The sequence below is a fragment of the Lotus japonicus genome, chromosome 4 (genome assembly GCF_012489685.1).
Source record: "Lotus japonicus ecotype B-129 chromosome 4, LjGifu_v1.2".
Classification (NCBI taxonomy): Eukaryota; Viridiplantae; Streptophyta; class Magnoliopsida; order Fabales; family Fabaceae; genus Lotus; species Lotus japonicus.
In genome coordinates, this window is record NC_080044.1 from 12,834,725 (window position 1) to 12,905,446 (window position 70,722).

At 38.3% G+C, this 70,722-nt stretch overlaps 6 protein-coding genes and 1 non-coding gene across 7 annotated transcripts; 1 reads left to right on the plus strand and 6 right to left on the minus strand.

The window, feature by feature from the left end:
- Window positions 1-17,577: 17,577 nt before the first annotated feature.
- On the minus strand, window positions 17,578-18,148 carry LOC130712326 (uncharacterized). The gene is made up of 2 exons (XM_057562163.1): window positions 17,978-18,148; window positions 17,578-17,763 (listed from the first exon to the last, which is right to left on the minus strand). The coding sequence occupies exons 1-2, from the start codon at window positions 18,146-18,148 to the stop codon at window positions 17,578-17,580; spliced, it is 357 nt and encodes a 118-aa protein (XP_057418146.1).
- Window positions 18,149-18,172: 24 nt separating this feature from the next.
- Window positions 18,173-21,467, minus strand: LOC130712327 (uncharacterized). The gene is made up of 3 exons (XM_057562165.1): window positions 21,211-21,467; window positions 20,243-20,366; window positions 18,173-20,161 (listed from the first exon to the last, which is right to left on the minus strand). Exons 1-3 carry the CDS (start codon window positions 21,465-21,467, stop codon window positions 18,173-18,175), a joined length of 2,370 nt encoding a protein of 789 aa, XP_057418148.1.
- Window positions 21,468-25,929: 4,462 nt separating this feature from the next.
- LOC130709884 (casein kinase II subunit alpha-like) lies at window positions 25,930-30,857 on the minus strand. Its single transcript, XM_057559016.1, has 10 exons — window positions 30,474-30,857; window positions 30,240-30,369; window positions 29,572-29,766; window positions 28,464-28,621; window positions 28,208-28,298; window positions 27,997-28,062; window positions 27,154-27,236; window positions 26,997-27,060; window positions 26,850-26,918; window positions 25,930-26,329 (listed from the first exon to the last, which is right to left on the minus strand). The coding sequence occupies exons 1-10, from the start codon at window positions 30,797-30,799 to the stop codon at window positions 26,270-26,272; spliced, it is 1,242 nt and encodes a 413-aa protein (XP_057414999.1). The 5' UTR covers window positions 30,800-30,857; the 3' UTR covers window positions 25,930-26,269.
- A 1,375-nt stretch (window positions 30,858-32,232) lies between these two features.
- LOC130709883 (uncharacterized) lies at window positions 32,233-35,802 on the minus strand. Its single transcript, XM_057559015.1, has 7 exons — window positions 35,454-35,802; window positions 34,816-35,053; window positions 34,520-34,710; window positions 33,738-33,973; window positions 33,281-33,524; window positions 33,020-33,127; window positions 32,233-32,604 (listed from the first exon to the last, which is right to left on the minus strand). The coding sequence occupies exons 1-7, from the start codon at window positions 35,670-35,672 to the stop codon at window positions 32,485-32,487; spliced, it is 1,356 nt and encodes a 451-aa protein (XP_057414998.1). The 5' UTR covers window positions 35,673-35,802; the 3' UTR covers window positions 32,233-32,484.
- Window positions 35,803-46,527: 10,725 nt separating this feature from the next.
- Window positions 46,528-50,206, minus strand: LOC130711901 (uncharacterized). Its single transcript, XM_057561674.1, has 7 exons — window positions 49,853-50,206; window positions 48,781-49,018; window positions 48,482-48,672; window positions 48,087-48,322; window positions 47,610-47,853; window positions 47,254-47,361; window positions 46,528-46,749 (listed from the first exon to the last, which is right to left on the minus strand). Exons 1-7 carry the CDS (start codon window positions 50,168-50,170, stop codon window positions 46,627-46,629), a joined length of 1,458 nt encoding a protein of 485 aa, XP_057417657.1. The 5' UTR covers window positions 50,171-50,206; the 3' UTR covers window positions 46,528-46,626.
- A 4,631-nt stretch (window positions 50,207-54,837) lies between these two features.
- Window positions 54,838-56,236, plus strand: LOC130713735 (LOB domain-containing protein 37-like). Its single transcript, XM_057563532.1, has 2 exons — window positions 54,838-55,336; window positions 55,468-56,236. Exons 1-2 carry the CDS (start codon window positions 55,153-55,155, stop codon window positions 55,977-55,979), a joined length of 696 nt encoding a protein of 231 aa, XP_057419515.1. The 5' UTR covers window positions 54,838-55,152; the 3' UTR covers window positions 55,980-56,236.
- Window positions 56,237-69,167: 12,931 nt separating this feature from the next.
- LOC130716355 (small nucleolar RNA R71) lies at window positions 69,168-69,274 on the minus strand. Its single transcript, XR_009011972.1, has one exon. It is a non-coding gene; the product is annotated as a small nucleolar RNA R71 (small nucleolar RNA).
- Between the last annotated feature and the right edge of the window lie 1,448 nt (window positions 69,275-70,722).

Consider the following 70,722-nt stretch of genomic DNA (forward strand, 5'->3'; position numbering starts at 1 on the left):
CTGATACACAAAGAGGACCAGCGAGAACAAAGCAGCGGAGAGAGCGGCGCAACCTGGCTGATACACAAAGAGGACCAGCGAAAACAAAGCAGCGGAGATAGCGGCACAAGCGAGAACAAAGCAGCGGAGAGAGCGGCGCAACCTGGCTGATACACAAAGAGGACCAGCGAAAACAAAGCAGCGGAGATAGCGGCGCGTGGACTTCACACGCAGAGAGATGGGAGGCGCGTGGCTTGGAATCCGGCGGCGGTGGCTGACTGTAGTCTCTAAGATATTTAACAATATCTAACACTTCCCCTCAAGCTAGATCATATATATCATATGCATAGCTTGTAACAAATAGTATTAACTCGAGAAGCCGCTGCTGCCGGAGAGAGAAATTCACACAACACTTCCCCTCAAGCTAGAGCATATATATCATATGCATAGCTTGTAACAAATATAATTAACTCGAGAAATCGCTGCTGCCGGAGAGAGAAATTCACACACAAACGGAGCACACAATGCAATGCGGTAATCAGAAATTGTAGAGACTTGAAATCGCCCTTCACCGCTTACTCTGTGTGAATACTTCACATGAATTATGAAAAACTGATTTTGAGAAATCACCACAGATGTAAGGATCTTTTTGTGGTTTCCACACCGAAAATTCAGCATCTGAAATCACACATTCCAACCCAACAAACAAGGACAACAACCAGAGGCTCAAATAAGAGCAGAAAAATACCACCAAGCAAGACGAACAAACGTACAAGAGCAAGAGGCTCCAAGAACATAAATCCATATAATCTCTGATTGCAGTAATCAGAGTGCAGAAACAGAAATCTGAGACGCAGCTTCTTTCAATTCCAAAGCCACACATGCTTTAAATATATCTTCAATGGCTTTACTCATGTAGGGCCGGAGGAAATTTGATTCTTCTAGATCTTGAAAAAACGTTAGTAACCTTAACTCCATACATGGTGCTGCATATCATTGCGGCAACTTCATCAAGGGAATAACTAGAATATTTTCCTTCTCCAACTTTTTCTTCAATTTTATTTGCAGAAGTAACAAAAGAGATAACCTGAAATCACACAATAAAGAGCAAGGGGCTCCAAAAACATCTAACAATACTCTGAATCTAGGCAAAATCGAAAACGGCGGTGAAACAGACCAAATCACCGTGACTGTGGCTGACAAGAACGCAAGAACCAAGAGAACATGGCGAACCTTTCTGTTGAAGCAGCGTCACGAACGACGGCTGGGAAGGCAGCACGTGGAAGGACGTTGATTTGATAGTGGTTGAACATTACTAGGGTTCCAAGACAAAGGGGACCATAATTAGAAAGAAACGAGGCCGTAAGAAAACGGCTAGAACTAACAAGCGGAAGCAAAGTACGAAAAATAAATCCAAGAGATTTGGAAAGTCACCATGAGGGGGCTCACGGGGGAGGAGCCCCCTCACAGCGGTAGGATCGAAACTCGCTCTGATACCAACTTGAATTTGATAAAATAATTATTGTGTATTTCATTCATAATACTTGACTAGACTACAATATATATAGACTAACAAAGAGATTAAAACAAACTAAATCTATCTAAACCTATCTCTATTTAAATAGATATCATCTCTATTTAAATAGATACTAATCTAAAATAGATAAACAAATCTTAACTATATCTCCATGAGATAAGACTCATAATAAACTAAATCTTAACAGATATTCAACAGATGTAAAGACTGAGGTCACTGATGATGAAGAGGACTACTACGTCGAAGAAGACGACGATAATCCCCTATGCTATTATGTAATGACCAAGGGAGGAGTTGAAGACGAATGTGCTGTTTTGAAGAAGCCAGATATGGAAATGAAGAAGCACCTTAAGCCTCTTTTCGTGTGGGCACGCATTGAAGGAGTTGGTGTTAACAAGGTACTAGTCGATGGAGGTGCCGCAATCAATCTAATGTCGAAGTTCTTGCTTAAGAAAATCGGGAAGACTGTCGAAGATTTGCAGCCTCACAATATGATGTTGACTGATTACAAGGGAAAGACCTCTAAGTCATTAGGAATGTTGTTGGTGGAAGCCACAATTGGTACTGTCTCTCGACCTACTCTATTCGTGGTGATACCGTCGAAAGCAAATTACAATTTGCTACTAGGACGAGAGTGGATTCATGGGGTGGGAGTTGTGCCATCCTCTTTGCACCAAAAGCTGTCTATTTGGAGGCCAGATGGGGTGGTCGAAAATGTTGATGCTGACCAGAGTTACTATCAGGCTGAAGTGGAGTTTGTCGATAGGAAGAATTTCGAGAAACAGATGGCTAGCATTGCTCCATATGAGTCAGAAGGAAAAGAACACATGGAAGGCTCAACTAATTACGCAATGAACCTTCACCCAGAGTACGGATTTCTTTGGAACAAGAACTTTCGCACTCAAGATGCCACTGCAGAGTGGCAAGTCGTCGAATTAGATGATTGAGTCGAGCATAGCTCGAATATCGGCTTATGCAGCCGAGATAAGAATAAAAACGGCTTTGGAGGCCGAACAATATGCAGAAACGGCAGGGGAAGCCGAATATGAAGAAATTAGTAAACCAGATGAGTGCCTAGACTTGGATCATTTAAATGAGGATAGGTCAGAACCAGTTCTCGATTGTATATATGATGACGAACCTCTTGGATTCGAGCAGTCTTTAGACCCTATGCTAAAAATGCAGGCTCAGGATCCATTGGAAGAGGTTGATTTGGGAGATGGATCCAAGAAAAGGCCAACATACGTAAGTTCATTGATTGACTCCGATTTTAAGAGTCGAATTGTTAGTCTATAGCAGGAATACAAATATTGCTTCGCGTGGGACTATGAGAAAATGCCGGGATTGAGCCGAGAGTTAGTAGAGCTAAAGTTACCCATTCGACCCGGTAAGAAGCCAGTAAAGCAAACTCCAAGGAGGTTCGCCCCAGAGGTGTTCTCAAAGATTAAGGAGGAGGTGGAGCGCCTGCTTGGAGCAAAATTCATACGAACAGCCAGGTATGTTGATTGGTTAGCTAATGTAGTTCCTAAACTTAAGAAAAATGGTAAAATGAGGGTTTGCATAGATTATAGAGATTTAAATTCGGCTACGCCGAAAGATGAATACCCTATGCCTGTAGCCGAAATGATGGTAGACTCTGCTGCAGGAAATGAATATTTGAGTTTGTTGGATGGATATTCAGGGTATAATCAAATTTATATTGCAGAGGATGATGTGTCGAAGACTGCGTTTCGGTGTCCAGGGGCACTAGGAACATATGAATGGGTGGTGATGCCATTCGGCCTTAAAAATGCCGGTGCAACTTATCAAAGGGTAATGAACACTATTTTCCGTGTATATATTGAGAAATTTATGCAAGTATATATCGATGATATTGTAATAAAGTCGAAATCTCAGGATATTCATATCGAACATCTCAAGTTGTCATTTGAAAAGATGAGAAAATATGGTCTGAAAATGAACCCACTCAAGTGTGCTTTCGGTGTAATTGCAGGGTAATTTCTGGGATTCATTGTTCACAAAAAAGGCATTGAAATCGACCAGAATAAGGCGAAGGCAATCTTCGATACTCAACCACCGTCGAACAAGAAACAATTACAGTCATTGTTGGGTAAAGTTAATTTCTTGAGAAGGTTCATCATGGATCTAAGTGGGAAAACCAAGGTATTTTCCACATTGCTTCGACTCAAGAAAGAACAAGAGTTTCAATGGGGGGAAGAACATCAAAGGGCGTTCGAGGATATAAAAGCTAGTCTAACGACGGCGCCAGTCATGGCTCCCCTCATTCGTGGGAAACCGATGAAACTCAATATTTCGGCATCAGAAGAAACGATTGGCAGCGTGCTGGCTCAAGATGATGAAGATGGAGTCGAAAGGGCTATTTATTATTTAAGCCGAATTCTCAATGATGCTGAAACTAGATATAGTTTAGTAGAAAAATTATGTTTATGTTTGTATTTTTCATGTACTAAACTTAAGTATTACATTAAACCTATTGATGTAACTGTTATTTCCCATTATGATATAATAAAGCACATGCTGTTCAAGCCCATTTTGCATAGTCGAATAGGAAAATGGGCGCTGGCCCTTACGGAATTTTCCTTAAGTTATCAACCATTGAAGGCCATGAAAGGCCAGGTAATAGCTGACTTCCTGGTTGATCATAGTGGGTCGAAAGAACAACAAATGTTAGTGACATTGAAACCGTGGGAAATGTATTTCGATGGTTCGAGGCACAAGAAAGGTACTGGGATAGGTATCTTAATAATTTCGCCCAAAGGAATTCCGACTTAAATAAAGTTGGGAATCGAGGGTGAATGTTCGAATAATGAGGCGGAATATGAAGCTTTATTAATAGGGCTCGAAACAGCTTTAGACTTAGGCGCTAAAGAACTTGTAATCCGTGGGGATTCGGAGTTAGTTATTAAACAGTTGACTGGTGAATACCAATGTGTTAGTGAAAACTTAATGAGATATCACTCAAGAGCAGCTAAGATGTTGAAAGAATTTGATGAGGTCGAATTATCGCATATTCCCAGGATCGAGAATGCTGAAGCAAATGTTCTAGCGCAAATTGCGTCAGGATACTGATTACCCCGGAAAAAGTTTAAAGAAATAGTAAAGATTAAAAGAAAGTTCATTCCTAGTTTTAAGGAAGGGCGAAAAGAGTTCGAGCGAGAAGTATTAGTCATTAATAATTTGGCTGATAATGATTGGAGGAAACCTATTGTAGGGTACTTGCAAGATCCAAATGCTCCGGTAGATCGAAAAGTAAGGTATCGAGCTCTAAGTTATTTGATTTTAAATGATGAATTTTTCAAGAAAGGAACGAATGAAGTCCTTCTAAAATGCCTAAGTGAAGAAGAGGCTTTTCGAGCTGTTAAGGTCGTCCATGATGGGATATGTGGGGCACATCACGCAGGCCACAAGATAAAGTGGACATTGTTTCGACAAGGAGTATATTGGCCAGGCATGTTAAAAGATTGTATCGAATATGCTAAGGCATGTATCGAATGTCAAAAGCATGCTGGCATCCAACATGTACCGGCAAGTGAGTTACATTCGATTGTGAAACCCTGGCCATTTAGAGGTTGGGTGTTGGATTTGATAGGTCAGATACATCCTTCATCGTCCAAACGACACGAATATATAATAGTGGCTATCGACTATTTCACTAAATGGGTCGAAGCTATTCCGTTAAGAAGTGTAGATCAAGATGCGGTTATTAGTTTCCTTCAGGAACACATAATATTTCGATATGGAATCCCTGAAACATTAACTACTGATCAAGGATCAGTGTTTACTGGGAGGAAAATGGTGCAGTTTGCTGAGAATTTTGGGATAAAATTATTAACTTCAACTCCTTATTACGCTCAGGCAAATGGTCAAGTCGAGGCAGCTAATAAAGTCTTGATCAACTTGATTAAAAAACATATTAGTCAAAAGCCAAAAAAGTGGCATGAGACTCTAAGTCAAGTTCTGTGGGCTTATCGGAATTCGCCCAAAGAGGCTATTGGAGTAACTCCGTTTCGACTTGCGTATGGTCATGAAGCAGTTTTGCCAATCGAAGTGTATTTGCAATCCGTTAGGATTCAAAGGCAATTCGAGATTCCATGCGATGATTATTGGAATATGATGTATGATGAGTTAGTCGAGCTAGATGAAGAAAGGATAAATGCATTAGAAGTCATGATTCGACAAAAGGAACGAATTACCAAGAGTTACAATAAAAAAGTTAAATTTAAAACGTTCAGTGTTGGAGATTTAGTGTGGAAGGTAATTCTTCCAATGGACAAAAAAGATCGAGCATACGGAAAATGGGCTCCTAAATGGGAACGGCCATTTAAAGTTATTAAGTGCTTTTCGAATAATGCTTATTTGTAAGACCCAAGTTTTAAGCTTAGAATAAGTGGAAGAGATTTCCATTTACGATTAGGTTTGACGTATCGTGAAGGGAAAACCTGAACAAGAGTTTATCGAATGGAATAAATTTATGAAGGAGAAAGTTCAGGAAAAGTCAAAGGATTGTATCGAAGTCGATTTAAGTTATAGCACGACTAATATTCGTTTTAAAACCTAGGACAAGAACCTTAGGAAATCAAACTGTGTTCCACCCTTGGAACACTGTTAGAACTTCTCTTTTTCCATATATCACAATCGTTTCGAGGCGAAACTCTAGAATCTACGAACGTCCGATTCCAATCATCGGAAGTTTGCCGAAACCAAAACCCTGGTATTTCAAAACCCTAGAATCACCCGACGATGAAGACTTTTTCTATTCAGAGCTTCAAATGAAGATTCTACACGCGTACACCCATTTCTCTCGATGATTTCAATCTTTCTTCAGAAGGAAGTTTTCTATTCCGACATCCGATGCAAAAGGCAACTTATCGGGTAAAATAGTTTTACACCGACTTTGCATTAGTTACCAAAAATACAAGGAAACCTTTTCTTAGTTTTGGATTTATGTCGCCAAAACCTATCTTAGAATTCATGGAGAATGAAGCCGGAAAAATCAGATTCGCGAAACTTTCATTTTCCCGCGTTTTGCCAACCTCAATATATAGCATTAAAAACAAGCCTCGAAAACCAAAAATCATACCGATATTTCTTTGAAGAATTAGAAGATTCAGCGGGGAGAATATCGTGTCTAGAATACCTTGGAATCAGTAGGAAGAATCGGAAATCACTCTCATATTTTTATCTTAACTCTATGAGCTAAATCCTCCGATATCTAAACAAATCTGTACCGGTTTACAAAATATCTTCTCAAAAATATCTTCACAAAATATCTTCTCAAAATATCTTTGATAAATATCTATCCATCCTTATCCAATCTTTACAAAATATCTTCCATTTCATTCCCTATATATATATGTTGAAGCTTGAAACAAAAACCTCACAAAACACAAAAACTCACCCATTTTCTCTCTTGAAGCCGCGAGTTTGCTAGGAGGAGGAGGAGAAGAGATTTTGTTCATTTCTTGCTGGATCGTCGATTAAACAGTTGCTACTTCAAGGTTTCGAGGTATAGTCGCTTTTCCTTACCTCTGATCGTCTTTTTCCATAGCTTTTCTCTATGTCCTTCTGTGCTCATAGTTTTGAGGTTTTTGCAAAACTATCTTGAATACTTCATTTTTGATTCTAAACATCTTCCTTACGTGCCCAAGAGCACTTCTGTCGGATTAGTTTTTCGTTATGTCGCCGGAACTCCGCCGGAATCAATTTCTGCTTAAAATACCCATTTTTAAGCAAAGTCTCAACCTTTGGGCTGAAAACTATCGCCTTAGCTTAGTGCTAGTAGGATTAGTCGTCATAATCGTCGTTAGTATCAACCCCATCTAATTTGTTTTTCGAAACTCTGATTTTGAAATTCTGAGCTGAAAATAATGACCAAAATACCCCTGCGACAGTTTTTGATTTGATATTTTTTTCTGAGAGTTTCCTTGGCCTAGATATCGCCTAAGAATACCTAGGAATCGATTTAGATCGAAGAAAAAGTTCGGAAACCCTATTTTACATAGTGGCCGAAACCTATTGCTTAGAGTACCGTGTCCAAAAATAATTTTTGGGTCTCTATGACCTGAGCCATTGCGTAGCTCTTCCGATTGTCGAAATTTTTGCGCTGGTTTCGTGTCATTCCGAGTTCTGTAGCTCGAGTTATGCTCGTTTTAGCGAACGAGGTTATGTCGTCTATTCATGCTTAAAAATTGTACTCTGAAGCTTCTTAAGCTTTGTCTAACGCTAGTTAGTGTTATATTGACCGAATTGACTTGTTTTGATTGACCTTCGCTTCGTTTGCTCAAAGATTCGTTTGGAGGAACACTTGGAGCAGGAAAAGAGGATTGTGAAGGAGCCTTGCTTGAACACACTGGACGAGTTCGAGGTTAGGGCAACTTACTTGCTAGCTAATGCTTTGTAGGCGTCGATAAATTCGACTTGATTTATTGTTTATGCATATGAATTGTCTGGATTGAAAATGTTTTCTGAAGGCTTCGGCCGAGTGAACTGATTGAGACGTGTGTCTCCGTTTTCTGGGCTTCGGCCGACATGGGAGATTAGGATTTATCGCATTGATATGTTGATAATTGACTCGCATGCTTAATTGTTAAAATGGTTAACTATAGGCTATGTGATTATTTGTTCACATGATATTTGGATTATATTGATTATAATGTGTCTTTCTATTACGCACTTGAATTGCTGACTATATTGAATATACCGTGCAATTGTGCGAATGAGTGAGGAACGTCAAGATAGTGGATAACGGGTAGTTATGCCAGACTCCTGACGAGTTTTTAGATAAAGTTTGATGGGACGGACCGAGGTTCGTACCCTATTATTGTTTTATGGATCGAGACCTTCTCAAAGGAAAATTGAGTTTGAAAATGATATTGGAAAAACCCCATTTGAATTCACGTAAGAACTTGGGTTGTTCTGTCTAAGGCAAGAAGGGCTTTTAATGAGGCATTGTGCCCGGCCAGCTTACCTGGGAACTTCTCGGGCCATTACTTGGGTGATGATGGACCTTTTGTTTTGAGACCTTCTCCAGGGAATCATTGGAATTATGGGATCTTTGAAACTAATAGGATTAGAGACGAAACTTAAACAATTTCATAATGAACCTCCATAATGTATTAAACAACCTCAAAACCCTTAATATAATGATAAAAGACTCAGACGAAAGTTTAGGGCTTGAACATTAAGTTTTGAAAATGAGAAGTGTCGCCGGATCCAGGTTTCTAGGGAAACCATTGTGCGTTGGCACTTTGCTTGATGAGCAAGTTTTATCGGTTGGCCAATCCAAGGGATAAGCCGGGGAACTAGTCAGTTCTGAGTATGTTGATACTCTTTTGCTCGTTGAGCAGTTTGTTTGGCCATCGAGATGGTGAGCCATGGTAAGTTGAAAGGTCACTAAGTGCGAGCTGCATTCTTTTGCTCGTTGAGCAGTTTGGTTGGCCATCGAGACGGTGAGCCCAAGTGACTAGGAAAGTTACCAAATTCGATTAGCACTTCTTTGTTTACCTTAGGGTATTGTAGAGACAATGCACTCTAGCTAGACACGCGTACCTTGGTGAGGACGATTCGTTGTTTGACTAACCATATTGCATTCATGCATACATTTCTTGGAAAGTGTGCTGCTTTCCGAAGGACGATCTCAGATCGGACTTCATCAGAGCGAGATGCTTCACAGGAGCGTGCAGCTTCATAGGAGCGAGATGCTTCACAGGAGTGTGCTGCTTCACAGGAGTGTGCAGCTTCATAGGAGCGAGATGCTTCACAGGAGCGTGCTGCTTCACAGCGGAGCGAGATGCTTCGAGTCATCGTGAGGGTGACATTTTATCCGGATCATATTTTGAGCATGACATTGCATTGGCATACCATGCATTTAACTATATTCGTTGATATATTGCTTATCGAGTTTTCGAGATATAACTTATTGAACTGTTGAGATATTGAATATTGAATTTAGAAATCTGATAACATGTTATGTATATACCTTAGGGTAGACGATACAGAACTTATATGGATATATACAACCTATATATATATACCCCTTTATTCATCACATGTTGCTTGTATTATCTATTATATTCTGTGAGTTGACCCTAGCGCCTTGGCTTTGTGTGTATGGTTGTGTTTGGGCGGTCGGCCTGCTGCCAGACGTCCAACAGCTGATTCAAGATGGATCGTCGTTCGGGGAGGATCCGGAGCGCAATGACTATTACTGAGCCTTTGACGTGGACCCGGACTTCATGCATGATCGGACGAGGGTCGATGTTAGGAGTGTATTATATGGGGGGATTGTTTTCACAGCTCTGATTGTCATTTCCCGTTTTGGGGCTGACTTATCTCCTTGAAAACTGTATTCATAAAACTCATGGCTCTGACCATGGGATGCACTTATTCGCCTGCGGGCACTATCCCCAATTACTTTATGTTTATTATCTTTGGGTTGAGTCTTCATTATGTTAAGTCTTCTATTTGAAAAGAAAACGAAAAAGAAATATTTACGCATTTTCCGCACTATTGATTTAAAGTCACTAAAGTGACACCACCGAAATCGGGGTGTTACATTATTCGATCGAGGAAGTTGGAACAGTTGCTCGAATATTGACAATAAATGGCAAATACTTAAAGAGATTTAAGCCAGCGATTCATGAAATAAAAATAAACGCCGAAGCATAGTTCATAAATTAAAGACAAATATGGCGAAAACGCCATTAAAAAAAAAAGTACCTAGGGAAGTAAAACGGCACAGGCGCCAAACAAGACGAAAACAAAAATAAGGAAATGAGACTAGAACAGCGGAGTGGTCTTCATGGGGGCGTATCGACCCTTGAGCTTCTTGAGTCGATTGTCAACCTTCACCTTCTTGTGTTGAAGCTCGGAAATTTCGCCTTTAAGCCGAGCTTTATCTTTCACGTGAGAGATAGCCTTGGCAGCAACTTCAGTCTTTTGTTTCTTGAATTTGGACAAGTTAGCCTTGAGGGATTGCTCTTGTTGTTGGAGTTCGGCAATTTGTTTCTCGACCTCTTTCAGTTTCACTGAGTCAGCCTCTTCGAGAGATTTGATGGAATCCACTTCGGCCTTAGCTTGGTCGAATGATTCAGTCGCATGAGTACACTCAGTGGATCTGGAGGCCAAATCTTGACCAATGAGCTCGGCTTGGTCACGAGTTGAAAGCAGTTCATCAAAAAACTCTTGGAATTCTTGAATGTTCTTCTCTTGCTGATCAGTGAGGTCTTCGTTTCCCAGGTCAGAGATAAGTTGTTTGATTTCTCGCCCTAAAGCAGGATTCGAGGCAAGGGAGTCAAATAAATCTTGCTCGAATACTAGGGATCGAAGCTTGTTGATGATGATGGTGGTAGTATTTAAAGTGCTTGTATCTTCGTTCTGGAAGGAAGATTCCTGGCTTCGACTGGTGCTAAGGGAGACTTGACCGCTTATGAGTTGCTCGAGGGCTAACACGGGATCATCCATGGCAAGGGCATCAAAGTCTTCAATAGGGATTGGCTGAGAAGACGTCCTACCAGCAGCAGTGCTCGAAGCTTTAAGAGGTTCTTCTTGGTTCTTCGAGAGTTTAGCAATTGGCGATGGGGTAGGTTGACAGTCTTCGTCAGTGTCAGATTTTCCAGTCGAAGCACCAAGGTCCTGCGTAAAGGGCTCATTGTCAGATGAAACATAACTAACTATTCGACCAGAAGGATATTGAATGCGTAATGGCTGAGAGTTTAAAAAGTCATCAAGACTTTGACAGCCGGAAGAACTGGAATCAGAGGAGTTTGAAGGCAAATGGATTACTTGAGGAGGAGGCTTTAGTTTCGAGGTGGTGCCCTGGAAAATTGAAGACGCAAGGAATATGGTCGGGTGTGTTAAGTCGAAGAATGATGGAAATAGAAAATATAACGAATAGAGAATACACACTTGTTCTTGTTGAGTCTTCGTTGGGCTGGAAGCTCCAGAGCTTTCGCTGTGAGAAGAGTCAGAATCCTCTTGGTCGGTGTCGACTTGTTGCTCCTCTTGGCTTGGTTCATCCCTAGTACGTTTCTTAGCAGAGGAAAGAGGTGGGTTTTCTTCTTCTTCATTAAGCTCTGAAGCTTTGGAGCTAGTCTTATCTTTTCCGGCTTCATCTGGATTGGCAGGATTGGGAGTAATGTTCTCGTCTTCAGGAATGGGATCTGGCTGTAAAGGTTAAAGTGACGAAAATAAGTATAAAAGCAGAAAACCAGGCGAAAAGTAGAGGATAAGGAAATTACTAGAGTTCTCTCTGAATCGTCTTTTTCAGACGAAATCTTTATTTTCTTTCGAGCATCTGAGGTTGAGCTCTGAGAACCTCTCTTTCGAGCCTGCAAAAATTTAAAATATGAGCATTGGAGTCGAATTGAAAAGGTAAAAGTTGATAAATATACCTTGGGGATATTCTTCTGTTGGATAGGAACGCCTGCTGAGTTGTCAGAGCCTTCGTCTTCCTTGAAGGGTGCTTTTGGTATTGGTTCGGCTGAAAGAAAGTATATAAGCACAAGGACGAATGGGAACAAGTATAAAGCGAGGCGAGTTAATCTAACCTTGGTGAATTTGTGTAAGGACTTGGACGTGACATGTGTTAACATGAATGTGCCCGGGGTAGTCGTGCAAGAAATATTTAGTCGAGGTAACCCTTTTCGAAAGTGGTAAAAGACTTTGTGTAAAACATTTATATGAAAAATGATCGACCCATTTTGGAAAAATAACAGGCAAAGCCAAAGCCATGTCACTGGTAGGAAAAGCTGGAAATCTTGGACAATAATGTCGAAGAGTATAAACATATTTATCCACAAAGGGAGGAAAAAGTTTAATTTGAGAAACTTTGGCTTTGACTTTTTCTTTTAAAGCTTCTGCCGCTTCCGAAAGGGTTAAGTTCAATCGACTTGGAAGATAAATGGTTTTGAAGAATCTCTGAAATGACTGGATCTCTTTGATGTGTATACCTCGAGTTTTCTTTTAGGCCTTTTTCTGCACAGAATGAAGAGCTTCAGTCATCTTTCTAATGCAAACTCCTAAGGTGGTCTGTATGGACTTGTAGTAGGTCGACCACCAGACTTCAAACTCTCTAGTGCAGTAAAATGATGGCTCGAAATCTAATGCCTCAAGGCGAAGAGCAGCAGTCTTGTTGTCATAATAAGTAAGAGCTTCATAAAAAGAATCGACATCTTTGTCGCAGAATCCTTCGTTACAAATTGCATCCTTTTTCGAGAAGAGTGGAGCAGGAATAGTTTGACATAGGCCGAACTGTCTGGCCACAAGTTGAGGCTGATACCCTAACACATTTACCTCTGATTTCTTGAAACCAAGAGAAAAGACTTGAGGCCGGAAAATCTCCCTCCAAATGCTAATGCTTTCACTTTGTTCTCCCGGAAACTCACACGGGAGAGGTCGAACAAGCCATTTAGGCCCGGTGGACCGAGTGCTAAATGGAGCAAGGTTTGGAGTGAAAGAGATCATCTCCATGAAGGCAGTGAAGAATTCACGGAAGGAGGTTTCAGGATCGACTTTATCCTTGGTTGGGGTCAAGTAGTTAAGTCGGAAAGCAGCAATGGTGGTCGAAACATTTTTTGGAATTTTTGCCGGAAGTTTGGATTCGAAAATGGCGTTCAGCCAAAGTTGGAGGAACCACAAAGGTCCGGCAAACAGGATGTTTTTCTCAGCTCCAGATGGTTTTTGAAGAGAGGTAATTGCTTGACTTAAAGAAAGGTAAAGTTCGCCTAGCAAAACCTTACCCAAACAAACATCAGCACCTTCGTGTAGAAGTTGAGCCAGAAGCACGAATTTTTGAGGAACCTGGAGGGACTTAGAGCACAAGAAAAAAGCAGATAGCCAAAAGAGGAGGAAAGCTACAAGTTCCGAGTCAGACACTTTTGCAGAGGTCTTATCATGGTTTCTCAGAATGAAGCTTTTATAGGTCAAGTGGTTGTAATCCAATTTGATTTCTTTTTTGACAGGGAGGTCAAACGTGAAAGAAGAGCCTGTGGGTCGAAGGCCAGCAATGGCAGCTACATCTAGGAGAGTAGGTGTGATCATCCCGTGAGGAGTGTGGAAGGTATTGGTCGAACGTTCCCAAAAGAAAAAGGAGTTGGCTAACATGGCAGGATGATAGATAATTTTCGACCTTGAAAGTTGGATTATGTCGAAAATACCTAAAGATTTCCAAAAATCGCCTTTCACTTTTTCGACTTTATCAAGCCATTCAATGTAGGGATTCGTCTTCACTGGGGGTGAAGACCGGAAAGCTCTAGGCGGGTCACCTAGAAAAGATAGGTTATAGGAATCCCTAAAGGCCAAAATCTTTTCATTTGGAAGAGGTGAAGGAAAAAATACAGATGCATTCTTAGGAAATGGGTTGATAAGGCCCTAAATATGCATGTATTTTATCACCAATGGAGAAGGGGATAATTACATGGGAATTCCAGATTTTCACCTTCTCTTCTTCACTGGGAGGCTCCGAGACATAAGTTCTTCCTTCAACCTCAATGGGTTTTGGAAGAAATGCAGCGGACGGGACCTGAGAAGAAGACGTAGACGTCATGGTAGTTGGCGGAGAACCGGATGAAGACGATGTCACAATGGTGGTGCCGGTAAAGATTTGCGTGAACCAAAGTGGTTCTAACAGAGCTTTGAAACTCAAGCAAGTTACAGAAGGTTGAAGATGGGTTTTTAGAGAGTAAAAGCTAGAGGTTGAAGAAGAAGTAGAAGTGGGAAGGTTTCTCACTTATTTCTAGGCTTGAGCTTGAGCGAGATGAGCGGTCAGGATTGCACCGGATTCCAAACATTGTTCAATGGGATTAAGTTAAATCCGTTTGAATTCTGAGTGGGGTATGGCAGTTTCCATTTTCATGATTACCATTGAAGAACGTGTTTGACATGATTAGACATTTATGGTAATGGAGTATGGAAGTTGTCAAAGGTTAAAAGGGACTTTTACCTTGTCAGAAATGAAAAGGAAAAAACTAGCATTTAGTGTTCGGTCGAAATCATGTAAGACGAAAATATCATTTTTCTGATCGAAAAAAATGATATTTTGGGGGGCATCTGTTAACCAAAAAGTTTGGATAATTTCGACCTATGTTGCATAATTCGATTTGATGATGAAGTCGAAAATTAGAAGATTCAGGAAAAATCTGTTAAGTGTCAAGTGACCTCGACATGTTGATTTCGACTAAAAAGTTTCCTTCGAGGTAAATGAAGTTCAGCACAGGAAGCCGGTTATTTTGGATATAGCTCATGAAAGACACGTATAAGATGTGAGGACACGTGTAGGACGAAGGAGCGCATAGAAGACACTTGTAATTGTTTTATCATTTGACCGTTAGGAATCAGTTACATGTTAGGTCTATAAATAGTAGATTTTTGTATGGAATTGGGGTTTAGAATCTTTACTCGAAATAACTCTCAAGCGCTTACAATCGATCACAATGATTACAAGCCAAGTTAGAGGAAAAAAGTAGGGATTCGTGAAACACTTTGTACTTTAAATTCAATTGTTATTCAGAAAGTTTACTTGTCCCTTTATTTACTTGAGTTGAATTTATCTGTTTTGTTTACAACTTCTTATCAATTTTCTTTAGTTTTTCTTGATTGAATTAAGTTTATTTTCACCAAAGAACCCAGGAGGACTCGAATCCAGTCCCAGATTGATCTTTGAATTCTCTGTTTGTTTTTACCAAAATTTGGTGTAAACAAGGTCTCACTAAATTAAAAGTGAACTCATACTTTTAGTTGGTCTCACATGAGTTTCAACCAATCACTGAAATGGTGTTGAAAAGATTAAACTTCGATGGAGATGAGGTTTTCCTTGTTCTAGCGAGCTCGCTAGGGTCCAATGACGACGCTTGGAGTTGAATCGGTGAAGGATTTCCAATGAAGGTAAATATTTGAAGTTGAATTTTTCTCCATTTCTTTCTCTAATTGGCCGTAGGGTGAAGGTTTATGGATGTTGGTGGTTCACATGGTGGCTAGAGATAGTAATCGATGATGGATGGTTGGAACATAGAAATGTCATGCCTTGGAGAATCCCTCTTGGCTTTATAAATTGGTACTCTTTTTCTTTACTAGGTTTTCCCAAGGGGGTTTTTTTCTAGTAAGGTTTTAATGAGGCATTTTTTATAAAGCCTTTTTCCAGGGGGTAATGGGTGGGTTAGTTTTGGCAATAGTAGGTTTGCCATGTATTGATTTCTTTTCAGTCTTTTTCCCTCCATCATTTCTTACTTGTATTGGGATTGAAGTACCTCTTATACTTATTTTCAATATAATTCGTATTGCTTATAAAAAAAAACCCACCAACTGGAATTTTACTAACCCTAGGGAAATTCAAACTCTCAACCTATGGAGGAGTGAGAGTTAAACCCGGAACTTGAAGTCAGTTGTGTCAATCCATGTTGGCGGAATTTATTCTAGATATCATTATGTAAACCTTCTACGTCAATGTAACTTCCATTTATGGAGTGAATCAACAAATTGTTTTTGTTTTCGCATTGCATGAACCGCGGTGAGCTAAAATAAAACGCAATAACTCATGAAAAAGAAAAACCATTAACAAAACTTTAGCTGTAACAACAATATTCAATTTGCTCAGTGATCGCAAGCACTTAAACAAAACCAAAGTGATGAGCAATTGAGCATCAATGTCGACACACATCATATCTTAATAAGTTTGCCATGCTTTTCCTCATGCATTCAAGTTTCGTATATTTTAAAACTTCAAGATCGTTGCTAGCTAACATTTGATAATTTTCCATGTATGGTGAATTTTTTAATCCTTGGTGGGACTACACATTACAATATTAGGTATCTTTTCTCTCCTCCAAGTATCTCATCACTTAATAAGTGGCTAAACTAGAAATGTCACCATTCAAAGGGGGAGAAAAAAGTTGGAAAAATAAGTGGTACGACCATCATATTCTTGTCCATGTTGTCTGCCATTTTATTCTACGTGAATTGTTTGAACATGAAGGGAAAAGACATAGAAAGAGAGAGAGAGATTGAAATCGTTACATTTTTTCTTCACAAAATTTGTTATCGACAAGCTTCTTTTTTCATAGGTTCTAATGCATATTTATGATGTAAGTTTGATGGTCCCGAAAGAGTTGTTCCATGTCCTTATATAATATCGGATTCGGATTATATGCCAAATATTTCATAAAAACGAAGATTACGGGATTTATATGTCTTAACTTTGTCTCCGGTACCATTTGGCCGTTCGATAAACACGTTCTCATGCTAAGTTATTAATTAAGGTGGGCAGAAAGAAAAAGTGCTTAATCTAATGATTAGATTTGAGAATTATGCTTAAGGAGCTTGTTGGTATTATCTAGTAGGATAATCCAAGGGGAGAAAACACTTTTAAAACAAAGGAGCACATCCCTTAAACTAGTGGATCTGTGGGAAGACAATAACAAGTTAAGAAACTTAGACAATTATGGGAAAGGTTTGGGAGATGTGATAGGGAAGCAATTTGCTTAACCAAGATTCAAATATAATATTTTGGGAATTGTTATTCAGACCCCCTCACCCCTATTTAGACCGAAGGAAATTTCTGAAACCCGAAATTACCCATTTCGAACGCACCATTGTAGTGCGTTTTTATCGCACCTACCCTCCGTGAACATGCGTTGCACGCGCATGTTGAAGGTGCGATTAATTAGTGTCAGAGTTGATGTCCCAGTGTCTGACTATACATAGGAAAGGCACATATACGCCCTTAGTGAAGTGCGTTAGTTGCGCTGTTACAAAGTGTGTGATATGAGTCGCTCTTTTTAAAGGCGTTACCATCGCACACTAAGAGTGCGTTGGTCACGCAGTTCCATAGTGCAAGGTTTTGCATAAACTTGACAGAAACAGAAACAGAAACTCCAACAGAAACATAAACTTTAACACAACAGAAACTAAGATTATATTACATCTGTCATTGATACATTACAATGTTACATTAATAAACTTCAAGTTAAATCTTACATTATAATCTGTCATTGATACATTACAACTAATATGAAAATTTGCAAATGGACTACTACAACATCACGAAACTAATCTTCAGCGAGATTTATGATTCCATCGACCTTATGTATGTCTGCATTTGCCTCTTGGGAGAGTTTGTTGAATAGGGCCATGCGATCCAGGTATGGTAGCTGCCAACCACGAGCTTCAACAGTACAATGATACATCCATTGTGGATTAACCGTTGGCAAAGGAAAGTCAGTTGAAATAAGCACCTACAAAATGATCAATTATATTGTTAAGTATCTGATAAAGTTCATGTAATGTTAGGTAAATTCATACTAAATGTAATATTGATCAATACCTTCACCCAGTGGTTGTTGTTGACAAGGAGTAAACATAAAATCTGGTGCTCTGACGAATGTCGCACTGGACCGGTGAGAGGGAAGTAGGTGGCGCCCCCCGATTCGACAAGGTCACAAACACAACCTGGTACATCGTAGCAACAATGTGGCCCATATCCGGCACGCATAACCACTTCTCCTCCGTTGCAAACTCATTTGGAGCAAGATGCAAGGCTTGTAGTACTTTTTCGTAATGTGTGTCGGTGCCATACATACCATGATAAACACCTTGCCGTAATGTAAGCTCCTTTATCATGTCTTCTCGGACTTGACGCCAATTTTATTCTCCCTTACCCATCAAGGAAGAAAAGCATCTATATCCACAATTGTCATCATCTTCAACATTGTGAATGTCAATGACATATTCACGGAGGAATTCGGGCACTTCATGGGTGTAGTTGGCCGAGTAAACTTTACCTTTCGGGTTCTGTGGCGGGAGCTGAGCTGACTTGCTTGTTATCCTCTTGCTTCTCTTCTTAGGTACAGATTGCTTCGAAGGAATGCTCTTCCGTTTTGTTGACCGGGTCTTACGCCCCTTGCCTTGTGGAGCTGATGAGTTGTTAGCTTGCTTTGACCCATGTAATGCATCAACATTCTCCCAAGAACAAGGAATGCGTCTGGTAGAACCCTTAGGTTCATTGGGCCGACCCCTTGTAGGCAACTTGTTTGGAGGAGGACACATAGAAGTCTGATCCGGGTATGCAATCTCCCGAAGCCTTTCTTTGATAGTTTGTCTTCTCGAAACATTAACTTCTTCAAACATCTTTGCAATGACCTCTAACTCTGTCGCAATGCTCAATCCCAAAACAGGTTGGGATTCATCAGGTGCAGATGTTGATGTAAGCCTCCTCCAATGTTGGTCCACTGTTGTCAATGGAATAGTGGTCATCATACCAAGGCGACATGAACAAGACAGGCCGTGTGTCCTCCTGATAGTGCAGCCGCATTTTCCAATGCGCGTTTTCTCCTTTGCGATCAACTTGAAGGCATATCTTGAGACTACACCACGCAGGTTGTCGTACAACTTGTCTTTAAACGTATGCTCTTTGATGAAGATACTTGCCTGAAAAGCAGCGTGCTTAATGTAATTCAAAAGGTCAGAGTGCTCCCCAACAAGTGAACGTAAGAAGTCCATGCCTGCATTAAACTCCTCCGCTGACTCGGCATACATGACTATATTCCATGCGTCAAAGTGCTCCCCAACAAGTAAACGTAAGAAGTCCATGTCTGCATTAAACTCCTCCGCTGACTCGGCATACATGACTCTATTCCATGCGTCCCCGACATCATCCCACATCACCTTATCTTGGATAGTGAGCTTGCACTTTGCCTTCACACACTTAGCAATATGGAATTGGCATAGCATGTGAGCTGCTGTAGGGAATGTGGTTGTAACTGCGTTCATCAAAGCAGAGTCTTTGTCAGTAACCATGACTTTAGGCATATCCTCTTCTCTAAGTAGCAACCCCCTTAGTTTTTCAAGTGCCCATGTAACTTCAGGTTCACGTTCATTGCACATGTAGCCAAAACCGATTGTGTCTGTGAATCCAACTGATGTCATGCCAACCATCTCCAACAATGGTATCATATACTTGTTGGTCTTGTACGTGCTATCAAGCAAGACAACAGTAGGAAATTGGTTGAATAGTTGGATGGAAACTGGATGGGCCCAGAATAAGGACCGGATCACCGTGGAACCCTCTTCAGTTCTGGACCAGTGCGTGTACCTGTCTTCCTCCAACAACCTCATCAAGTGCTGCATCTCTGACAATTGTCCACTCTTGGCCCTAATGTGTGTCATCCGCTCATTGTACACTTGCCTTATGGTAGTCACATTCTGAGGGTTGACATCCTTCAATGCCAGCAACATGTTACCTGGCTTCACTCTATTGTCAACCATTTTACCAACCATATCCTTTTCTTGACTTGTAAGGCGACCGGCATAGGCATGGCCAACCAAAGTCTCGGCTGGCTGATGGTTGTGGTTGCCACGTACTACAGTCAACCTCCACAAATCATCTTTTGATGTGTATCTCGCCTTGAGCTTGAACGGACAATCACATTTCTTGGTTCCTGTCCCCTTCCGCACCAACACAGACTTGTACGTTTTGTACTTGTCGCTCATCTCGCAGACCAAAATAGCGAACTGCCTGCCTTTACTCCCACGGCCCTTGCTCCCACAATCAGACCTTCTAATAATGATCACAAAGCCTAGTTGCTTTCCTACATTCTTAGCCCAATTCAAAAGCTCCTCCCGAGTAGCAAAAACCTACAAAATATTAACACATATACGCATCACATATAAATTTAACTTATTTGAAATAAACTCTCTCATTGGTTATGAAAATACCCTGTATGTGGTAAAGTGTTCTGTGTAGTCAACTACAATTGGCACATTATGTCTATCTTCAACATTGGCTAATTGTCTTTCTTGTGGCATGTCCACTTCATATGACTCATCAGGGAGACTCATCCTGAAATGCAAAACAAAAAATGCAAATTGTTTACTGTTTTTGTTACAGGTCAGAACTGTATTAATCACACGTTGAAAGTGCGTCACAAACGCACCTTATAAGTGCGACAGCGACACGGTTTAACAACGCGTCGGGATAATTATAACAGATAAACGCACTCTCAGTGTGCGTCTCTGTCGCACTCTCAGGGGGCGAACCTGACGCACACAAAGAGTACGGTGCTCACGCTTAATGAGAGTGCGATAGATCTAGATCGGGATTAGAGTGCAGTACATTCACAAATGACGACGGCAACGAGGGAGGAGACGTCGGGTGAGAACGACGACGGCGGTGGCGACGTTGGTGATGGTGCTGGGTGAGGACGACGGCGGCGGTGGCGTGGGTGGTGGAGGCGGTGGCCGACAACAATGTGGGAAGTTGAGAGTGGGTTTGGAAGTTGAGAGTGGGTTTGGAAGAAGAAAGAGAATGTGGTGAAAGGGGGGTGGGGGGGGGGGGGTTTCAACAAAGCATTAGGAAGAAGGTGAGGAGGGAGGAAGGGGTATTTTTCAAATTTTTAATTTTCATTAAGGGTATTTTTGATATTTCCCAAATTTTGGGGGGTCTAAATAGGGGTGGGGGGTCTAAATAACAATTCCCTAATATTTTTCAAAATGATAAAAATTTGGTAGATAAGTTAAAAGGATTTCTTCATAAATTAATTTTAGCTAGCACATATATAAGAAACACATAGTAACTCTGATCTCTTATGATTCAGGTGTGGCGACTTCTCCCATTCGGCTTCGCAACTCGTCGTGCTCTTGGTTTTTCCTTCAGCGATGTCTCCTACTAGTGACCCTTCACTTACCCAACAAATCCGGATTCCTTCTCATATCTGTGGTTGGGTGAGCATTTTGGCGCACCGCCGCGATGTTTGTCCCGTGGTTTTGGCTGGTTGGTTGTTGTTGGTGGTTCCTCATCGTCGTTTTCAATAGCGGAAGAAATGTTCGTTGGTTGAGGTGTTGTTATGGTGGTTGCATAAGTGGTATGCGCTTCGGTTGTGCTTGTTGTTCCCCTTTCCTCTCGAAGATCGTTGAGGCGACGGTTCCCTTCTGGAATTTGCATTTTGGCTTCTTGCAGGTTTTGGTTGTTAGTTGTCTGTGACGGCTGCTACTTGGGTATTGAGGCGTTTTGGAGGCTATCAGGCTACGTTAGTGTTTTTTGCCAGTGCTTTAATTTGCTCCTACGGTCGCAGTTTTTTCCTAGTTTTATTTTTTCCTTTATTGTTTCAAGTTCTTTAGAATTCGGGTTCAAACTCTATAGCGGTTGGTGGGTGTTGCAAATGGGTTTTGTGCTTTGCACATTGTGGGTTGTTTCTATATCTTACACGTGTCGTGTAATTGGTAGGCCCTGTTTGGTTGAGTCTACCGTTGTTTTCGACTTTAATAGAGACTTTTCCTAGTTGTGTTTGGTTTGGCGTTGCTTGTTGAGTTTTAGAGGTTTTTGGATGATTTTTATTGTAGTGTCTGAGTTTATGTCAGCTTTTGTTGGCTTGGTAACTGTACTCATGTACTCATATTAAGAGAGTTTTTTCACAAACAACATTTCTATATATAATTTTTTTCTAAAAATAAATAAATAATATATATTAAATGTTAATCGTAAGAACTTTTTTTAGAAAGCGAAGACTTTATTAGATGAAAAGGTCGATAGTAAAACAACACCCACCAAAGTTAGCAAAATCCCTTAAAAACCTATTAACATGCTATAATTTCCATGAGAAATATTATAGGTAAGGGGACAAGGGTCCAATAAAATTGAGAACATTAAGAATCTTGCCCCTCAGATGAAGTTGGGTGGGTACGTTAGAGATTCTCTTCTCTGACCAATTAGACCTCAACTAATAGCTAATTATAATAATCTGATAATGAACTTATTTATCTTAGGAAGTCGCCAAATATAATTCCTTTTCCTTTTCAAGAAAAGTATACTGTTGCGTTGTTATTTATGAAAAATACAAATAAGGTCATGAATTTATCAAATACCAGTCTTTTGATTATGTGAGAAAGTGACTAGAAAGTGGTTTGTTCACTAACAAAAGTCAAGTTGGGTTAGAGACTACAGTCTATTCACTTTCACTTTTTTAATCGTATACGACAATACCAAAACAATTCATCTTCTTGTTTTTATCCAAGAATTTATCAAATCTCAATCAATCCTGAATTGAATCTTCAAGAATAGAAAAATGATGATATGTTATTTGGAAGTATTCTTGTAATATAATGTATTATAGTTCACACAAAGCTTTCACGTGAATAATAAGTTGTTACTTTTGGATGAATAGTTAGCATTATCACCACATTTGCACAATTGAAAAAAATGAGGAATAATTATAGGTTGACACCTCAAAAATGAGGTGGAGAGAGGTGGAGGATGAGAGAGATAGGAAGAAAAGAAAAAGTAAGAGAGAGAAAGTATGAGATGTGATAGATGATAAGATGAGAGAGATAGAAACAAAAATAGGTGGAAATGAAGTGTTTAAAAAATGAGGTGTGTATATATTATTGCTCAAAAATGAGGGATCAAAATTTTAGAATCGTAAAATTAAGGGTCTGTTTGTTTGCAGTTTTCAAAACAGAACTGAAAACATGTTTGATACGATCTGTTTTCAAAAACAATTTTCATTTTCAGTTTTTAAAATTAAAATACCAAAATAACTAAATAATTAAAAATGTTTTTAGTTATTAGTTTTTAGATATCAGTTTTCTAAATGTTGGAAAACATGTCATTCAAACTGTATTCTTCTTCTGAAAACTACTTTTAGAAATTGTTTCTGAAAACTGTTTTAAAAAATGGGAACTAAAACCGCAATCAAACATACTCTAAGACTTTGTTTGTGAGTTTTTAGGAGAAGGAATGAGAAGGTTTTGACAAGAAGGGAAGGGGAGGATAAGAGATAGAGAGAGAGTGGAGAGTAAACTCTTCCCTTATTTGGAAGTTCAAAATTAGGGAGAAAGGAAAATGGAGAGCTAGCTAGCTTTTGAAACTTAACTATTTTCTTTGATATAATTTTTAAAAATAATAAAATTAATTATGTTTTTAATTTTTTATTTCCATTGTAATTTTCTCATACTAAAAAAGCTTTCGATAAAAAAATTTCAATAAAATATTTATATTTTTCTTCATAATTATTTTTAAAATTTCAAAAAGAAAATGATTACAATTAATATTCATGTTTCATGCGGGTAGGCGCCGAGAAGGCGGGTTGGTGGAAATTCGGACGTCTTAGTGTCGAGTTGGGCAAGAAAAATATGTGGGTCAAATATCAGATAAATGGTCAATTTTATGGTTCAAGTCAGGTCTAGGTCAACTTTAGTGTTCATGGTGTGTTGGCATCGGGTCAAATGATAAGTGTCGGTCGGGTTTAAGATTAAGGGTTTATGAATTAGGGTTGTGGTTGCTTTTATGGTTTATGTTGGCACGAGTGAGCTCGACCCATAACTAGTCTCCCTAACTTGCTCAAGTTGACGAGACGAATTCAAATCAATTTTAGAATTGATTTTAGGGTTTAGGTTGGCTCGGGCCAACCTGTCCAGGTCGAGTTTAGGGTTGAAGGTTTATGAATTATGATTTACGGATAATTTTACGTCTTATGTCGTTCAGGTCGACCCAACTAGTTCAGGGTTGGGCTGACCCGTTCAGGTTGGCTTAACATGTTCTGATTAACCTGACATGTTCAGAAAAATACCTTTTTGCTAATATTACCCCCAAATTGAGGCAACTAGAAATTAAAATTAAGACTGAATGAGGATTTGGTCATTTGGATGGTACCAAACTATGGAACCTGTATATTTTCAATAAAATTTTCTACTATTATACTTTGAATAAAGATTGGTGTCCACTCTTTAACTGTAGACCATTAGAGAAAAATAGAAAGAATGGATGATAAGTGTCAAACATGATATATAATATAATATAATGCAATAAAGAGAGAGAAAAAAAAAAATGTTTGAAGGTGTCTGCAGCACTGTTTAGTTATTCATTAGTGATTCATGAATCATTGCTTATATGTTTGTATCCTCTTACAATATATTACACATACCTATACTTAATGGGGTAAAACTTTTCAAACAGACAATATATGTGGGAACACATTGGCATTATTGTAGAAGGTCATGTAAAAGAACTCATCATTAGCCCACACAAAAATGGGCAATATCCTAAAAGTAGTAGAAGTGACAAGTCGACTATTAATGCGATGACATTATGGCGCGAGTGAATAACTGAATATGGCGGGCTGGCGGCAAGCATAGTAATAATGATATAGCAGAATATGGTAAGGAAGCTTAGATCAGCGAGTTCCACAATCTAAGGCCTAACCAGGCCAAGAAAAATTAAACCACAACCCGATCCCATTACATGGAAACTAGTACGAGTACGATTTCCATTGGTGTCTCTTCCATCATACTATGCTTTCAATTCTGGTGGAGACCAGCTAAATTTTGGACATATACATATAACTACTAGCGACCCAAAGTTGGGGAGAAAATATGGATCACGTTGACTTTTTTGGCATACCTACAACACTTGAGCTAAATAATGATCTTCATACAGTTACTCGTCTTAAATTTTTATGACGCATGATATTTTTTTTTTGATACATCAGAAGACTTATGACGCATGATATTGCATCTGTCATTTGTTTAAAAAGTTAGTAAAAATGTCAACAAAAATTAAATGATGCAATACTGATTTTTCTCCGTCATTTGCTAGAAAAATTTAGACAAATGGGTTGATTTTTTTTTTTTCCAATTTGCACAACCCAAACGTTAGTATTTCAACCACATGGACTAAGAGCCCAAGAGAATTTCCTAAGCAAGACTAGAGACAAAAAAAACCAACGTTATGAAGGCTTGAGTTGAGAATACCAGACCATTATTAACGTTTACCCTTCGGGCCGAGTTCAAAAGTTCAGAATTGTGATTCTTGTGAAAATTACACCTTAGGTCAGAAACATCAATATGCGCTATGCATACTGAAGTACCCCGACTCATTGACTAGTTTCAATGCTTCCCTTTGAGGACTATAGAGCTGAAGACAGGGAGGAAGGACATCATCTTCAGATTCTTCACCACTATTTAAATTGGTGGTGAATTGATTCAGATACTACAATCATAACGAACCTTTTTTCATATTTACATCTTTTAAAAAAAGAAAGATTTCAAATTTTTTGAGGTCAACACATCAAATGTGATGGTATAAAAGGTTGACAATCTGTTCATCAAAACTCTAAGTACTATCTAGCTATGCTGTACCAACAAACTGGAAGAGTTTGAAAATGTAAACAGAAAATCTTCTAACATGGAAGAAAAATAAAAAAATAGAGGTCAGGCATAGTTGAACAAGTCAAGAAAAAATTTCCTTTCGAGTTTAATATATTCTTAATTCAATGTCTAAAAAATTAGGAAATAATTACTAGATAATATATTTTATCTTTTCTATATGGTCTTTGTTCTATTCTTCTTTCTTTTAAGAACTCATCGATCCTAAGTCAAAGATGAAGATTTTAGATAATAAAAAATAATAATTGGATTCAATGGCCAACCACTCCTATTGTTAATCATTCGAATCACAAAACCTTACAATTTTCCCAATTGTATAATTTAACTGAAATTGAATCAAGATTACACTTCCAAATTTGGAGCACACAACAATCAAATGAAATTGTTGAGACTTGAATTATCCACCAAAATAGCAAAACCAAAAAATAAAGGACAAGTTAGGGAAAAAAAACTAATGAAACTGAGCATTACAACAGAACAGGGGCAGAATCTCCTAAAAGCAAGTTACACCAGAAATAAAAGTTGAGATTTAGAGGAAGACCCCTGATCAAGAGTGAGCACCATAGCTCAACAAGCATCAGCAACTCAATGTGTTCGAGTTCTACTACTTTCTGCACTTCGAACTGGATTGAAGTAAGGGTGTGCCTGCACAGCAATAGAGATTTGTTTATCAAATATTTTATAAAATGAGTTCATATTGCCAAATATTTGGGTGGAATGGGCATAGGCATACCATTGAATTTGAGCAAAATACGATAAGAAAAATACATCATTTAAATAAAATAGTTAATATTGTCCTACTAGAAAACGTGAAGTTTAAAGAAAAAAATAACTTTTGTAGTTCCTAATATATTCAATACTTTTACTTATTATCTCTTATGTAGTGCTTTCACAGAACTTTTTGACAATAACAAAAATCCAAGTCCTAACTATAGACTTTACTAGAGAACCAAGCATAGAATTAGGAACCAACTATAAGGTCAGTTAGAAGCATCATATTGCAGTGCAATGATCTTAAGCCCCAACACTTTTTTCCACAAAGATTGTAAAAACAAAATTCCAAACAAGGCAGGAATCGTACAGAGAGGAAGCCACAGATGTAGCAAAATTGACATCAGAAGTCAGCCAACACAGTAATAAAAATGCTAAAAGATCAGGAATTTACCATGGCTTCTTTAGCAGTGGGGCGTTCTTGGTGATCATATCGTAGCAACTTGTCAACAAAGTCCACAGCCTTTACAAAAGTGTAAACTTAGCACAAGAATCAATGACATTATGGGTAGATTAAAAACATGATTACAATGCATACTACCTCAGGAACTGCCAAGTGTTGATTTTCTACATTAATGAACTTTGCCCATGGCTTCCGGCTATGCCTGTCAGTGTTGAGAGTATATTAGTTAAAATAATGATAGTTTGATTTAACAAACGCAACATATATAGTAAACTACGAAAGAACCCCAATATACCTCCCAATAAGTGCTGCAAGATTTGGGTCCAACTCTATTCGATACTTATTTAAATATGCACTTAATTCATCTGTCCCAAGTACCTATTGCAAGAGGGAAGAAAAATGTCATCACTCTAAAATTCTCAATCCCCTATATTTGTTTAAGTTGCTTCTGCATATGAACAATGCAAACATCTTTAACAGAATTGCAATTCTAAATCTAACTCAGAATTCTGAATACTTTCACAGGCATGAATAAGTACTACATAAATAGATGAACAAAGAAGCTGCATTTTCTGCCAAGATCCATAGCTGAAAAAGTTGTAACAAAACAAAGGCATTCTCAAAAGGCAACAACATTTCATTTCTTGACAACAAGAGAATTTTATCACAGGAGCACTAAGGGGGATATAATTGAAGAGGAAACGCCAAAAAATAGAAAAAGGACACAAGACTCTAGAAAAATACACACTTGCAACACAGCAAAATCTCAATGTGAAACATAAGGTTGCAGATAAAAAAAAGTAAAAGCAGTAGCCAATTATCATCCAAACACACAGCACAACTATCTGGCACAAACACCACCAAGCCCACTTACAGGCTTAACTTACTTAAGCCATCTTGACCACTTGATCATAGCTATCATAAATCTTTAGAGGAAAAAAAAAACAGAAAGAAAGAAAGAAATTGGCACAAGGTACAAGAAAAATGCACACTTACAACATACAATAATATATCCAGTGGGGAACATAATGTTACAAATAAACGTCACAGACCCTGAGCAAAAGCAGTAATGAGTTATCAACCATAAGCTGACAATCTAGCACAAATGCTACCAAGTCCACTTACAGGCTTCACTTACCTTAGCTATCTTGACCAGTTGATCATAGTTATCATGCCCATAAAAGAATGGCTCCTTACGGAATATCTGTAAAAAAGCTCAGGTAAACAGACCTATACATTAACTTCAAAAGGAGAAATTAATCTTTAGCATGCAATGGGTAAATATTCAGAGGTTTACCTTTTAGTGGAAGTATAGAAAATTTTCATTTAAAGGAAAGTTTGTTGCTTACCATCCCAGCAAACATACAACCAAGACTCCATAAATCTAGAGAGTAATCATAGTCTTGAAGATCAACAAGAAGCTCGGGACCTTTGAAATATCTACAAGCAAGGCAAGTGCATAAAGGAAGTAAGGAAGTGCTGTTACTCAATCAAAAATGTGCGAGCGCAATAGAGAATAATACTCATCTAAACACCTTAATTGTGAACCCTCCCCTAAAACAACCCCCCTCCCAAGAAAAAAAATATATATAATGGCAAATGCACCTTGAAGCCACACGAACATTATATTCTTTCCCAGGATGATAGAACTCTGCAAGCCCCCAATCTATAAGGCGAAGCTTACGCTGCTCATGGTCAATCATTACATTGTGCGGCTTTACATCCCGATGCATAATTCCTTGTGAATGGCAATAGTCCAGAGCCTGGCAGAAGTTTCAATTAACTTAGCGCTTCCAATTTGATAGCCAAAAAACTGAAAATGGCTGGACTGGTAAAATAATCTAATGCAAACAAAGCATCACAATTGTCTTGCAATTATGGATAACAGACAGAACAAAGCATCACAATCATACATACACCAACCAGGATATATGAGCAGATACAACTAATGTGAGCAGATATAACTAATGGAATAATATTGAAACCTGCACAACACGTAAAGAGACTAAAGAGACATATATGCAGATACATTGTCTTTTGCAATTTAAACCTTCCAGGCAAAACTTTCTAGTACTTCAGTGAAACAGTTGACATATTCGAGTGATATTTGCCTACTACATCAAATTTGTCTTTATTGAATGACAAAGGATGAAAAATACCAAAAGTGCAATGAACACCAAGAAACCAAATCTTCCAGGTTGAAAAAAGAGTTGCAAAATCATACCCAGAGACACTGGCATAGAAAACATGCCACATTATCTCACGAGAAATAAATGGATAAAGGAGCATACAAGCCATTCTGATGAGAAGGGTTTATTAGACTCACAAGAAATTTCAAATGAAAGGAAATGGTTCTTGAACTTTTAATGTATAATGAAGACAAGGTGATGTCTTCCATCACAAGAGCAACTATGATGCAGTAGGTTCTATGAGTTCCTTACACATCTAAAGCACATCTACAGATACCAACTAAAATGTCTACACTATAACTAAGACAGTCACAGAAGTATTCATAAAATTTATGCAGTAAATGGCTCAAACCTTAATCACTTGCAAATTTAATTCAACAAGAAAATCATGAAAGGCACAACAATCAACCTTGTTATGAAGAGTCTGGTACATCTTGTGTCCAACAAGATCTAAGGAAAAAAATGACAAATTTTCATTGTTGCAGGCTCGTGTTTTCATTAAAATATGAGAGCATTAAACTTACCTTCAGAAGTTCATAGATATAATATCTTATATCATAGTCTGATAATGTAGGATAAAGCACTTTGAAATCAGTGTTATTGACATATTCAAATATGAGACTGGGGGTCTTCGATTGTTGGTCTCTAACAATGTCAAGCAACTTTACAATATTAGGCCCTCCACAAAGATTCTGTAATATTTTGATTTCCCTCTTGATCTGCATTAAAAATAAGAAAAGTTGTCAAAGTTAAATATATTTATAACCAGAAGAATGTTACATCCTTCACTATCACTCTAAAGACTTCATCAAGAGAAAGCAAACTTAGATGAAAATATCCCCTCCCAACAGCCGGCCAACAATACACACTTCCACTAACAAACTAATAACATAAACAAAATACATTCACTTTGGCAAGTCAGCAAGTGAAATTCCAGCTGCAACCACAGCATATACTATATGCATTCACAGTTTCGGACTCTATGGTTGAATATTTTTCCCTATAACTAACTTATTATCACTAACCAGCTCCAGTTCATTCTGATAACAAAATTGTTATTCTATATTGTAAATCCATGCCTTAGGGTTCATACAACATGATTTGTCTGTGATAATTATACCACAACACATTGATTCATCAAATTCCAATATAAAAGCAACCACCACCACACACCCGCGCAATAAAAACTCACCTTCTTCTTCTTGACAGGTTTGAGGATCTTGATGACACATTTTTCATTATCAATGCAGTGAACACCTTCAAATACCTCACTGTATTTCCCCCTACCCACCTTCCTCACCACCTCATAATCATCTTGCTCCCTACAAAAACCACAACACAAACAAAACGAAAATCAATCAGAATCAGACCTAATTAAAACAAAAAATCATAACAAAATTGAAGGGGGAAAAACATGATTACCCACCCCCATTGAACGGTGAGGGTTTCGTAGTCCCAATATTCCTTAGGGCGAACGACGTTGACATCGGCATAAACCCTGGCTTTGGAGGAAGCGCCAGGGCGGCGAGTGGATTTGCCAATCTTCTGCGCCATGGAGTCGGGCGGCGGCGGGAGGTGACGGCGAGGTTGCGGCGGAGCAGGGGTGGCGGAGACGGCGAAGTGGCGGAGGGAGAAAGAGGGGGAGCGGAGAAGATAAGAAGGAGGAGAATGAAATTGTTGTGCCGTGCGGAAGAGATAGAGCAATCTATCGCGCGACAACAAGTTGAAGTGGTGGAAGGGCCTTATGGCCATTAAATTGGGAATGAGAGTCAAGGAAAAAATTATTTGTAAAAAAGTTGCAATATAAAGCATTCTACCATGTCTTTGGTTTCGAACACTGCTTTCCAAACCCTATTTTTTTCCTCCCATTGTTCTTTTTTTAACCTCTTCTTTTTCTTTTTACTTTTTTATTTTTATTTCTCGCAATAAAAAGGGAATTTTTTAAAATGTAAACGAATGGGTTGGGCGGCGATCCTCCGAGATGACAGAGGCGACTATTGAGCATCTATATTCATTTAAAATGTAATTAATGCTAATAATAAAGTAATTAAATTGCATTCTAAATGGGTTGTGCGGCGGTCCTTCGATATGACAGAGGCGATTGGATATCAGGAATTTCGATGACTTCTGGGCAAGGAAATGTGTTCATGGCAGAGATTATGGTGGTGGAGTTGGGCCTTCATCGTGGTATTGGTCTCAAGGTTTAGAGCGTGGTGTGCATGACAGATTGTCCTCAGATTATGAATGTTTTGCAGACATCGGTGGATGTTAGCACGTTTAGGGGCGGGAGATCATTCGTCGTTTTAGAACCTTGATGACCAAATTCCAGAAAATTCGGATTATCCATGTCCAATGTGAGAGGAACAATATATCGGATTGTTTAACTCGTGAGTCGGGGAGAAAGAATGCTTCGTGTCAAGTGTGGCAGAAGCCTCCTTCCTTTGTTTGTGTGTCCATATACTTGAATGCAATTAACTAGTTTTTCTGTTTTGTTGTTATTTTTCCTCCTGTAACCAAAAAAAAATATGAAAGTCTATGCGGGTGTGTCGGGGTTGATCCAATGTCAGCTGAAATTCTTGCTATGAAGTTGGGGCTCCAACTATTATGGGACAGAAATACAAGGAGGGTTTATTGTGAGTCCGACGACTTAGAACTAATGAAGGCTCTCAGAGGAGGGAATCATATCTTCCATGTCTTTACTAGAGAAATCCAAGATATCCACCTTCTTCTTTGCTGGAGCTAGGTGGTTCATCCTAGGCATACTCCACGGGAGGCGAATGGTTTGGCAGATTGCCTTGTTGGGGAGGGTGCTCGGCTGCAGTGTGGCCTCAAAGAGTTAACGAATCCTCTTACTGTTGTTCACCCGTTCTTATCTAGGAACTCGTTAGCGTTGTAGTTTCTTTGTCCAAAAAATAAATGAAAGTCTATATCATGTTGCTTCGTGAGAACAAAAGTTGAAGTTTACATACCAATGTCATGCAAGTCATAAAAAGTACGTAAAATCTTAACAACTCTAAACACTAGACATCGAGTTCCAAACCTTCTTGGGCGCACTAAAACCCCTTCCACATTCCAAGCCTTGATGAATGAGGTACTCGAGTCTTTTAAGGATTTGTTGACAAAAAAATAAGTCTTTTTAAGGAAGTTTGTGGTGGTTGTGGATTATGGCTGGTGAAATAAATGTGTTTTGATCTCAAACACAACATGAACAGATTATAATTGCATTAAAAGTTTCATATTGAAATTCTAATTACAAGTTCTTTTAAATTGAAAATAAGCTAACCCAACCATGGCATAGTAAATTACTGAATTATTCCAGCCATTGTCCAGGAAACAGGAGCATATGATACAGATCTCCATATAGTTCAAACTTTATTTTTATGGCATAAAATGTATAACTTGAGGGATATGTTACAGAAGCATGTGAATATGATTCATTATGTAGCACTAGGATTCTTTGTAATAGGCAAGTTCCCATCATAAGTGCATTTGAAGACATCTGGTTTTCTTACAAGGCGTGGTCCAATTGGTACCTTGTTCTGTTTGGGACGGATATCCTGCATACACGCAAAACCTCATGATTACAAGCAGCAATGAACATGAATAATTTTTAAAGTTCCAGTGCTTAATCATGTCAACCAGGTCTCTTAATATGAATGTGTTTTGAGAATCAATGATGATCTCTAGCTTTTTGGTTGATAATACTAGAAAGTTCTCATATCTAGTGTTCAGTAAATGGTGATTATATATAGCTTGGTAGTCTATTCTAATGATAAGGAATGTTGTTGTAAATTGCCATTATTTTTTGACCGATAGATCGCGGAGGTCAATAATCAGGCTTATGGTTGTTCTACAATAGAAGCATTCTCTTACATCAGAATCAATTCTAACACCCAAAAACTGCTCACATAAGCTTTTCCCCTGAACAGAGTTTAAAATCAATTATAGAAGAACTTTTATACATGCACTTACCTGGTCAAATATAGCTGTTGGGATTGCCAAGGTTGCCACAGCATTGGGGGCATCAACTATTGAAGATATTCTTCCTTCACAAGGGATGCAAGACAGCAGAAGATACACCTGATGTTCAACACATAGGAATTAGCCATAGGTTGCATTTTGTTGTCAACTGGTAACATAGAAATGGTATAACATGCTTGATCCCTTTTTCTTATGAGGAAAAGGTAACTTAGCATAAGGGGGTAATACTTAATTAGTGCTGTGTAGCTAAACCTGTTCTTTTGAGTATCCAAACTTGGATATGTAGTCAATGGCATTTAGTACTGCTCTCTTGTATGCAACACTGGCATCTAGGAAGTGTTGCCTCCCTCTTTCATCAACACTGATGCCTTCAAACACCAACCACTCTGAGAATCTTGGTTCAACAGGGCCTATCTCAAATATTGGGTTGACATGAAGAGGAGTTGGTCCCATTGGTGTTAGATACTCTTTCATTCCACCCCTTATAATTTCACACCTGATCACATGAAAAAGGGTTGACATGCCTACTTTTTGCTCATAAGATTTAATAGCATGTTTGGATCAGTTTCTTTTTCATCAGAACCGATTCTGAAACACAAAAGCTTCTCCTCATAATTAATTTTGACTTCAGAATCAATTATAGAAAAGTTTCCAAACATGAACTAATGGGATAAGCTTGCTGATATTTGAGTTACAATGTTATACTGACTTGAGCTCTAGGAAACCACTCATCTCTATTGCACCACAAAATGAGACCTCGCCATCACCCTGAGAAAAGTGCATGTCACCAGTGCTGAGATTTGCTCCTTCAACAAAAACTGGAAGGTATACCTTTGAGCCTCTGCTGAGATTTTTTATGTCACAGTTTCCACCATTTTCTCTTCCTGGTATTGTTCTTGCAGCTTCCATTGCAATCTTCTCCCACTCAGGACTACCTTTTTGAATCTACAAGCATGCCATTTTAACAAATAGGCTTTAGAGTAACATAAAGAAAATCTGTTCATAGCATGTTATATTTTTTCTCATAATGAATTCTGGCATTTAGAATCTACTCATAGAAGCTTCTCATAATTGATTTTGGCTTTAGAATCAATTGAGAAAGAATTTCCAATCAATCTCTATTGATTCTGGGTCAAAATTAGTGTGTTATTGTGTATTAAGTGGCAGATTTGTATGTCACCTAAAATGTTAAATATTAGGAACTTCCAAGATTGAAGCACTCTGTGTTAGATCTTAGTTAGGAGAAATTTATTCTCAAAGATTTTGGAATTCAGATCCTCTGCAGCCAACAAATCACCATAAACTATTTAATTTAATAAGCTATTTTTTATTAAGATTAATCTTAGCCATTAATTACAAAAATCAATAACCTATAATTGTGCAGGAAGGAGCTATACAGAACATCTATTGCAGAGGATCCAAACTGAAGAATATGTGCAAGCATTTGGAGAATGAGCTAAATTTATTGATGTTCTCAAGATGCATCATTACCTTTCCAAGGAGACAACTATTGGTTGTTGGTAAGCTTGCCAAGGGTCGTGAATGCAAGACCTCACATAGTTTGAAGGAATGAACACCATTCTCTTCAACATCTCTCTCCCTTTCATTCCATATGTGAAGTAGCTCCATTGATGGTGCGGTTCCAATTATCCCCGGGTGTGTTAAACCTGGAAATCTCACTCCTATCCAGCACAAATAATCATGTGAGTGGCAACATTGTATTGCATTTTTAAGGTTGTATTTGTATCATAAAACATTAGAGAAGAAACAATCTACTAGTACATCACCTGGTATCTGAGGTGAATGAGCATATATCCCCTCAAAGTACCAGAGAGCTTTAGTGGCACATGAAAAATGGTCTGTCAAGAAACCACCACCATTTTCTCTGTCAAATGTCCCTGTAAAACCCCATTCATCTCCAGGGAGAGGACCCAAGTTGCATATTTCAACAGCAAGCAGATCACCAGGCTTGGCTGGAATGCCATCATTGTCAACAATTCTGATTGGCCCACTAAGATAATGGACCTGAACCAAAAAAGAACTCAGATATATAGTTCATGTGTAAGCATCAAGTACTTGTTTGGTTCTATGATTGTGTTGATCTTCAGATTCATGGAGCCCGTTTGCATACACGCGAAGCTTACCTACTAGCAAAATGCACTAAATAAACTTCAATAGTGTTCTTTGGTTTGCATCCAGTAGGATACATGGTCCTCTTAAGTTTTTTTATATCTAAAATCAATGTTGAATTTGGATATGCACAAAATTGAGTGTGATAGTGATAACATATCTTCATCCAAAACATAAAATTTTGAGGGTTTATTCTTCTATGTTTTCTTTATCTAGCTCTTTCTTAATCAACGTTGGAGTTTATGACTTGCACTTGAGTTTCCAAATTAAGAGGGGATGGCATTTGTATACTTACAGTTGAGAGGTCCAGGAGTTTTAAATCTAGTGCTGAATTATCATCTTTGATAGCACCTCCAGTCCAATCCACCATCTCTACTCTAAAGACTTCATCTGTGTTAACAGTCGCCACGGGCGGTATGTAAGGGTGCCATCTGTTATGGAGAGGAAGTTTCTGTTCCCAAGGCTTCTTCTTCAGGTCTATTGGCACAACCAGTGTTGGAGTTGGGGGCTCCATGGAGAAACTGGTACATGAGTTTGGAAATATTCGACTTGGTCTGAACTCTAGATATTATTATTACTACCAAATTTCAAGTTTGGCATTACACTGAGGAAGGGGATTGATTTTCCATTGGTGGAGCCAAGAACTAAGGAAGGACCACATAGGGGACTAAAACTCGTTCCCAAGAGGTTATTTTGAGTTCATCTTTTAGGATAAACCTTTGAGAAAGTGATTGGGAGAGGTTATTTAAATAACTTATGACATACCTATAAGCTGCTCAGATTAGCTTATGAAAAATTATTCATACATGCCTATATAACATATTTTGAGTATATTTCAATAATATTGTTGGTCTAACATGGGCGTACCAATTCCTAAGCCACTTGGGCTGATTATTTTGTATACTTAATGGGTCGGGCAACCCATGGTTCGTTCGGACCAAAACCCAAGCTATAAATAATAGGCACCGCCCAAGCGGCAGGGGGACCTATCATTTTCACGCAATTTTGTTGGTTTTCATTTACTTCGCTTGCTCTCATTTTGTTTAGCCCAAGTCTAAGGTTTCATACCGGAACATTGGCGCCCACCGTGGGGCCGAAGGATACTTTCCTAGGCTTCGTTTTTCACCGCGATGGTGACTCGATCCGGGGCGAACGGAGAGAGGAATCATGTTCAACAAAATGATGTTCCTCCCGATGCTCTTCAGCGGATCATGGACGATCTCAATGAACTTCGTCAACATAATCAACAGTTACAAAATCAACTTACTGATCTCAATCAGACTCAGGGTTTACGAGAGGGCGATCGAAGAATGGCTGAGATGGTGGTGGACTTTCAACCGTTCACAGAAGAAATAGCGAACACCGCCGTCCCAGACAATTTGAAGACGTTAAAGCTTGATTCTTATTATGGCGACTCAGATCAAAAGGACCATTAAGTGTATTTCAACACGAAAATGGTCATTGTAGGCGCATCAGACGCGTTGAAGTGCAAAATGTTACCATCAACTTTTAAGAAGTCGGCGATGATTTGGTTTACGACTCTACCGTCAAGGTCGATTGTCAATTTCACAGAATTATCTACAAAATTCTTGTCTCAGTTTTCTACCAGTCGTGCACAAAAAGTAACTCCGGCGACATTATTCAATGTTCGTCAAGGACCAAATGAGACTTTGCAGTCTTACATGGGGCGTTTCAATCAATTATCTGTTCATTTGGAGGATAAAATGCCGGAAATTTGCATTGCAACTTTTGAATTGGGCTTGAAGCCGGGTGGTTTGAACAGTAACTTCAGTAGAAAACCTGTGGAGACAATGGCGCATTTACGCGAAAGGGTACAAGGATACATCAGGGAGGAGCAGAGCGATCAGATCAAGAACAACCGCCCGAATGCAGCGGTTACAGGGCAGAAGCAGCAGTTTGAGGCGAAGAAGGGAGCGGTTGCAGATCAATATTCGAAGGGATGGACCGAACGTGGCAACGCAGGGTATAACAATCGCAACCGTTATGACGGTCGTTTTGATAACCGTTCTAATTTCAAAAATCGTGCTCAGCCGTATGGGATGTGTGGGCCAGGACATTCAATGACGTGGACCCGGAATCAAAATGATCGCACAGTGCCGTTGGCGGTTAATTTAACTGAAGTTTTACACACGTGTTTAGAGGCGAACGTCATCCGTTTTCCGCGGCAGCCAAAGCCGTCAACGGGTTATGTGGATAAGAAGAAGTGGTGTGAATATCATAGGATCTCGGGACATAATACTGATGATTGTTTTACTTTGAAGAAGGAGATCGATAAATTGATAAAGGCTGGGTGTATGAAACAGCTTGAAGAGCGAAGCAATTCAGATGATGCAGGAACTTCAACAAGGCGAACCGAAGACGGAAAAGGGATTGAGAGTGAAGGACAAAACAGACAATCCGAAGGGAAAGCGAAGGGGCGGATCCATTCCATTTTTGGTGGACTCCGCGGTGGAGGAATGACTAACTCAGCTCGTAAGAGGTACGTCCATTCCATTAATGTTGTTTATTCTAACGATTGGGGAAGTTGGGCAACCAATCAACCCGATATAACTTTTACTGTGCGAGATTTTGAGGGAGTCCAACCTCATGAAGATGATCCAATTGTTGTAATGCTGAGAATTGCTGATTACGAAATTGAGAGGGTACTTTCGGATCAAGGAAGCTCGGCGGATTTGATTTATGGTGACGCTTTTGAAAAGTTGGGGCTAAATGAATCTGATTTGTTGCCTTATGATGGCTTTTTGGTGGGTTTTTCAGGAGAAAAAGTATTTGTTTGAGGGTATGTGGAACTGAAGACTGTCTTTGGAGAAGGGAAAAATGCGGAGACATTTGCTATTAAGTTTTTGGTAGTAAAATGTACTTCGCCGTACAATGTACTCATTGGGAGGCCATCACTAAACAGATTGGGAGCGATCATCTCTACAAGACACTTAACAGCAAAGTATCCATTGAGCAAAGGAGGCGTTGGAGTTTTAAAGGCTGATCAAATGGTTGCTCGAAAGTGTTATTCAGAAAGTTTCAAGCAGTATGGGCATATGGGAAAGAAGGCAGTGAAAGAGGGGCATCGAGTATATGAGGTGAATGTAGATCAGGCAGACATTAGTTTGGATCCTCGTGATGGATTCATTGAGCACAAGATGACATCAGAGGAGAAAACTAAGGCGATCCAGATTGGTGAGCGAAATTTGAAAGTGGGTGTCAATTTAACTACAAGTCAAGAGAACAGGTTGGTAAAGTTGTTATCTGAGAATATGGATTTATTTGCATGGAGTGCAAAGGATCTACCAGGAATCGATCCGGAATTTATATGTCACAAATTGGCTTTAAATCCCGGGGCGAAACCTATTGTTCAATTCAAAAAAAGATGGGCGAAGAAAAGGCAGAGGCAGTAAAAGTGGAAACTAACAAGTTACTGGAAGCTGGATTTATCAGGGAGGTTAAGTATCCGACATGGTTGGCTAATGTAGTAATGGTGAAGAAGGCTAATGGGAAGTGGCGAATGTGCACAGATTATACAGATTTGAATAAGCATTGTCCTAAGGATTCTTATCCTTTACCGAATATTGATAAGCTTGTGGATAGGGCGTCTGGATTCGGAATGCTTAGCCTCATGGATGCATATTCAGGATATCATCAAATAAGAATGTATCAGCCCGACGAAGAGAAGACAGCTTTTATGACAAATCAGGCGAACTATTGCTATCAGACTATGCCGTTTGGGCTAAAGAATGCGGGAGCAACATACCAAAGGTTGATGGATAAGGTGTTTGACAAGCAGGTGGGGCGGAACATGGAGATTTATGTAGACGACATGGTGGTCAAGTCAGAGGAAATGATGGCACACTATTCCGATCTCGAAGAGGCGTTTAGCGAGCTAAGAAAGCATAACATGAGACTTAACCCAGAAAAATGTTCGTTTGGAATTCAAAGTGGAAAGTTTTTGGGTTTCATGATCACAAGGAGAGGAATTGAGGTGAATCCTGATAAGTATAAGGCAATACTTGATATGCAGAGTCCAACCTCAGTTAAAGATGTGCAGAAATTAACAGGAAGGATAGCAGCTTTATCCAGGTTTCTTCCGTGTTCTGGGGAAAAATCAGCACCATTCTTTCAATGCTTAAGGAAGAACAAAACTTTTCAGTGGACTGAAGAATGTGAAAGGGCGTTCAAAAGTTTGAAGGATCATTTGTCCAGCCCACCAATTTTAGCCAAACCAATTCCAGGTATTTCATTATCAATGTTTCTTTCCATATCTGATAATGCAGTTAGTTCAGTCTTGTTGCAAGAGAATAAAGATGATATGAGGATCATATATTTTGTGAGTCATGCTCTTCAAGGAGCCGAGGTTAGATACCAGAAAATTGAAAAGGCTGCATTAGCTTTAATTATTTCTGCCAAGAAATTAAGACCTTATTTTCAAGGCTTTCCAATTGTGGTCAAAACTGATTTGCCACTTCGCCAAGTTTTGCAAAAGCCTGATCTGGCTGGAAGAATGGTTTCCTGGGCTGTTGAGTTGTCATAATTTGAAATCACTTTTGACAGGAAAGGTCTGGTTAAAGCACAGGTATTGGTGGATTTTGTCAATGAAATGTCTTCCAGTGAGAAAACTATGGAAATTGGAGAATGGAGTTTGTCTATAGATGGTTCATCTAATGTTAAGGGAAGTGGAGCTGGAATAATCCTAGAAGGACCAGGAGGCGTGACAGTTGAGCAGTCACTCAAGTTTGACTTTAAAGCAAGCAATAATCAGGCAGAGTACGAAGCTATAATTGCAGGTTTGAAGTTGGCGATCGAGATGGGGGTCAAGAGCATAATGATTAAAACAGATTCTCAAATAGTTTCCAGGCAAATTCAGGGTGAATATCAGGCGAGGGACGCACAGCTGGCTAAGTATTTACTGAAAGCTCAAGGATTGATAAAGCAGATAGGCACAGTGCAGGTCAATTATGTTCCGAGGGAGGAAAATACAAGGGCGGATATTCTGTCAAAGTTAGCAAGCACCAAGAAGCCGGGGAACAATAAGTCAGTCATCCAGGAGGTTTTAAGCAGCCCAAGTATCGAAGAGGATGAGACAATGATGGTGTTGACTTTAGCAGATTCAGATTGGATGGGGCGTATCAAAAAGTGTTTGGAGACAGAAGGTTCTGATGTGCTGACATTTTCTAAGGATCAAGTTCGCGAGGCAAGTCGTTATACATTGTTGGGCGAACAATTGTACAGAAGAGGGATTGGAGTACCTTTATTGAGATGTGTCTCTAAAGATGAGGCGAAAAGAATCATGTTTGAAGTTCACGAAGGTGTGTGTGCAAGTCATGTGGGGGGCAGATCTTTGGCGGCGAAAGTGCTCAGAGCAGGGTTCTATTAGCCAACTTGACGAGGGGACTGTATGGAATATGTGAAGAAGTGTGATAAATGTCAAATCTATGCAGATTTACATAGGGCGCCACCTGAAACTCTTAGTTCAATGAGTTCATCGTGGCCATTTGCAATGTGGGGAGTTGATATTCTGGGACCGTTCACTCCAGCAGGTTCTCAGATCAGATTTATTTTGGTTGCGGTAGATTACTTCACTAAATGGATTGAGGCGGAATCAATGGCGAAAATAACAGCAGAAAAAGTCAGAAAGTTTTACTGGAGAAAATTGGTTTGCAGGTTTGGCGTACCAGCAACTATCGTCTCAGACAATGGAACACAGTTTACTAGCAGAAGTGTGAAGAATTTTTGTGCAGAATTGGGAATTGAAATGCGCTTCACCTCAGTTGAACACCCTCAGGCAAATGGTCAAGTAGAGTCAGCGAATAAAGTCATTCTCAATGGAATTAGGAAGCGTCTAGGCGAAGCTAAAGGATTGTGGGCTGAAGAGTTGATCACGGTAATTTGGGCGTACAATACCACTCCTCAATCAACTACTGGCGAATCACCTTTTAAGTTGACTTACGGAGTAGATGCTATGATCCCAGCAGAATTGCAAGATGTAACTTTCAGGGTGGCGACTTATAATGAAGAGTAGAACGACATGAATAGATTGGTTGATCTCAATTTAGCTGAGGAAACGCAAGCAGAAGTTCGCTTGAGGCAAGCAATGGTAAAACAGAGGTCGGAAAGGCGATACAATTCCAGAGTGGTTCCGAGGCAAATGAAAGTTGGTGATTTGGTGCTGCGTAGAAAGGCAAAGGGAACTGATGATTCGAAGTTATCACCTAATTGGGAAGGACCTTACAGGATTCTGCGAGAGCTTGGTCAAGGGGCGTATCATTTGGAGGAATTATCTGGGCGAAGGGTCCCAAGGGCTTGGAATGCACAACATCTTCGTTACTATTACAGTTGAAGTGCAGGGAGGTTGTCCAGTTTGTTTTGTGTTGTACAGTTTGGTTCAGTTTATATTTGTCTAAGACTATGTTTCGTTGTTTCAGTCTGTGTGTCTTGAAGTCTGTGTTTGTTGGTTGTACCGTTTAAGACTATGTTTGTTGTGTAAGACTAAATTTGATGCACTCTTTTCTCTACCCCAGGCGGGAGAGTTTTTAACGAGGCATCAACTATTAATGAATAACAGGTATGCACTCTTTTCTCTACCCCAGGCGGGAGAGTTTTTTAACGAGGCATAACCTTTTTAAAATGATCAAGGGCGTATCATTTTACTTATTTCTTTTACCCATAGCGGAAACTTATCAACTAAGGTCTATCAATTGGGCGACGTCAGACAATTGAGAAAATAGTAAGTCTCTTAAAACAAGAGCATTTGACCATGAATTCATAAGCACAGCCTTAAATTGGATTTAAGCTTGTCCAAACTAAGCACAAGTCTCCACGCGAGCATACTAATGAAATCAAATATTTTGACTTTGATTTCCATGAATAACTATGTCAAAACTGAAAAATTTGACTAAGTTATGTACACAAAGGCCTTATGATTCCAAAGTAGTTGATTAAGTTTAAACTTTACAACATTTAAAGAGATTCACTCAAGAGTATTTTACTATGTACGGTAAAATGTGAGGGTAACGTACTCAACTAAATGACGAAGGCGGACCGATTTTGGTGAAAGGTTAGTAAATGTTATTCATGTTAAGTTATATTTTGAAGTTATATGATAGCTTGAATAACTAAGTAAAGTTATGCTTATATTTTCAAGTTATATGATAACCTGGATGACTAAGTAAAGTTATGCTCAGTTATAGAATTAGTTATTGTGATAGTTGTTTGGGTGAGTAAGGGATAGTATTATTATAGAAGTTATGAAAATTTTAGATTTTAGGCGAAGTAATTTTGATATGTGGGTTTTAGGCGAAACAATTAGAATGTAGGCACTCATGTGAATACTGAAGAAAAATTCATAATGATAAAGGAAATTTGTTACATAAGGCAAGGAACATTAAGTAATTTAAAGCGAAAGAGGCTCGTAGCCTTTTACATTGTCAATTGAAAGAAAAGGGGCTAACGAACTAAGAGCCTAGATCATTCAGATAGTTTCGCCACCTCCTTCCTTGTTGTTTGCATTTCTTTCCTCATCTTCTTTGTTTCCTTCTTCCTTTTTTTCTTCTTCTTCATCAACTCTTTCCTCATCCGCGTTATCCGGGCTGATCAATTTTCCATCAACAATGCGAGCATAAGGGTCTGTTCCCGCCAAGTTGATCGCCAGGTCAGGATTAAGGAAAGTAACTTGATAATTGCTTTAGAAAAGCCAGCTTCAAACTGATCCAGAACAGAAATTTTCAAATCAGCGATTTCAGTTTTCATCTGAGAATTTTCTTCAAGCACTTGATTGTGCACAGTAGTCAATTGAGCGCAGTCAGCCTTAATTTTTTCATTTTCCTCATTCAATGCTTGGATGGAAGCATTGTTTTCGTCAGAGGTTTTCTTCGGCTTTCTTTTCATTAGCTTTGTTCGACTTGTCCAACAACTTGAGTGTAGCCTTCATTTTTCCAATTTCTTTTTCCTTCTCTTCAACAAGCTTGGCTGAAGCAAGACCATCGAATCCGGCGGATTCAAGGTCGATCATCTTGGAGATAGCAGCAATCTCCAAGCCCTTTGTCATCATGGCTTGACAAGCTTCCTTCAAACCTAGTTTCCTCATCTTATCACGGTCCGCCTCGAACACCAGATTTGTCTCCACCAGGGAGTTGAAATCAATCTTGGAGTCCCAAATTGAAGTTACATCATCTGAGGATAATTCCTCTAACTCTTTCAGCAAGTTTTTCCAGCAAAGGGGTGGGGTGCTTGATGAACAACCTTTGTTCGCCAAAGCAGATTCGCCTTTGCTCATGAACTTTTCCAGCGAGGTTTGGTTCGAGGCTTTACTTTTGACAGAGGCAGGATCTTCATTCTTCTTTTTCTTCTTTGCGGGGCGGCCCGACTCAGTACCAGAGTGGCTGGTGGCATGTTCGTCCGCAGATTTCGCGGGGTTTCTTTTTTCGCGGGCAGCCTGTTGTTCGCGGCGGAATCGAAGGATGTCTTCTTCAGTTAGGCGGGCCATTGTTCCTGTAAAAAAGTGAACAAGAGTTAGAACTTGGGAAAGGTTTCTTATACAATTTAAGGAAGGGGCGAAATAAGTTAAGATGCCTTACCAACGTATTTATCAACTGCATTCTTAGAGAGAGCAACCATAAAATCTTTAAGGTTTAAGCCTAGGCCAGATAGAAGTTTGCAATCTACTAATTCCTCTGGGGTAAGAGCATCATCGGGAATTTTGACGACGCTCTCGTATTGGTTCGTCCAATAGAAAGGAAATTTTGGGCTTCCATCGGCAAAGTAAAATATGTCTTTGCAAGCATCAAATTCGCGAAGTTTGAAGAATTTGCCTTTGAAGTGTTTGTAATGGCTTTTGTACAAGGTGAACAATCCTAAACCCTTAGCGGTGGCGAGTGAGACATATTCGCCTCTCACATTTCGTCCACATGTTTCAAAGAAGTAAAAAAATTTGTTGCTGGTGGGTATAATGTGTAAGGTGTGACACAGGACTTCAAAAGCTTTTAAGTACGCCCAGGCGTTGCCATGGAGCTAAGTGGGGGCAACGTTCAAAAGGGTTAATACAGAGCAGGTAAAGTCAGAGAATGGCAAGTCGTATTTTAGATCGGAGAATAAACTTTCGAATAAATAGGTGAAGTTTCGCCCTTGACCATCTGTTTTCCCAAAACAACATGGTTCATCAGGGGCGCAGGGAATTATGTCTAGGTGGGCATCTAGGCCATCTTTCCTAAAATTATATTTGGTGACTAAATCAATGACAGCCTTTGGGGTACAAATTTTAGAAAATTGTTTTTTGATTTTACTGGAAACCCATAGAGAATCAGCGGAAGGTGGAGTGGTGGAGGCAGAAGCTTCTTTACGAGTACGTTTGGTAGCCATTTTTAAAGGTTCCTGAAAGGAAAAGTTTCAAAATATGAGATGAAGAGGGAAATCAGGTTTGAATTTCTGGGTAGAAATGTGGAACATTGAATTTCTGGGTGGAAATGTAGCACATTGTTGTTAGGTTTCTGGGTTTAGTAGGATAAGATGTTCATAAGAGGCTAAAAGTTCAAGTTCAAATGCAAAATTAAAAACGCAGACATTAGAGAAGGAAAGAGGGTGAAGCTTACCCGTGAAAGATTGAAAGCTTGGACGATTTTTGGGAATGTTGATGATGAGTGCAGAGAGAAGCGTTGAATGTTGAGCAAACTCGGTAGGAAAACAGAAAGGTTCTACTGGTGTGAGTGATCAAAGGGAATGATGTGAGTAAGAAATGTGAAAGTGAGGGTGTGAAGAAAAGGGGAAAGTTTGGGACTTTATATAGAGGGGTAAAAAAAGATGAAAAGGTGGGTTGAAAGGGTGAATTAATGCCGGCATTAAATGCTAAGTGGACGCGTCGTTTCATGCGTGCCCTTAAAGGACAGAGTTGACGATTGGGTTCAGAGGACACGTTGGTCCAAGATTTGATTTTAAAGGGATGCGATTTGTGGTCAAGTTCAATTGAAGGGACAATTTAGTCCAGCAGGTGTGACGTTTCAAAGATGGATATGACTCTTTGTATGCGAATTTAATTGTTTAATCATATTTATGTTTGCTTTGATGACGAGGCTAGTGGGTTCTGAAGACGCATAGTAACATTATGGCTCAAGTTCCCAAATATTTGTGGATATTTTGTTGATGTAATTATGGCAGGTAAAAGCAATGATGGCTCTTGCCACAGTAAGGGCATTGGAAGTGACAGGTAAAGGGATTTGACCAGCTGATTCAACACGCAAGGAAAGGAAATACAAGAAGAGTTAGATTGATGTGATTATTGTTATCTGTTTTTGTCCAAATAAATAAATGTTACGATTTATACGCCCATTTTAGTTACTTTATAAAGGCTGTGGGCTGATTAAAGACACTTTCGTCTTATTCTAAGTCTTAGTGTCTTGTGGGCTTGTGGTCTAACATGGGCGTACCAATTCCTAAGCTACTTGGGCTGATTATTTTGTATACTTAATGGGCCGGGCAACTCATGGTTCGTTCGGACCAAAACCCAAGCTATAAATAATAGGTACCGCCCAAGCGGCAGGGGGACCTATCATTTTCACGCAATTTTGTTGGTTTTCATTTACTTCGCTTGCTCTCATTTTGTTTAGCCCAAGTCTAAGGTTTCATACCGGAACAATTGTCAAATTGGTTTATGAATAAGCAATCATGCGGTAAACACTTAGTTCAACTTAATTTAGTCCGGTAGTCCTTAGCGAAAGTATGGTACCTTCCAAGACTATTTCCTGAAATGCAACATTTTATTCTCTTGATATTACATTAGCTGAATGGTACTACCCTTCAAGAATCAGTAAAAACTTCATCGGCCAAAAATTGTTCGAGTAATTCAGATAAGAAATACTAATTAAATATTGCATCTCAACTATTGAGCAATGATGTGATGTAGTATTAGTTTGGCCTCCAAATTAGAGAAGGCATCATTTTTTAGTTTTTTTTTTTCAAAATCCATTGTCACAAATGTTTATCTTCAACTTTGGCTTATAAGAAATGGAAAACTTGGTTTCTAGTTTCACTACTAGCTGTCTATTAGGAAAAGCCAAACAAGGTAGGCAGCTTTGGTCCGTAGTGTTGGAGTCTACCTTCTCTGCTCCCACACCTCTCAGAAACTCAGACCACAACTACATTCCTAACAGGATTTTTATTATTCACACATCTTTTTCTCTTAGATCAAGTTTTCACTCATTTTCTCTTCTTATCTCTCTTATTTCCCTATCACTTCACTTATGATATCTCTCACTTCTTTCTTCCTCTCATAATTTTGATTATGAGTTAACTTAAATTGAAAATAAACTAATTGAATCATGGCTTGAATTACTGACATAATCCCAGCTTGAACAGGAAACATCAGCATATGATACAGAAGTCCATTTATTTCAAACTTTATTTGTGGCATAAAGCCAATGACTTCTGGGATCTGTTACAGAAGCATGTGATTTCTAGCTTAACATGGATCATGATGTGGCACCAGGATTCTTAGTAATGGGCAAGTTCCCATCATAAGTGGATTTGAAGACATCTGGTTTCCTCACAAGGCGAGGTCCAGTTGGTACCTTGTTATTTTTAGGACGGATATCCTGCAAAAACATGAAAACCCCATGACTGTAAGCAACAATAACAACAATAAATTTTAAAAATGTTAGTCCTTCATCTTGTGAATCAGGTGATTTTTCGAGAATAGATAATGATCTCTAGCTTTTTGCTTAATAATACAAGAAGTTTCTATATCTGGTTTTCAGGAAATGATGATTGTAGTTTTCCTTCTGATGACGAGTGTTTATTGATGTGCAAATAATAATCATATGATAAATATGTCATTAATTTTAATCCATGCAATAATGTGTGGTGTCCGACCTGCAGAATCAATAATGAAACTTAGAAACTACTCACATAAGCGTCTCCCCAGAATTGACTATGGCTTTAAAATTGATTATAGAAGCATATACAAAGTACAAACATGCACTTAATGAAAAATGATAGTTTCATGTTTAGGAATATTGTAAATAGATTCTATTTGGTAGATTACAGAAGTCAATGATAAGCTGATGAATCTTTACAATAGGGGGACAGACATAATTTACCTGGTCAAATATAGCTGTTGGGATGGCCAGAGTGGCACAAGCATTGGGGGCATCCACTATTGAAGAGATTCTTCCTTCACAAGGAATGCAAGACAGCAGAAGATACACCTGATGTTCAACATATAGCAATTAGTAACAGGTTACATTTTTTTGTCTTTAGGTAATATAGAAATTATATAACATAAAAGATCCCTTTTCTTATCAGGAAAGGGGAAATAAGTATGCTGGGACTGCTAAGTTCATGTTTGAAAACCCCTTCAATACTTGATTCTGAAAGCAGAATCGGGAGAAACTTCTATGAGTAGCTAAATTCTGAAAACAGAATCAATTCTGATCAAAACTTGCTACAAGTATACCTGTTCTTTGGAGTAACCAAACTTGGATATGTAGTCAATGGCATTGAGCACTGCTCGCTTGAACGCAACAGTTGCATCTAGGTAGTGCTGCTTCCCTCTTTCATCCACACTGATGCCCTCAAACACCAGCCACTCTGAGAAGCTTGGTTCAACAGGACCTATCTCAAATATTGGGTTAACATGAAGGGGAGTAGGCCCCATTGGTGTAAGGTACTCTTTCATTCCACCTCTAAAAATTTCACACCTGATAACATAAAAAACGGTATCAGCTTAAAGTGTTGTAGTGTGCCTACTTTCTGCTCAGGAGATTTAAGTGCACAAATGGAACACGATATAGCATGATTGGATCAACTTCTCTCAAACGCAGAAGCTAATCAAATAAGCGTCTTCTCAGAATTGATTCTGATTTTAGAATCAATTGTGGAAGGATTTCCAAACATGCACGTAGCTGATATTTGAGTTACTGAAGTTACTCACTTTAGTTCTAGGAAACCGCTCATCTCTATTGCACCACATAACGAGACCTCGCCATCACCCTGTGAGAAATGCATGTCGCCAGTGCTAAAATTTGCTCCTTCTACAAAAACTGGAAGGTACACCTTTGAACCTCTGCTGAGATTTTTTATGTCACAATTTCCACCATTTTCTCTTCCCGGTATTGTTCTTGCAGCTTCGCTTGCAATCTTCTCCCACTCAGGATTGTCTTTTTGAATCTACCAGTACAAGCAATCATGTTAAGAAAAGGGCTTCAAGAGAACAGAAAGAAAAATCTTGTTTGATTTCTTAGCAAGCCAACAAAGCATTGATCAAAAAGCAGTCAAGTTTGAAGCACTCAAGGCATTCAAGTAAGCATTTGGAGAGTGAATCATTACCTTTCCAAGGAGACAACTTTTTGTTGTTGGTAAGTTTGCCAAGGGTCTTGAATGCAGAACCTCACATAGCTTCAAAGACTCAACACCATTTTCCGCGACATCTCTCTCCCTTTCATTCCATATGTCAAGGAGTTCCTTTGATGGCGCGGTTCCAATTATACCCGGGTGTGTTATACCTGGAAATCTTACTCCTGTCCAGCAAAGATAGTTATGTAAGTGACAACCTTGAATTACATTTTTTTAAGATCGTATTTGAATCATACAGCATTAGATAAGAAGTAATCAATTAGTACATTCACCTGGTATCTGAGGCGAATGAGCATATATCCCTTCAAAGTACCAGATAGCTTTAGTGGCATAAGGAAAATGGTCTGTCAAGAAACTACCTCCATTTTCTCTGTCATGTGTTGCTGTAAAACCCCATTCGTCTCCAGGGAGAGGACCCAAGTTGCATATTTCCACAGCAAGAAGATCCCCTGCCTTGGCTGGGATGCCATCCTTGTCTACAACTCTGATTGGCCCAGTGAGATTATGGACCTGTACCATTTATAACATGTTTGGATCAGCTTCTCTATCATTGTAAAACCCATAAGCAAATTTCACAATCATCGGTTATGACTTCAGAATCAATTACAAAAAAAGTTTCCAAACAAGCTCTCCCTAAATTTCTTGACCAAAATAGGAATATGTAGTTCATGTCATACCAAATAATTGATATATGTAATTATACTTTAGCTTAAGTTAGCTAAGAGCTTTAAGTTTCAGTTGTTTGGTTTTAGTCCCTCACTTTCCTTTTCTCTTAAGTAAATGAGTTAGTTTTCAATTCTGTAAGGAAGTTGGTTCCACTTGGTTAGAGGTTGGTCTCTTACAATGTGAACACATTGTAACTGGAACCTGTACAAATAAAAAGAAGGAAACAGAATCAACCACACTTTGTGATTCTGATTCATTTTCCCATAATCTTCTTCTCTTCATAGCTCTCTCTTTACATTTTTCACAGTTCCTACAACTGAGTTGGTCCTCAGAATCAAGCAATACCCTTTTTAAGAGCATGCTAGAAAGCCGTTGACTTCATCAGAAAAGTAAATTTTAGTCTTTTTAGTGTAAAATCATAGAAGCACCTCTTTAATGGATTGAAAAAAAAAAATCTGAAATTGGTATTCAAATATACACTTAATCATTTAGATAATTCTGCTTAAAAAAACCAAGATTATCTTTAATTGGTCAACCTGCTATTAGAGATTGGTCAATATTTGCAGGAGAGGATAAAGATTTTCTATTGATTATTAATTAATCATTAAACTGATTATAAAAATTCCATAGTTGATAGATAGTTAAACAAGATGAATGAAGAAGTTAATTAGAACTCACAACTGAGCAATCAAGGTACTTGACATCATCAGCAGTGGGGTTCTTAGTGATAGCACCTCCACTGAAGTCCATCATCTCAACTCTGAAAAGTTCACCCTCTTTGGCCTCTGCAACTGGTGGAATATCTGGATGCCACCGGTTGTGAAGAGGGTATTTCTGCTCCCATGGCTTCTTCTTCAAGTCTATGGATACTACCAATTTTGAAGCCATTTCTGTGCAATATTCAGTAGTGACAAGTGTGTGAGTTTCTTCAGTGAGAGGGAGTTGTAGTAGACTAGTAGTAGCTACTTTTATTGTAACCACCGCTAATAATTGCATCTGGATAGTGGATTCCTCAGTAGATTTGGATCCGTGACACACATTTAAAACATTATCTCTTCTTTAATCATTACATTAGTAAGTACGTACTAAGTAGTAACCTATGATCTTGCTCGAGGGTATGTGTAAATAATAAAAAATAAGAAAGAGATATTTAACATTTTCTTTTATTATTAGTTGAAATTTATATAGGTTCATTAAATTATATTTGAGACTTATATAATTGGTGAATCTCAACCAATAAAAATGTTTGACCAAAAAACAAACCAAAAAAAATGTACTCAAAATAATGTTTATTTTCAGAAAATACAGAATGCTAAAATAACTTCAAAAAAAAATAATGCTAAAATAAGTAGGTGGTTTTCTCCACTAATATTTGTCTTATTGGATGGCATGGTGTAAGGACGAGAGGATCAACATAGTATCGGGACAACAAGATTCGACCTAACTTTCAAGTTACCCATCACATTATATATATGTTTTTAATTTTTTTATTCTTATAGGTTTTATTTTATTTTAATCAATTAGATTTTAAATTTCAAATGCAACTTTCATAACTATACTTTTAAAGCACTCATTACCGACACTTATCGTTAGTGCGGTGATTATGAGGTGTGAAATTAGTCACACAACCACTGAGTGTAAAATGTCTTAGGTCTAAGCAACTCACACATAAAATTAAAGTAAACACATTTTACACATATGGATAATGTGTAAAATATGTTGGTTTAGTAGTATACAAGTTATATTCTCATAAGAGTCAGACACAAGTTTCAACTCTAAAAAAATTATATGCTTGGAGGAAAAAAAACATATTTTTCACATATAATTTGAAGAGATTAATTTCTATGCACCGACGGTGTAAATATGTTTTACACCATCATTCAATCACATCCCTCCATTTTGTTAGCTCACAATTAATTTTGAATTTAATAAAATCTAAAATAGAAAATGGAAGGTTGTGATTGAATGATGGTGTAAAACTTTTTACACCGTCGGTGCATAAAAATTAATCTCATATTATTATGTTATTAATAATGTGAATAAAAGAGAATAAAATAATACATACATTAAGAAAAATATTAATATGCATAATATATTTACTAAATACATGAAGTATTATCTTAAAATAATTCTTATATTTTTTATTACATAACTTTATTTAACTTATATTTCACCTCAACATCAACCCATCATTTTTAAATTTCATCTTATTGTGATCAATTTTCTATCACTTAGTATGCTAGTTGTGGAATGAAAAATAAGTCTCACTCACGTTATATTGTCACTTTAAAAAAATTACTATTGGATTAAGATAAAACATTCATACAACGTACTAAAATTTAAATTGAGATTGCAATTAAGAAAATCTTTGTCTTTTTTGCATGGAGAGACCCAAGCACAAGTTTAAGGGAGGGGTCGCCCTCAAAGAAAAAAAAAATCTTAATGAAATAATACCTAAATGTTGCTTTCTCTCCTTTTTAGATTTTTTATATTGCTTCTTGCAACTAATTAACAATCGTTAATTTTACTTTCTTTAGAAGATTCCATGCCCTTTCGGTTTCTCTGGGAGCATGCCCTTTTGTTAAATTGAAACGATACTTCATCTTAGACCGCACCCAATTTCTTGTTTATTTGTTGCTTTTTTTCAACAAAAAAAAAATGTCAAAACGAAGGGATCTTTGTCCAAAAAAAAACGTAGGGATCTTACAAAAAAAATGTAGGGTAGTAATTATATTTTTGTTGCTTCACTTTTATTTTTGCCAACTTTATCTACAAAAAAATAAAAGAATCTACCAAAAACAAATTTGCCAACTTTTTATTTTTCTTTTGTGAACCTTGGCACAATAATTAAAGTTGGGTACATGTTGAAGGCCTAGGGGCTGGTTTCCTACCATCCCTGCGGGCCTAACCCTGAAATACATGGACTATTTGAATTTGGGTTGATGTTTTGACCAAAAATAAAAGGGAGTTTATGTAATTCGGCCATTTAACCTGTAGAAATCCACATGTCTGCGGCCCAACCCGTTGCGTGAAAAATAACGTTTGTTTTGTTGAAAGGGAAAGATATTAATTGAAATCCATTAACAAAGGCCCTAGTTGAGATGATTTTTTGTTTTACACTATTACAAAACAAAAATTAAACCTATATTCAGTTTTATCAATCTAATTTTAGTTTTTTTTTTGTTTTAAAAAGTAGTTGGTAATTTTTTAAACTCACAATAATTTGTCACTGTTGCAAGACATCACCAAAATTATCTCCACCTGGTATAGCATAGAGAAGGTAGTGGTAGAGGGGGTAGCGATCCTACTGGTGGTGGTGGAGGTGAATGTTACCCAATGATGATGATAGTGGTAGTGACGAGTTGTAAGACATTGTCTACCAAAATTACCTCCACTTAGTGACGATTATAGTTGTGTTAGGCAGTGGCAGCAATTCTCGTGGTGATGGAAGATATTACCTAGTAACGACGGTAGTGGTGGTGGCGGCGGCGATTATGATGGTAGAGGATGGATGTTACCTGGTGAGAAAGAAACTAACCAAAAACTAAGAACATTAGAAGACATTTGCATGGGTTTGTTTCATTGTTATGTTATGGAGTATTTCAGCAAATTCAAGGAATTCAATCGTTAAGTGGCGGAACTAAGAAGGGAAAGGGGGGCTATGCCCCTCAAAATTCTAGAAAATTTTCTATAATAGATACATATAATTTTTTCATATAAACTTTAGTATATATGAATAATGTTGCAATTAATACATGAATTGCTGCACAGTCAACTAGCTGCCTATCTTACACTTTAGAGGATGGTGAGGGTTTGAATCTCGCTCCCTATCTTTTTAGTTTTTTACCATTTCTTTTTAGTTTTTTACCATTTTGTGGGCTGATTGCCTCATCCTCAAATTTTTTATATAGAACTTTTCTTTCATGGAATATAATTTCACTCTCTTTAAATATTAATTTGAGATCTATATCTATATATTTTGACATTTACTTTTAGAGTGTTAATTATTATTATTACTAGTACGTCCCCAAGAATAAAAGAATTCAATAAATTGCTAATTTTTTTTTATAAATTTCTCTTTTTAAAGTGAAAGACTTGTGAGAATAATTATACAAATGTTATTTAAAGGTAAAAAATACTTAAAAATTCCAAAAATTTTAAAATATGAAAAAGTAAATTTTTAATATTATTGATACAACTTATAATAACTTTTTAATTTTCATGTAAATAAATTACTCTAATCCTTATTTTTATGTTTTATACGTATTGAAATCTTATTTTATTTTGGCCCCTCAATTTTTATTTTCTGGTTACTGCGGTTAATTAACATTGAGTATTTTTGTGATGAGAATGTTGTATATGGTGGGCGTGAAAGGCCTTAGATTTGCTGATTTCAATAGCAAGAAGGATGAAGACGGGGAAAGAAGGAATTAGAGATTAAATAAATTAGGACTCTTCTAATTGTTTGAATTAATAATTTTTAATTAGGATTAGGAATTAAACATTAAGAAAATTAACATTTTTGTATTTTATTTTTAAATTTTTCTTAATTTAATGACACAAATATGTGTAAGGTCCATAATTATACAAGAAGAATTAAATTGAATACCTGACTTTCAAATCTTTTGAATGTCATTCCTAATATATTTTTTTAATCAAATTAAGGATGATATCATCGATTTTGACCATTCAACGGTTTACATGTCATTTCAATAATCCTACATGTAATTTTTTAAAATCCAACATGTTATTTTTATTTATTTTTTCATCTATTTTCCTTTCATTATCTTCCTCTTCCCATTCCCACCCACTAACACACTCAGCCACCTTCTTCCTCCTATTTCCTCCTACACCTTTTTCTTCTACTACTACTTCTTCCTCCTCCACTCACCAACCAACCACCACTCACCCAACCCTTTCTAGCAACCATTTCTAAACTCAAACGCTATCCCTGTAACTGCCATCAGTATTAAGTTTCACCTAATTATCAATTTGTGGGAATTCCCATCCTAGGGCCAAACGAGCTGCTGTAACATTACTCTGCTTGTTCATGATAGATTTTTTAAACCAAATAATATAATAGATGATATGATATAAAAATATAGAGAAAGATAGGAAGAAAAATAAGTAAAGATCAAATAAAAGAAAAATAGAACAAAATAAAATATATATCAAAAGTTCTAGTGGTAAATAAGGTATAGACTCAGATACTTGTGAGAACACTTACATTCTTTTAAATAGGTTTTTTTTTAAGTCAAATGAAATATATTGAAGTGAAGTACAATGACTACTTTAACCCAATACAAGTAAGAAAAGAGGAGAAATGAAAACTAAAAGTAATAACTTTTACAATGATCCTCCTACTAGTAAAAAACCCATCACCCACAACCTTCGAGGAGACAGATTAAAAAAATCATGCGTCATTAAACGTTGCCAGGAAAAATCTTCTGAAAAATAGTTAATAGTAGCTACATCAGATAAAAAACAAAAAAATATATATATTTATTAGATTATATATACATTTGATAAGGGAATCTGATTATATAGAATTGAATTATCCAACGGTGGAGGAACATTCATGCGCGGAAACACGGAGCCGCTCATGCCAAAGACATTGGAATGGCAGTGCCCGCAGAAACCCACACACCAACACGATCCCTCACTTCTCTTTCTCACTCATCATCATCCTCTCTCACCACTAACTTAACCCAACCCAACCCAACCATAGTTAACTCCCAACCCAACCCCTCCACCTTCTTCCTCTTCCTCCTCCCCCTTTATATATATCCCACCTGCACTTCATCTCGCATTCTCTCATTCCCATCAATCCCCTCTCTTCACTTCATTCCCAAAACACCCTTGCCACTCCCTCTCTTCACCCTCCTCATTCCACTTCCACATGTGAGGACAATTCGGGTATATTAGAGTGCAAAAAACTAAAACCAAAGTAACGAACTAACTGAGCTGGTTAAGCAAACATGAGTTGCAACGGTTGCCGTGTTCTTCGGAAGGGTTGCAGCGAATCATGTATCCTGCGCCCTTGTTTACAGTGGATCGAAACCCCTGAAGCACAAGGCCACGCCACCGTCTTCGTCGCCAAATTCTTCGGCCGCGCCGGTCTCATGTCCTTCATTTCCAACGTCCCTGAAACCCAACGACCCGGTAAGCCGGTCATTCAATTCATCTTTATCTTCAACCTCACTCTCTCACACGCGCCTCCTCACGCGCTTGAATGTTCTGTAATCTCTCAACTGATTTGAATTTCCTTTTCTTCCTTTTCTTCTTCTGTGCAGCTCTGTTTCAGTCTCTGCTGTTCGAAGCGTGCGGAAGAACGGTGAACCCGGTCAACGGCGCCGTCGGGCTACTCTGGACCGGGAACTGGCACGTGTGCCAGGCGGCGGTGGAGACGGTGCTTCGCGGCGGGACTCTGAGGCCTTTGCCGGAGCTTAGTGGTTTTGACGCGCCCTCCGATGAGGCTTCTGACACGGATGTTTGGAGGATCCAAGATCCGAGTCCGAATTTCCGGTTTACAAGCTCGCGATCTAACAACAAGGTTTCGGCCGGCGGCGGTAAACGAAGGCGGTCGGAGGACCACGTGAAGCTTCCGGCAGCGGCGGCGGCGATCAACCTTGATCTCCGTCTTACGCCGATTTTCCTGCAGAAAGCTCCGGAGAGTAACCGCCGGGCTGGCTCGCCGTCGATGAACTCGGAGGAGTCCGTTACCACGACGGCGTGCTTGGAGGGTGGAATCGGAGATCAGTGGGCCCACGGCGGAGACCGGAAAGTTCTCAACCTTTTCATCTGAGGACTCTTTTTTGTTTATGTTTTTGTGAATCAAGTTTAAGAGGGTTTCTTCTTCTTCTTCTTCTTCCCGATTTTGAAGCTCCGGTGAGTTTTTGTGAGATACCCGCCGGCACAGGATTTCTCCGGTGAGAAAGATGATGGTTCGTCGGTGATCCTCCCTTCGTTTTTGTTTTTTGTTTTTACCCTGCCAAACATGTAAACCTGTGACTGTGGGGCATGAATATTAAATAAAAATAATGAGTTAATGACTTGACATTATCCTCTGTGTTTTTAATTTTGTATTCTTACTACAAAATATTTATGAACTTCTAAGCTGGATTAATTCCCATTCCCTTCTTAGTTAATTTACCCTTCACATTAAAGTTATCGTGTTAAAATCAACTTCTTCAATGTATGTTAAGCCGTGCTAATCCTAACGCTAAATCAAATATACACTTAATTACCGGTTATGCGTGTAACATAATTCGGTTCTATATACCCTTTAATTTTGTGAGATGTGATAGTTTTTTAGTTGGATGAAAATGTTTAAGCATATTTTGGCCGGGTCAACACGGGTCAGGGTCTTGCACGATCAGAATTATGATGATATTTATAGATTATTCACCAATATAATTATTAAAATGACAACGAAAATTAAACATAAAACTTAATACATTGATAGTCTAATCTAATTTTGATATACAAAAGACTATGATATTGTGTATTTTTATTGGGCTTGAGTCTAAATACAACAACAATTTAATTTGAAAACAAATTAAGAATTGTTACTTGACGTTGATGGTGTCAGCCATTTCGAACAATGTTGTTTGACCTAATATGATCCAAAACTAATTGGGTTAGTTGAGATGATTTAAAATTGAGAATGTTGGAACTTTGATGTCACATTAAGAAGGAGCAGCTCGTTGGAGAAACCAACCTTCTGTCCTTAACTGTGAAATTACTGAATAGGACACATTTCACTTGGCTGTAAAAATATCCATGACATCCGTGGATCCAGTGCATGGAAGCTATGTGGGGACATCCTATGATCCTAGAAACTTGTTAGATTGTTTGGATGTGTGAGGGTAAATGAGTAAATAAACAATAGAAAGACAATGACAGAGGTAGCAGTGTGACTTTTGGAGTATGTGAAGAGTCGTACAAAGGAGGAGAAGGAATCAAGGAGAGGGGATTAAGTAATAATTTAAGGGGTATTTATCCAATATCTCTTTGAAAATTGAGGGGTTTCATAAATTTTTGTCTACGTGTGTCATAGTATTATCTTTTGAAATGAATTTCTATATTTGTAATCTAACTTTATATATTTTTAAAAATGTAGTAAACGGTATTGTATTTGTAGTTTGTACATTATTTAATTGTTAATAATAATAGAGGGCGTCGTAAAATAAAATAAAAATATAGACCTAGCTACAAATATAGAATCTGATGTTTGCCTCTTGGGTAGCTAGGTGCGTATCTCTCCACTAGGGATGGCAATTTTGCCCAAACTCATGTGTACCCGTCCGAACCCGATCCGATTTGACGGGTAAAATTCGAGTTGACTGGATTTGGGTTTGGGTTTGGGTTTTGCCCGTTACTGTAGCCATTTATGGGTTTGGGTTTGGTATTAGTTAAATTCGTGCCCATACCCGCCCAAACCCGAACCCAAAGATACCCGAAACATAAAATTACAAAAAAATTCTCATATATATATATTTATAAACTTTGTTCTTAGTGTTTGATGATTAATTGTACTGTTGTATGTTTGAGAAAGTAAACTCTAAACTATTGTTGTCTCACTTTAGTGATGGATGAGGATGATGAATAGTATTTGTTTTTTTTTTTCCTTTCTATGAATTTCACTTTTTTTTATATGAAAGTAAGTTCTGGATTGAGTTGTTACGTAACTAATGAGTTTGGGTTTAAGTTTCGGGTAAATCCGAAACCCAATGGATTTGGGCACGGATTTCATTTTATCGTTCATAAGATTTGTGTTTGGGTTTGAGTTTGGATTATGAGATTTGGGTTTGGGTTTGGTAATTGTAAAACCCGTGCCCGATCCTACCCGTTGTCATCCCTACTCTCCACCAGCCACCAAAGTATATGGCTCGCATCAGCGTCGAGTTTTGGCTGTCTTGCTCGTGTTTGTGCAGTTCTGACTTGTGGATGATGGTACGTGGTGTGTATTTGAAATTTGAATAGTAATTGGGTTGATGCAAAATACATTATTTGTCTTAATTTTTTAAGAAATTATTGCATTCATTTTTTATTTTGAAGTAACGAGAGCTGTGTTAAAAAGTACTATTCAAAATGCCTACACTTAAATTTGACCATTCAAATATATAAATCAGTCCATATAATTTCATTGTTTACGTTTTAGACAGTATAATATTAGAAAATTAACATATGTTTGGATGCAAACTCATTAAATGAACACGGGAGGAAAACAATGAAACTAAAAAGAGAAGAGAATCTATGTACTAATATTTTCTTCTACTTGAATAGATTAATGCTTTTAGTTTTAGGTTATGGGTCTATGCACTATAGCGTTTTCTGGATTTTGCTGGTGGGTATTTTGTTTTCTCCACTGGTTAGGTCCTTGTTTAGTGGGTATCGAGCGACTTGTTTCGTCATTTTTCGATTTTAATGGGGACTTATCTGGTGGTAGAGGCTAGGTTTTTAGCTTGATGCTTAGCATGTTTTCATGCTTCTGGGTTTTCTTGAGGAATTTGCTATAAGGGCAGAGTTTTTACGGTTAGGTAACTGTACCCATGTTGAGAGAGGTTGTTTCCCAACACTTTCTATATTTATATATAATTATCATTTTGCTTGAAAAAAAGAATAATGAAATTTTGGAGAGGATAGTATAAATTTGATTAATTAAATTATCATTTACGATAATAGATTGCTATGCCAGTCACATACTACTTAATGCATTAATCGTAGGCTATGGTGCAAGACAATATTGGCCTTACCGACTATATGGTTTGTGGAAATATCAAGATCAATTTTTGAGATGAGGAGTGGATTATGGTTAATCTATTATTGGGTTAAATTTATTATTTTTTTTTATAGGCAATAACAATTATATTGAATAGAAGTACAAGGGGTACTTCAACCCAATACAAGGAGAAAGAAGAAGAGAAAAAGAGACAAGCTAACTCCAAGGTTTTGGCATTAAGGTTGAAGAAGGTGCTGCCTAAAGTGATTAGTGATAACCAGTTTGCTTTTTTGGGAGAGCGGAATATGCTGGATAGTGTGGTGGTGGTGAATGAGGTCATACATGTTGCAAGGAAAATGAAGAAAGCAATGTTGGTTTTTAAAGTTGACTATGAGAAAGCCTATGATTCAGTGAGTTGGGAGTTCTTGGCATATATGATGGGCAGAATGAAATTTAGCAGAAAATGGATTCAATGGATTATGAGTTGCCTCAAATTGGCTTCTGTGTCTGTGCTAGTTAACGAAAGTCCATGTGAGGAGTTTATGATGACTAAAGGTCTTCGCCAAGGTGATCCACTTGCACCATTTTTATTCTTGATTGTGGCAGAGGGTCTTAATAGCTTATTTTCACAAGCCGTAAGGATGGAGAAATTCAAAGGATTTTCCTTTGGCGAGGCCTCGGACATAGAGATATCTATGCTTCAGTTTGCAGATGATACAGTGTTCCTGGGCACTGCATCAATTCAGAATGTGCAGACAGTTAAATGTATACTGAGGTGCTTTGAACTCGTCTCTGGCCTTAAGGTCAATATCCACAAAAGTAAGCTAGCTGGGGTGGCGGTTGATCAGGATAGCTTGGGGAGATTTGCAGCTATTCTCCATTGCAAATTGATGACCATTCCGTTTGTGTATTTGGGCATTCCAGTGGGTGGTAGAGTGAAAAGCTTGACGTTATGGGATTCGGCAATTAAAAAGATGCGGGGGAGGCTTTCTTCGTGGAAACAGAAACATATATCCTTTGGAGGACGAGTATGCCTCATTCAGAGTGTCTTATCTGCTCTTCCACTATTTTTTCTATCTTTTTATAAATTACCAGTTGGGGTGTTGTCAATTTGTACTGGAGAGATTTTTATGAGGAGGAGCTGAAGCTGACAACAAAATTAGCATTAAGGACTGAAGATTATTTAATATGGCATTACTAGGGAAATGGAAATGGAGATTCTTGACTGAGCCGGATAGTTTATGGTGTAGGGTGGTCAAGGCAAATTGTAACTCTTGTGGGGAGTCCTCTTGGTGGAAAGAAATTCAATCGATTACTGTGGATAATGGTTGGCCATGGTTTCAGGAAAGTGTGCAGAAAACGGTCTTTGCAGGCAATGCAACGCAATTCTGGGCAGAAAATTGGACGGGATCAGGGTCCTTGGAGCTTCGATTTAGGCGCTTATATAACCTGTCATGCCAAAAAAGAGAGCAAGTGAGCAATATGGGTAAATGGGTGAATGGAGTGTGGCAGTGGGAGTTCAAGTGGAGGAGGAATCTCCAAGGTCGTGAGGTGGGGTGGTTTGAGGAGTTAATGGTGATTTTGCAAGGGATTAGACTGGTAGAGAATAAGAAGGATACATGGAGGTGGAAATTAGAGGGTGAAGGAGGGTTTTCTTTTAATTCATCGTTTGTTTTTTTGCAGGATCAATACCTAGAAGAACCAGATCCTGTGTTTAATTGGATCTGGATGGTGCCGGTTCCCTCAAATATCAAAGCTTTCGTTTGGAGGGTTCTACTAGGTCGTATCCAAACTCGCGAAAATCTGTTAAACTGACAGGTACTCCATAATGCCTTGGAAGCAATCTGCCCACTATGCTGTTTGGCAGAAGAATCAGGTTCACACTTGCTGTTTTCTTGCTCGAATTCAATGTTAATCTAGTATGAATGTCATGCTTGGTTGGGTGTTTCTACGGCTCAAGTCTCGAATCCGAAAGTCCACTTATTACAGTTTTCTTCAATTGGGTGGAGTAAAGCTCAGAAGTTAGGAGAATCTGCAATTTGGATGTCAGTTCTATGGTCAATCTGGTGTCTGCGGAACATGGTTGTTTTTAATGGAGGTGAGCTGGACAAGGATCAATTACTAGAACAGATTCAAGTAACGGCTTGGAGGTGGCTAAGGTCTCGGCTGGATGATTTTTAATACTCTTGGTATGAATGGAAATCGAATCCGCGCATCTGTTTGCTGTCTATATAATCAGTGGGGTGTCATGGGGTGGATTGTTGGGTGAATTGCCTTCCTAAGGTGCTTATTAATATGACCAGTAATCTGGTTCTGAGGTTTAAGAAGCTAAAGGCTTGCAGTTTTCTCTTTTATTATGGCAGTGTTCAATTCGTTGTGGAGGTTATAAAGACTCCTAATGCAATGTAAAGCTGCAGTATGTGTCTTTGTGGTCTGGAGCAAGGACATCACTATTGGATGGCAACAGTAGAAATTGGGTTTGGGTCTGTATTGTAATTTCTCCTTGGGGTTTCATCTTGATGTTAGGAAATCGGTACTCTTTTTCCTGCACCAGGTTTTTCCAAGGGGGTTTTCCCTGGTAAGGTTTTAATGAGGCTTATTTCCTAATGTCTCTCCTCAAGGAGAGGGGGGGGGGGGATTTGTGAGAGTTGTGTTCATTTTTTGCAACTCTTTTTGATGCTGTCTTTGCTTTACCATATTTTGTCATTCCTTTTTATTTATTCACTTTCTGTTGTCTTGGGTTGAAGTACCCCTTGTACTTCATTTCAATATATTCATTTGGATTATCAAAAAAAAAGAACTAACATGTACAAAAACAAAGGCCCTAATAATGACGAAACTACCCACCAAATACCTCCTTGAAAATAGACTTAACAAAACTAGCCTCATTAAAACCTTACTAGGATAAAACCCCCTTGGGAAAACCTAGAAAGGAAAAAGAGTACCAATTTTAAAAAGTCAAGAGGGTATTTTCAAGGAGGTTTACAAAGGAATCTAATAACCCACCCCAAACCCAGCTGCCAATCCGTGCTGAAGTTAATTCACCAACGAAAGAATCCATGTAAATAAAACCAAGCTGTCCACATATAATACAACCACCAATTTATATCCATTATATGTTTCCTTCAAGGATAGCCCAACCACCAAGTCTTTTTCTTCTAACCAATCCAAAAACCTCATTTAACAGCAAGTGAAATCCAAGAACCTCCAGCAAGTAATATCCATACCAATGTAGCATAAAAGCACGCACATCAGCTAGCACCAGCAGTTTAATTTTGCAGCCTCTAGGAATCTCACAACCTCCATGCTTCACATCTAAAAAACATTTGATTTCTTCCAATCCACAAGTGTAACACCAATAAAGCAACCATATCTATCAGGAAGCACCAAAAAAATCCTACCCTCATAGCAGCACATCACTTTTAATATTATCAAATCCCTTGCAGAAAATTATCTCCATTAAATAGATGCAAGACACACCCGGGGATTGTCAATCCATTCATAGAATGGGTAAGAAAAGTGTCTATTATTTCACTTTTAGCCATAACCATACCTTGTGTTGAATCAAAATTCACAACCTGCTCTTGATCCACAGCCTCCCCACGAAAAATTAAATTATTCCTCGCGTTCCATATAACCACCACTACAGCGATCCATAACAAATTAGCCACCCTACCAGCTTTGCCTCAAATGCAATCAGCAGATCCTTGAAAAGAAACAACCTAAACCCCACCAAAATGCAGAACCGAAGCAGTAGCAAATTTGCAAAGAAAATTCCTCCCAGCTATCAAATAAGAGGAGCAGCTCCTCAAAACAACCAAAATCTGCCCTTGGAAAAGTAAGGAGATGCGCACCAAACCCTGCCTCCAAATGCGTTGCGGAAGAAAGCAATTGGAATCCAGCCACAATTGCCACCCAAATAACAATAGCTCAACACCCTGGCAAATAGCATTTCAAGATAGCCTTCAAACCTGCAAAACAATACACTACAGGAGTAACCCAGCTGGTTAAAAATTACACCAACGTCTCCCTCCATAACATTACCAATAGCAACTGAAGGAGTCAGAACTCAGCTCAACAATTTAATACAGCAAGCTGGATTTACCATCCACTCATAGTGAGAGACAGAAAAACCTTTCTCCCTTGCTTTTAACCAGAACCAGGATCTGTATTGAACTAAATCAAAAATCCTATCCACTGCCACCTCCTCATCCTGAAAGATAACATTATTTCGATGAGACCATATGGCTGAAATACTCGCTACCCACACAAGAGATAACACTCCAACAGTTTGATGATCACCACTAAGAGAGGAGCGAAACTGGAAGAAATGTAATTTCGGATCAAGAGGTAAGACAGAACTAACCCAAACCACTTGAGAATCTGCTGCCAGACTTTCCAACTAGTGTCACAACTGAAAAAAGATGTGAACAACTTTCCACAGAGTTTTGGCAAAAGCTACAATCTAATCCTGAATTAGGAGGTAATGCATTCCTGCGAGCCAGCTCTACCTTGCACTGAATTCTATTTAAACTCACCTTCCAAGCCAAGGCAATCGAAATAGAGGGTGCTTTAGTCGACCACAGTTTTCTATGGAAGTTGTCTTCATCAACATAATACCCTCCACGAAGCTCTTCATAGGCAGATTTAACAGTATAAGATCCCGAGCCATCCCTAATCCAAACCCAAGAGTCCCTCCGGTTCATTTGAGGAGAAAAACTTCTCAGTAAAGCCTTAAGTTCTTCCACCTTCTCCTTCTCTCTATCCAGTAACTCCCTATTTCTGGAGAAATTCCAGCACCACCTATTATCCCGCCATTCCCCCATCTCAAATATTGAGGCTTCCTTCTGAGAGGACAGAATAAACAAATGCTGGAACAAAGATCTCAACTTACTCGCCCCCCACCAAACATCATCCCAAAACAGAAACTCCTTGCCATCACCCACCCGTTTACTAATTGAATTTTTATACCAATCTCCATCTTTTCAAATTGATATAACATCTTTCCACCAAGAAGAATCAGATTGCTTTGCCCTCCCCCCATACTTAGCCTCCAAAACCTGACACCACAAACTATGTTTCTCCTTTATCATTCTCCATCGCCATTTTCCAAGAAGAGCCCGATTGAAAGTTCCCCAATCCTTCACCCCAAACCCACCCTCATCAACTGGTTTGTATATATGTGTCCACTTAACCCATGCTATTTTGTTGTTTTCTTCAGCTCCCCCCCATAAAAACCTCATCATGATACTGTTACATTTTTTTAGAATCCCAGTTAGCATTTTGAAGAAAGACAGGAAAAATAAGGGGATTGAGGATAATACTGCTTTAATCAAACATACTCTTCCCCCAAATGATAGATGTCTCTACTTCCATTTTGATAGTCTATTTTGGAGTTTATTAATAACAGGGTCCCAGAAAGAGATTCTTCTCGAATTTCCCCCCACTGGTATGCCAAGATAAATGAAAGGAGTGGTCATCTGGTGGCATAAGAGAATAGAAGCCGCACTATTCAGCCAATTATCTTTAACACAAATACCTGCAACCTTACTCTTTGAGAAGTTTACCTTCAAGCCAGAAACCATTTCAAAGCAGCGCAGAATACATTTTACAGCAAAAATATTTTGTATGGTAGCCTCCCCCAAGAAGATAGTATCGTCAGCAAACTGTAGTAAAGATACCTCCACAGACTCACTGGAACCCACCTTATAAGGGATAAATTTTTTCATCTCCACTGCTTGTCTCACAAGCCCGCTCAGCCCCTCTGCAACTATTGAAAATAGGAAGGGGGCAAGTGGGTCACCTTGCCTCAAACCCTTCTCCATGCTAAATTCTCGTGAGGGACTACCATTCACCAGCACAGACACAGAAGCTGAGTTCAGGGCATCCCTTAATCCAGCTTATCCTTTTGTCCCCAAAATTCATCCTTGAGAGCATATACCACAGAAACCCCCAATCTACTGAGTCGTAAGCTTTTTCGAAATCAACCTTCATAAAGAAGGAAGGTTTTTTCCGACTCTTTGCTTCGTGAATCACCTCATTTGCAACAAGAACGTTATCTAGCAAGTTCCTTCCACCAATGAAAGCAGATTGGCAATCATCAATTACAGAAGAAATCACACTCCGGAGCCTATTTGCAAGCAGCTTTGGTGGCGGCGTTGTTCCAGAGGCTCATCATATCTTGATTTGATTATTTCAGATTGTCGTAATTTAGTTTTGTCTTTTGCAAACTTTGATGTTTAATTTGTTCGTCGTTACGACAATTGTTCCGCTGACTTCTTAGCCCGGGGGGCATCCCCTTTTTTGGTTTAGATAAAGGAAGGCCCCCCGGCCTTGATGCTTTTGTTGCTGCTGATGCTTTGGCTTCTATGCCGGCTTAATTTAATGAATTTATGTTACTTTCAAAAAAAAAAGCTGGTATATAATGGTGAAGAATTTTTTTAATCTTTAATGTCTCTTTCCTCGTTTCATTTGAGTAGCAAATTTTCTAATTTTTATGTTTGGATACACGTCACTACTAGTATTAACGAAGGATAGGACCTAGTCCAAAGTAAAAAATGATTTTTTTTATGAATTAATATGATAATATTTTCACGTTAACTCAATCGATATTCAAATATATACATAACACTAAACTGTATATGGCAGCCATAGCTAGTGTTCTTTAGCTAGTGTCCTCACTGAGTTTCTTTGCCCTCCTCCACTTCTCGCTTCTGCCACACATTGCTCTCCAACTCTTGCTCCAACCAGCACGTTTTGCTTGCGCGCTTTCTCAACTAACTGTAAAATTGAAGATGAACACATTTGGTGTCGATGATGAAGACAACTCATTTGGGTTCAGTGGCTCATCAATCACCATGGCTTTTGTGGGGACGCCTTGGTTTTGTTGTGATGTTATAAATTTTGGAAAACTCATTTATTTTCATTGAGAGACAAATGAATTTTACAAAATACTACTAAGAGAATCTGTTATGCGAGAAGTTATTCTAAAGTATTAAACATCGATTCAAAATACTGTTAAGTACACGTTTGGTAAAAAGTTAAATCAATTTTAAAAAAATTAGGCTAATGAAGTAGTTTTTCCTTCCATTTTAATTACAAAATAAACGTTTATCCACCGTGATTCATGGGTTTCACATGCTATTTTTCCTACCCCTCCCCCCACTTTTTACGCATGATACAAATAGGGAAAATCAACTATTTCCCGGTATTTTATCACCCCGTTTTCAATCCTTCTAAAATTGGTCGTACCAATAATCATTCCATGTCACTAGTTTATTTAAAAACTATTCTAGATATAAATATTAGAGAAAAAAAAATCAAATTTTTTACACCTCCAACCAATAAGATTTTAAGAATGTGTTTACTATAAAAAAATTGTTAATTAACAGTTGAATTAAAATATAAAATGAAAATATATGATTGAATGCATGTGAAAAACTCTTCACACTATTAGGCCGATGCATATAAATTAATTTTATTTTATTTTATTATGAATAAATGAAGTTTTTTAATTAAATAATTAAATAACTCATGAGAAAAACTTGACTTCACCCTTATGAATTAATAGAATTATTTATAAAAAATAAAGAAATAAATAATAAAATTCACAACCACTTATCTTAAATATAATTAGTCCATAATATAGGGAAAAGTTACACTCATGAGTGATTTAAACACCCCATACACTAGTAAATTATGTTTTATATTATGATAACCTAATGATTTGCATCTTACTTAAACTTTTAATCTTGAGCCCTTGTTCTCCACTTTAGACTTCAATTTAATATTGTGTCTACTTTTTCATGGTTTCAGAAGATTTTTTAGGCACAATATACTCTTTTAGAATGAACTTTAGCATATAGTAAGTCAATTGCTATAAAATATCTTCTCTTCAAGTAATTTCTTGAGAAATTATATTTTTTATTTAAGGAAATTTATTCTATATTTTACACTTGTAATTTCAATATTATATTTAGATTTATACATTAATAATTAAATATCTATGTCAATTAACTTACATTATACATTAAATCAACACATGTTGAGTTCAAATGAAATATGCTTAGTTTCCCCTAAGTAGGGGGGGAAATAGGCCGAGCCGAGCCAAACTTTGCGTGGCCTAGTGATGACCCGGGTGTTCAAGCTATTTTTCTAGTTTATTTCCATGCATTTTGATATATTATTTAGGATATTTTAGTTATTTTAGGTCACTCCATGATTATTTCATGCATTTTACAATTTTTATGTGGTTTTTAGTATTTTTTATATATTTTTATGATTTTTATTTAGATTTATTAGGATTTAAGTTATTTTATTTTTAATTGATATGTTTTATTTTGAGTTATTATCTTTTTAATATTTTATTCTAATTTATTTTATCTTTTTAGGATTTTTCGGAATAAAAAGAAAAGGGAAAATCAGGAAAAAGGAAGCTGATTCGGTACAGCTGGTCCACGGAGTTACCATGCACCCGCAGGAGATTGGACGGATGCAGCTTTGTTCCATGCCATGTGGCGCGACCATATTAGAGGTGCACCATAAGACAATGACTTGCGGAGCACTGGATTACCCTCTTATAAGTTTGGTCCAATTGTAACATGACACGTGGCAGTAGCAGGTTTTTGTATTTTTGAAAGGTATCACGTGATTGGTACGGAAACAGACGGAAATAGAGCAACAGAAGCAATATATATATTGGAAAAAACGTAGAGAGGAGAACGTAACTGATATTGAGAGCAGCTTTTGAGCCTTCTTTCTGGAGTGAACCCTAGCACCACTTTCAGCTTTTTGAAGAACTCTTTTTATTTCAATAATTTATTAGTCATGGAAGCCATGCTTGGCTAAACCTCCGTAGGTACTTGGGGTGTTCGGTTTGATTCTCTTGACCTTATGTTTTGATTTAGTTTTTGACTCATGAATCCTAATTTTATTTATGAATTTTTCATCTTTTATATATGAATCTTTATGCATGAAGATTACGTTTGCTATTTTGTATGCGATTGAGAAATCGGTAGAAAATAGGGATCCGGTGAGAAATTGATTAGGAACGCCTACGCCTTAGAGATAAGGGTAACTTCTAATTGTGTTGGCTAGTAACTAAATGCTTTAATTCTCCAATTAAATTCGTCTAGGAACTAAGAGATTAGTGTTAGCAGTTTAATTGGAAGTTCTGCGTAGTTAAGAGATTATCACGTAGAAACTTAGGCAAGCACCATAAATAAGTTAGATAATTCATGAGTTAATTAGTCTATTAAGAACATAAGTGAAATTGATGAAATCCTACCCCAGGTACTTCCCCTTTTGATTGCTTTTAATACTGCGTACTTGCTTTTCACTGAATTCTTCAACTTTCAATTAAGTTCGTTTTCAACAACAATTATTTACCCCCAAACCCTTTTACTTAGTCTTTTTAGTGATTTATAGGTTAAATTAATTTAGGCAATCGCAATCCTTGAGTTCGATATCTTTTATTACTACATAACGAATAAGTACACTTGCTTAGGAGTTATCAAGTTTCTGGCGCCGTTGCCGGGGATTGCGCTTTAGTCTAGAATAATAGAACCTATTTCTTACTTTTAAGACTTTACTTTATTTATTTTTATTTTTATTTTTATTTTTATTTTTTTTGTTACTTTTATTGTGCTGGTGCTACTAACATTGGTTTGCTAGTGTATGCGAGGTACTGTTGATCGTAATTCCCTTCTTTTTGATCCTGAGATCGAGAAGACTGCTCGGAAGAATCGAGCTCGACAGAGAAAGCAAAAACAAGCAAAAACAATGGCTGAGACACCGGAACAGATTGAGGCGAGGATTCGAGCTGAATTTGAAGGGCGATATGATGCAGATTATGAAGCCCGGAGAATTCAGCGAGACAGAGAGTTAGAAGAACAGAATGCCAGGAGATCCATCCGAGAGATAACTACCCCTGACATAAGCTTTGAATTTGAGGGAAGTATTGTTCCACCTACTGATGTTCCAGAAAATTTCCAAGTGCCAACTCACTTCATGCACCTAGTGAGCCAACACCAATTTGGAGGAAGTATACTCGAAGATCCCTATGCTCATATGGCTACATTCACAGAACAGTGCGCCCCATTGAAGAAACAGGGAATCACTCTAGACACAGTAAGGTTGATGTTGTTTCCCTTTTCCTTAAGGGATTCTGCTGCAACTTGGTTGAGGTCTCAACCTCCACACAGTATTGTATCATGGGATGACCTAGCCAAGAAATTTACGTCAAAATTTTTTCCAGCAACCCGCACGAGGAAGTTAAAGCAAGAGATCAACTCCTTTCTCCAGATGGATCAAGAGAACTTATATGAGGCATGGGAACGGTTCAATGAGCTTCTAAGGAAATGCCCAAGCCATAATATTTCTCTTACTGATCAGGTAGTAATTTTTTATACCGCATTGAATGACTATACCAGAGACAAATTAGATACTGCAGCTCCAGGTGGAGCTTTTGATGTGTTGCCCACTAGTGATGCCTTAGAGATAATTAATAATCTGGCAACCAGAGCTATGCATTCCAACAACGACAGGCAGAACAGGAAAAGTGTTCAAGAAGTAGAGACATATGATGCCGTTCTAGCCTCAAATAAGAAGTTGTCTCAGAAAATGGATGCCATAGTGAAGCGTTTGGATGACTGCCATGTGGGCAATGATGATGCAAAATTCGATGAGGAGGTAAAAATACTTACTAACCCCCAAAATAATCCATATTCCAATACTTATAATGCAGGTTGGAGAAATCACCCCAACTTCTCTTGGGGAGGGCAAAATAGGTCAACTCAATCATGCGATCCAAGACAATATTCCAACCAGCGGGGTCATTATCAGGAACAAAGGCAGCCACCTCAACAAGATGAAGGAGCTGGAAAGAAGAACTTGGAAGACATTATGGGGGAATTAGCCCAAACTACCAAGAGTTTCATCAATGAATCTCGCAATAATTTCAAGAACCAAGAGGCTTCAATCAAAAATTTGGAGAACCAGGTTGGTCAAATCTCAAAACAACTCGCTGAAAGACCTCCAGGTATGTTTCCTAGTAACACTGTGCCTAACCCCAAGGAAAATATTTCTGTTGTTACTCTAAGAAGTGGGAAAGTGATGCATGAAATTGAAAAGAAAAAAGATAGTGAAAAGAATAAGAATGAGGCTGGAAATAAAAGTGAATCTGAAATGATAAGTAAGGAAAAAGAACAGAGTGAAGATAGGTTAGTGAATGAGAATAAAGAAAAGAAAACAATTCCTACTGGTTGTGGAAAAATCCCTTTCCCCAATGCTTTAGTAAAAAAGAATTTGGAAAAACAATTTTCAAAATTTTTAGAAGTTTTCAAGAAGCTTCAAATTAACATTCCTTTTTCTGAAGCATTGGAGCAAATGCCCACTTATGCTAAATTCATGAAAGATATTTTGTCAAGGAGAAGAAAACTAAGTGAGGAGAGTGAAACTATAATGTTAACTGAGGAATGCAGTGCTATTCTACAAAAGAAGCTCCCTCCTAAACTGAAAGATCCTGGTAGCTTCACAATATCTGTTGACATAGAAGATCTAGCCGTAGGAAGAGCCTTGTGTGATTTAGGCGCTAGCATTAATTTGATGCCTTTGACCATGTTTGAACGATTAGATATAGGAGAAGTCACCCCTACTATGATCTCGATCCAGTTAGCTGATAGGTCACTTAAGACACCCTATGGAATAGTAGAGGATGTGCTAGTACGAGTTGATAAATTTGTTTTTCCTGTGGACTTTGTGGTGTTAGATATGGAAGAAGACACTAGGGTCCCTCTCATTTTGGGTAGACCATTCCTAGCTACTG

Coding starts and splice junctions, on each gene's coding strand:
- LOC130709883 (XM_057559015.1), bottom strand. CDS start 35,672: ATGGAGCCCCCAACTCCAACACTGGTTGTGCCAATAGACCTGAAGAAG. Junction 33,974..34,519: donor ATAGTTGTCTCCTTGGAAAG/GTAATGATGCAT, acceptor GCATGCTTGTAG/ATTCAAAAAGGTAGTCCTGA. Junction 32,605..33,019: donor CAACAGCTATATTTGACCAG/GTAAGTGCATGT, acceptor GCGTGTATGCAG/GATATCCGTCCCAAACAGAA.
- LOC130709884 (XM_057559016.1), bottom strand. CDS start 30,799: ATGGCCATAAGGCCCTTCCACCACTTCAACTTGTTGTCGCGCGATAGA. Junction 30,370..30,473: donor ACCCTCACCGTTCAATGGGG/GTGGGTAATCAT, acceptor TGGTTTTTGTAG/GGAGCAAGATGATTATGAGG. Junction 28,299..28,463: donor AATGTTCGTGTGGCTTCAAG/GTGCATTTGCCA, acceptor CCTTGCTTGTAG/ATATTTCAAAGGTCCCGAGC.
- LOC130713735 (XM_057563532.1), top strand. CDS start 55,153: ATGAGTTGCAACGGTTGCCGTGTTCTTCGGAAGGGTTGCAGCGAATCA. Junction 55,337..55,467: donor CCCTGAAACCCAACGACCCG/GTAAGCCGGTCA, acceptor TCTTCTGTGCAG/CTCTGTTTCAGTCTCTGCTG.
- LOC130712326 (XM_057562163.1), bottom strand. CDS start 18,148: ATGATAAAGGAGCTTACATTACGGCAAGGTGTTTATCATGGTATGTAT. Junction 17,764..17,977: donor TTGTTGCTACGATGTACCAG/GTTGTGTTTGTG, acceptor ATCATTTTGTAG/GTGCTTATTTCAACTGACTT.
- LOC130711901 (XM_057561674.1), bottom strand. CDS start 50,170: ATGCAATTATTAGCGGTGGTTACAATAAAAGTAGCTACTACTAGTCTA. Junction 49,019..49,852: donor AGTACCTTGATTGCTCAGTT/GTGAGTTCTAAT, acceptor TAAATGGTACAG/GTCCATAATCTCACTGGGCC. Junction 46,750..47,253: donor CAACAGCTATATTTGACCAG/GTAAATTATGTC, acceptor ATGTTTTTGCAG/GATATCCGTCCTAAAAATAA.
- LOC130712327 (XM_057562165.1), bottom strand. CDS start 21,467: ATGCAAATTCCAGAAGGGAACCGTCGCCTCAACGATCTTCGAGAGGAA. Junction 20,367..21,210: donor AAGGAATCCGGATTTGTTGG/GTAAGTGAAGGG, acceptor TTTGCATTTCAG/GATGAGTCTCCCTGATGAGT. Junction 20,162..20,242: donor AACACTTTACCACATACAGG/GTATTTTCATAA, acceptor AATATTTTGTAG/GTTTTTGCTACTCGGGAGGA.